The sequence below is a fragment of the Bufo bufo genome (assembly GCF_905171765.1).
Source record: "Bufo bufo chromosome 11 unlocalized genomic scaffold, aBufBuf1.1 SUPER_11_unloc_1, whole genome shotgun sequence".
In the NCBI taxonomy this organism is placed as follows: Eukaryota; Metazoa; Chordata; class Amphibia; order Anura; family Bufonidae; genus Bufo; species Bufo bufo.
Genome location: NW_024400016.1, coordinates 198,112 through 270,200, shown reverse-complemented (window position 1 = coordinate 270,200; position 72,089 = coordinate 198,112). Strand labels below are relative to the sequence as shown.

General features: G+C 42.8%; 1 long non-coding RNA gene across 1 annotated transcript; it reads left to right on the top strand.

Annotated features, from left to right (window-relative positions):
* Positions 1 to 24,970: 24,970 nt before the first annotated feature.
* On the top strand, positions 24,971 to 58,136 carry LOC120983003. Its single transcript, XR_005775044.1, has 3 exons — positions 24,971 to 25,077; positions 55,920 to 56,033; positions 58,072 to 58,136. It is a non-coding gene; the product is annotated as an uncharacterized LOC120983003 (long non-coding RNA).
* The last annotated feature ends 13,953 nt before the right edge of the window (positions 58,137 to 72,089 follow it).

Sequence of the window (72,089 nt, the reverse complement as noted above, 5' to 3'; positions counted from 1 at the left end):
TTTCTTTGACAGATTCTAGTATGGGTACATATATGTTTTCCCAACCCCAGCACATTAGTTTGCTAATTCCAGATGTATGAAACGCAGGCCTAACTGTATCTAGTATATTGAACGCCAGATAAACTAACTTGGCCTTTTTTAAATAAAAAAAATTCCCTCACTGGAATACTTTCAGTCTTTTGACTGTATGGATTACAGATGGAATGACTGTTATATGTGAGTACCGCTTTCTTTGACAGATTCTAGTATGGGTACATATATGTTTTCCCAACCCCAGCACATTAGTTTGCTAATTCCAGATGTATGAAACGCAGGCCTAACTGTATCTAGTATATTGAACGCCAGATAAACTAACTTGGCCTTTTTTAAATAAAAAAAATTCCCTCACTGGAATACTTTCAGTCTTTTGACTGTATGGATTACAGATGGAATGACTGTTATATGTGAGTACCGCTTTCTTTGACAGATTCTAGTATGGGTACATATATGTTTTCCCAACCCCAGCACATTAGTTTGCTAATTCCAGATGTATGAAACGCAGGCCTAACTGTATCTAGTATATTGAACGCCAGATAAACTAACTTGGCCTTTTTTAAATAAAAAAAATTCCCTCACTGGAATACTTTCAGTCTTTTGACTGTATGGATTACAGATGGAATGACTGTTATATGTGAGTACCGCTTTCTTTGACAGATTCTAGTATGGGTACATATATGTTTTCCCAACCCCAGCAAATTAGTTTGCTAATTCCAGATGTATGAAACGCAGGCCTAACTGTATCTAGTATATTGAACGCCAGAAAAACTAACTTGGCCTTTTTTAAATAAAAAAAATTCCCTCACTGGAATACTTTCAGTCTTTTGACTGTATGGATTACAGATGGAATGACTGTTATATGTGAGTACCGCTTTCTTTGACAGATTCTAGTATGGGTACATATATGTTTTCCCAACCCCAGCACATTAGTTTGCTAATTCCAGATGTATGAAACGCAGGCCTAACTGTATCTAGTATATTGAACGCCAGATAAACTAACTTGGCCTTTTTTAAATAAAAAAAATTCCCTCACTGGAATACTTTCAGTCTTTTGACTGTATGGATTACAGATGGAATGACTGTTATATGTGAGTACCGCTTTCTTTGACAGATTCTAGTATGGGTACATATGTTTTCCAAACCCCAGCACATTAGTTTGCTAATTCCAGATGTATGAAACGCAGGCCTAACTGTATCTAGTATATTGAACGCCAGATAAACTAACTTGGCCTTTTTTAAATAAAAAAAATTCCCTCACTGGAATACTTTCAGTCTTTTGACTGTATGGATTACAGATGGAATGACTGTTATATGTGAGTACCGCTTTCTTTGACAGATTCTAGTATGGGTACATATATGTTTTCCCAACCCCAGCACATTAGTTTGCTAATTCCAGATGTATGAAACGCAGGCCTAACTGTATCTAGTATATTGAACGCCAGATAAACTAACTTGGCCTTTTTTAAATAAAAAAAATTCCCTCACTGGAATACTTTCAGTCTTTTGACTGTATGGATTACAGATGGAATGACTGTTATATGTGAGTACCGCTTTCTTTGACAGATTCTAGTATGGGTACATATGTTTTCCCAACCCCAGCACATTAGTTTGCTAATTCCAGATGTATGAAACGCAGGCCTAACTGTATCTAGTATATTGAACGCCAGATAAACTAACTTGGCCTTTTTTAAATAAAAAAAAAATTCCCTCACTGGAATACTTTCAGTCTTTTGACTGTATGGATTACAGATGGAATGACTGTTATATGTGAGTACCGCTTTCTTTGACAGATTCTAGTATGGGTACATATATGTTTTCCCAACCCCAGCACATTAGTTTGCTAATTCCAGATGTATGAAACGCAGGCCTAACTGTATCTAGTATATTGAACGCCAGATAAACTAACTTGGCCTTTTTTAAATAAAAAAAATTCCCTCACTGGAATACTTTCAGTCTTTTGACTGTATGGATTACAGATGGAATGACTGTTATATGTGAGTACCGCTTTCTTTGACAGATTCTAGTATGGGTACATATATGTTTTCCCAACCCCAGCACATTAGTTTGCTAATTCCAGATGTATGAAACGCAGGCCTAACTGTATCTAGTATATTGAACGCCAGATAAACTAACTTGGCCTTTTTTAAATAAAAAAAAAATTCCCTCACTGGAATACTTTATGGCTTTTCACTGTATGGATTACAGGTGGACTGGTATTAGTAGGGGTGACACAAGCACACCCAAGTCCCTGATGTAGGATTTCTATGGCACAGACCACTATTACAAGTGATTAATGGACGTTGGGAGAGATTGTGCTGCAGCACTAGTCCCAAGATAGCCGCCGCCTATCAGCCCAGTAACATGTGCCACAAAATGGTCTGCACAACCTTTAAAAAAAATAGCCTTGGACTGTGCTGCTAAATCGCTATTGGTCTGAATCCCAGGTGTAGATGTCTGACTTGTTTGGAGCTTTGGAATGCACACTGTGGCAGCTTCTGCTGCAGCACTACAAGTCGCAAAATGGCGGCCGGCGGTCAGCCCAGGTACATGTGGATGGAAAAATCACTCTGGTCACTCTAAAAATAGCCAATCCCTATCAAAAAAGCAGCTCAGCTGCAGTTGTTCAGATGAATCACAGGTGGAGGAGAGAAATTTGCTTCCAGTTATTCAATTATCCCTGCCTATTCTCGCCCTAGCATCAGCTGCGTCTAACCCTGTTCTATTCACATCGGGAGTGAGCACGTCCCGACGTGCGCACAAGCTTATAAGAGGCTGAGTCACATGCTGCACTTGGCCAATCACAGCCTTGCCAATAGTAGGCATGGCTGCGATGGCATCTTAGGGCAAGTAGTATGATGCATGTTGATTGGCTGCTTTGCAGCCTTTCAAAATGCGCCAAAATACATGCCGAACGACGAACCCGAACCCGAACTTTTACGAAAAAGTTCGGGTTCGGGTCCGTGTCACGAACACCCCAAAATTCGGTACGGACCCGAACTATGCTCGAACTGTTCGCTCAACACTACTCCTAAACTGAAAAATTTAGGAGCCAAATAAAACTTTTAGTCGCCAAATTTAAATACATATATAATTAGGATATTTAAAATTGCCTCATTCACATGTCAGTGTTTTGGTCAGTGATTTCCATCAGTGATTGTGAGCCCAAACCAGGAGTGTAGGCTACACAAACATACGGTATAAGGGAAATATCTGCTCCTGTTCTGTGTTTAGAGCTGCACCTGGTTTTGGCTCAAAAATCACTGATGGAAATCACTGACCGAACACTGATGCCTTCATTCACACACGGGTTCACATTATGTTTCGGTTATACGTTTAACGTACATGAAAAAACTTATACTATAACGGATGCATCAGACAGATGCCATACTGTGGCATCCCTCACCATTGTACAAAAAAATTATATATTTTTTTCTGGACTGTGCAGGATGGAAAGAAGTGGTACACTACGATTTCCCATTCTGACAAAAAAAATTGTATACATTAACATATATGTTTTTTTTGTCAGAATGGGATATAGTACTGTACCACTTCTTTTCATCCTGCAAAGTCCAGAAAAAAATATATACTTTTTTTTGTACAATGGAACTCTATGGTGATGGATGCCACAGTATGGCATCTGTCTGAGGCGTCCGTTAACATACAGTTTTTTTTGGTATATGTTAAACGTATTACAAAAATACAACACTTCCATTATTTTTGTTGTCCTGCTCATCTAACGGATTAGAACAACATAAATAAATAGTGGTGGTGTGAACAGGGCCTAAAAGGTGGTTATGCATGGAACCATTACTGGTCTAAATAACATGAAGCAATTATGGCGGAGTGATAAAATCCAGTCTAATATGGCGGATATTCCCTGTACTTTATCACTTGGCTATAATAGCCTGCTGTGCATTTACTACACACTGCACCACATACATCACTGCACTACATACATCAGTGTGAGATGTATGTAGTGCAGTGCGTATTATGTATGTAGTGCAGAGTGAGTGATGTACTGTATGTGGTGCAGTGTATAGATCTGTAGATCACACACTGCAATACATACTCTACGCACATCGATACATTGCTGCACTGTCACCTTGTGGTCCAGGCCAGACTGGATGTCCGGGCTCCTCTGCAGTTGTCCAGCACTCCATTCCTCTTCATCTCCACGCCATAATTGCCTGTGCAGCGCTGCCCCTGCTCTCTTCATACATCGGGACTCGGGAGCCGGTCCCTCCTCCTTTCAGCTCCCGCCGGCTTCCCCTGCTGCTCAGCGCTGTATCGCTCCGGCGCAGGTCAAACTAACCATTAGCAAAGCTCCTTATTAGATGGAGCTTTGCTATTGATAATTTCAGGCAAAGGCAGCATCACTGCACTGCCTTTGCCGTACACTGCGCCTAGCGTGATGTGTCTGCTGAAAGTTTTTTTTTTTTCTTAAAGCGCGGCGGTGGGACAAGTCACAAATGGCGATAAGACTTAAATGTCTTATCGCCTATTGCAAATTACTGGTCGCATTTGCAACCATTTTGGTCACCATCTGGACCACTGATACATGTCCTTTATGGCCCACTGGGTGAACGTGGTTCCTACACAGCCACACCAGCAACTTGGCCAGGTGATGCCGCTTCTGCCTCCACGTTCTCACGCCGTTGGTCCTGCGACAATGTCTACCTCTGCCTTCTGATCCTCCACCGTGTCTTCGGCCTACACTGCAGGGAAAATTCACAGTGCCCCTCCAGCATACATGTGCAGTGCAAGGCGATGTCACGCTGTTCTGCACCTCTCTTGCCTGGGCGAACAGTCACACAGGGGAGGAACTGCTCCATGTCCTTCATCAAGAAATCGAATCCTGGCTTTCTCCACGACAACTCAAAATCGGAAACATGGTGACCGACAAAAGAAAGAACATGGTGTTGGCGCTGCGTCAGGGAGAGCTGAGCCATGCGCCCTGCATGGCACATGTGTTCAATCTGGTTTAAAGGGGTTCCTAAAGTCTTCCATCCATCTGCAAGACATCTTTTCATGCATGTCAACCACTCGTACACCCAAAGCACACCCTCCTTGAGCTGCAGATCGGCATCCCCCAACATAGGGTGATATGCGATGTTTCCACCCTCCATATGTTGGACCAACTACAGTATACGAACAGAGAAAGGCCATAAACAATTTATTGATGATCCAAGTGGACAGGAGTACTCCCCTGTGTAACTTCGATGTCAGCCAGTTGCAGCTCATGCGTGACATTTGCCGTTTGCTCAGGCCCTTTGAGGATGCCACGTTATTTGTCAGTCGCCAGGACAAAGGGATGAACAACATAATTCCACTGCTTCATATTCTGGAACAGATGCTGGTAAATCTGACTGGTCAGGGACTGGAGACGTGGCGCCTACATCTCATGGCCACATGAGCCCTGTGGGGGCTGAAATGGAGGAGGGGGACATTGGAGCACAAGCAATGTGTAGCGAAATGGGTAATTTTTCTACACAGAGGACAGGAGAGGAGGAGCAGAAACAGCCAGAGGAGCAAGAGGGAGATGAGGAAGATGAGGCAGATGACCCAGGCACACCGTGGCAGTATGCAGTGGAGATGGAGGCAGGGAGTCCCTCCGAGTCACTTGCGCAAATGGCCCTTTGCATGCTCACTTGCTTGGGTAGTGACAGCCGAATTGTCACCATTCAGCAGCAGGATGACTTCTGGCTCTCCACCTTGCTGGACCCTCGCTACTGGTCCAAAATGGGGGCCTTTTTTTTTTCACCCGCTGAGAGGAAGAACAAACTAAACTACTATAGAGACATCCTATGTAGTGAGTCGGCTGCTGTCTATCTGCGCCATCGTCCATCCTCCCGCAGGTCTGATCGGGAAGGGGGGGCACTCTGCGCTCTCGTTCCACTGCCATGGCTGCTGTGGCGGGGTGGGAGCAGTATCAGCTCCATCAGCAGCAGCTTAAGTCTAGAGTCGATGATGACCAGCTTTCTTAACCCGCCTAGTGAAGAAACTACTCAACAGCAGCAGTAGCTAGACCTGGACCAGAACCTAAATCGCCAGGTGGTGTCATACTTGGACAGAACCCTGCCACCCCACCTTGAAGATCCACTGGACTACTGGGCAGCCAAACTGGATTTGTGGCCGCAACTGGCCAAGTTTGCCCTGGAAAAGCTGTCCTGCCCAGCCAGTAGTGTGGCATCAGAGAGGGTGTTTAGTGCGGCAGGGGGCTATAGTTACCCCAAGAATAACTTGCCTGTCCCCCCAAAATGTGGAGAGACTGACCTTTGTCGAGATGAATCAAGTGTGGATCAGCCAGGATTTCCACCCAACAATGCCTGATGTATCAGACTACATCATCTATGGTGCCACACCAACACTTTGACAAAAGAGACCGGTTTCTTCTGGCTACCTGCCCCAGCTACTATTCTGATGCTTCTGGTGCTCCTTCTTTCACCCACCATCTTCAGCTGGTACTGGTATTGCCACCCACCTCCCCTCTCTTTCAACGGGTCACTCTGTGGTCTCCTTATGCTGCTGCCACCTCACTACTCAGGTCTCCTAATGCTGCTACCACCTCCACACTGTCATTGTGTCATGCTGTGGCCTCCTCCTGATGCTGCTGTTGCCGCCACCTCCACACTCTGTCATTGTGCTACTCTGTTGCCTCCGGATTCTGCTGCTGACACCTCCACACTGTCATTGTGCCACTCTGTGGCCTCCTGATGCTGCCAGCTCCACATTGTCATTGTGCCACCTGTGGCTTCCTCCTGATGCTGCTGCCGCCACCACCACGCTATGTCATTGTGCCACTCTGTGGTCTCCTCATGCTGCCTCCACCTCACCACTATGTCATAGGGCCATTCTGTGGACTTCTGATGCTGTTCCCACCCTCCCCACTTCATGACTGGGTCACTATTTTGCCTTTCGGCCTGGCTGACATCATCATTTATTTGACCCTTCTGATCTGTCAGCAGGAAGGAAAAATTAGTTGCACATTGGATCCTATCTATGCAAGAGCTGTAAGACCTGCATGACATGGTCCCTATTTTGCATCAGAATTGTCTTATGATTTGGTAGCCAAAAGCAGGAGTGGGTACAAAACACAGAAGACATGCAAATATTCCATTTACGTGTCATCTCTGTTTTGGATCCACTCCTGTTTTTTTGGGCTTTAGCAATTACTGACCAAATGCTGATCGAGTGAAGGCGGATGCTCCACAGACAGGATCCGTTTTTTGGGGGTTATTGTTCTGACGGATCAGAGGAAGGGCAAAATCATCAGTGACGTCAATACAAACTTACTGCTGACACCCACTCCACTTTGTCGGGGGGGAGAGCTCTACTTGTATAAGCGTTTAATAAAACAGGTTCTGTAGTAATCTCGTTGAATCAGTGAATTGGTGTAAAAGGAGTTCTCTCTTTCACGCTTTAGTAGGATCTTGGGCCCCTGAATGGTGGTTTATACCTGGCGCTAACATTGACCTGTAAGGCTGAGTTTGCACTTGAATTATTTGGTCAGTTTTGGCCCCGTGACTGCCCAAATAAGTGAAGTGTGCAGTGATTCTAAGAGTGACGCCTGTCATCTGCATGTCATACTGACTCACAGTATTATTTCACTACCACAGCAGACTCCCTATGTGTGTTACTGCAAGAAACAGTGTTCTACACCACTATAAAGGCTCTCTGCAGCCAGGAAATAGCTGTTTTTTAACACGATTTGCCATGAATAAATTCGGATCGAAACAATTTTTTGGGGAAAATTCGGCGAACCGGCTGAATCAAATTTTTGAGAAATTCGCTCATCTCTAATATATATATGTATATATACACACATATATACACTACTCATAAAAGTTAAGGGTATTTGGCTTTTGGGTGAATTTTATGGAACTCAGCTAATCCCATAGGTCCATACTGTAGGTTTTAAATGGGATTCAGTTCTGGAGAAAGTGCAGGCCACCCCATTTGAGGTACCCCAGTTTTCAGCACCTCGATAAGCTGGCGCATTGTCGTCCATGAAGATTAAATTTGTCCTGTGTTGTTCATGCAAAGGCACAATGGCTGGATTAATGATGTTATTCAAGTAGTATGGGCTTGTCACTGTACCATTCACAGAGCGTAGGGCAGTTCTCTATTGACTAAACACACCTCCCCACACTGTACACCAAAGGCTTGTCTGCTAACAACAGTGGCTGATGCATAACGCTCTCCTTGACATCTCCAACATCGTTGGCAGCCATCATTTCTGCTCAGTATGAATCAACTTTCATCAGTGAACTGCACTGAGGCCCACTGGTCCCTTGTCCAGTGTAGATGCTCCCTGGCCCATGCAAGACGATGATGCCTGTGGTCAGGTACCCTTGAAAGTCATCTAGAATGCAGACCACACTGATGTAAATAGTTTTGAATGGTCTGACATGAAACTTGGGTGCCTCTCACCTCCCTTAAATGTGCCTGGAGTTGTTTGGCATACATCATCCAGTTCCACAGGGAATTGTTCACAATGAAGCGGTCATCAGTGTGGGATGTGGCCAACGGATGTCCATTTGCATGCCTTTCTGTGACTCTTCCAGTCTCTCTGATACAACCTGCTGATGACACTCTAAGCTCAGTGGCCACTTCCGTCTGAGAACATCCTGCTTGAAGCCTCGAGGCAAGGTACTTTTGATCAATTATTAGGTGTCATCTTGGTCTCATGATGTGAAAATGTGAACAGCATGATGAGGAGGACTGTTTAAAACACCAATTCTAATTGAACCAGGAAATTTATTGGGCAATTCATGGATCAAACACTTGTTATGAATTTTGCCCTTAAGCTCCATGTTAGAGAACAATAAGTTGTGCAAAAAGTAGTGAAACATTGAACAGTTGTACATGTGCACCCAAAAGTTTAGAGAAGGTCACATTAAGTTAATCTGTAAAGGTTAGAGTGCATTTAGGTTCATCCTGAAATTTCACCCACAAGCCAAATATCCCTGACTTTTGTCAGTAGTGTGTATATGTATATTTGTGGTCAAGGCTCCGGGGGGAGTGTTGAAAAGAGGGTGTGGAACTGGACACGGTAGGACCTAACTTGGCTAGTGGTGTGCCTTTAGCCACGTGACGCGGGTAGCCAAAAAAGGGGGCTAACCCAGGGAGTCTGAGCTGAAGTGAGGCTGGAAAAGAGGGAGGGTCGGGTGGGGCACTGCGCGATGCCGACACCAGAGGGAGGGCGTGCACCGGCTAAATACCCTATGCCCCTCCCACAAATGCAGGCTGGAAATCCAGCCTGCTATATTTGTGGTCAAGGCTCCGGGGGGAGTGTTGAAAAGAGGGTGTGGAACTGGACACGGTAGGACCTAACTTGGCTAGTGGTGTGCCTTTAGCCACGTGACGCGGGTAGCCAAAAAAGGGGGCAAAACATGAATTTTAGGCAGTTTATTATTTGGAGATTACAAAACCAAACTGGAAAAAGCTTTGGCAATCTCGACCCGTGGATGAGGGATGTAACGGGAAAAACAGGAAGATTGCCATCGTCCCATCTTCCGTATGACGTGAGCGGGGACGCCATGTTTGGAGGCCCCGATTCGGAAGGAGTGTCCGGAAATGGAAGCAGCGTGGAACCCCACCCAAAGCTATGGAACGAATGTGCCTGATGAACTGCGCGGATGTCAGTGACAGCACGGGAAATGGCAGTAGGGGGCTATCGGGAGTTCTGTCATGGAGAGTGGAGAACAGCTGATTGAACACGGACACTGGGCACCAAGGATTGAACGAATTAAAGTATTCGATCTGTACCGGTGGACCGACTTGGGAGGTTTTGGAGGAAGGTAGAGAGAAGGTGAAGTGGTCTAAACTACGGTGGAGCTGACTGATAGCTGGCCCTGGATTCCGGGCTGAGGTGCAGCAGAATTCCCCCGGCCTGAGAAACCCATAGAAGCTGAGGTAGAGAGCGGCTTTGAGGATCAAACTTCTGAAAGGGCCAAAGGGATTACCATCTAGGGCGGCAGAAATTTTTTGGAATAATTCCCCTGTGACTGGTTGTCTGGTGGGAATGGAAGGAGAAGAGAGCTTCTGAATGCCTCTCAAAACCGCCTTGACCGCCTGGGAGGAAAAGAAAGAGGTATGACTGGGATGACTGATCATGTGGTGGTGCTGGATGCCCGCTAAATAAAGTCTGATGGTGTTGTGGGACAACCGGAGCTCCTTGTGGCAGTACGCCAGGAAGGCCAGGACGAAGGAGACTCTGTCCCTGTCCCCCCTGGGGTGCAGGTGGGCAAACCGCCTGAAGGTGTTCCACCCCGTTAAATAGTTCCGGGCAGAATTAGCCGAGAGAGACTTGCGGATGAGACCGTGGGCTGCGGAAATGTACTCCTCTAGTCCATGATCAGGGCTTCGAACCCCGGAGGGTTGATCCCGACTCTCCGTGCTCCCGGCATGACCTGAAAAAACAAATTAAAGTTTAAACGGGACAGAGCATCGGCTGCAGTATTTTTCTTGCCCTCTATGTGCCTGCAGATGACACGGAAGTTGTTTTGAAGAGACAGCCAGGTGAGCCTGCGAACCAGACGCATGACCTTGGGGGAGCTGGACCTACCCCTAGCGAGGATATCAACAACAGCCTGGTTGTCAGCCATGAAGCACACTGGCCTGTTACTCCACGACTGCCCCCAGACAAGAGCGGCTGCGACGATGGGGTAAACCTCGAGCAGGGGGGAAGACCTGGCAGCCTCCTGGTCTGAGGAGACCTGCGCGGGCCAAGGACCCGCAAACCATTGGTCCCCGCAGATGGCCCCGAAACCGAGGGAAGCAGCAGCATCGGAGAACACCAAGGGAGAGGCCTCGTTCCACTGAGGAACGAAGAGGGAGATGCCATTCCAGCTGGACAAAAACAGTGACCACATGGCCAGATCCGCCAGCGCATCGCGTCCGAGGTGGATGAAAGCATGCTGATCTGAGGCTGCTGGGAGGAGTCTGAGCAGGCCGGCGGTGAAAGACCTGCCTTGGGGCATGATCCTGGCGGCAAAGTTGAAGGACCCCAATAAAGACTGGAGTTCCAACTTTGACACCGTGCGAGTGCCCACGAGCCTGGCCACAGAGTCCTTTAACCTGTTTAATTTGTCCAGGGGGAGGCTGGCCTCCATTCTGATTGTGTCCAGGGTGATGCCCAGAAAGGTGATTACCCTGGAGGGGCCCTCGACCTTAGCTGAAGCCACTGGAACGTTCAGGCGGCTGAACAGGCTGAGGAGGCTGTCCAACCTGTCCGGGGCGTGTTCGGCCTGCTCGATGAGCAGGAAGTCGTCCAGATAATGGATGACCCTCGGACAGTAGGCATGGTTGACCAAGAGCCAATGAAGCGCTTGGGCGAACTGGTCAAAGAGCCAGGGACTGCTCTTCGACCCGAACGTCAAGCGGGTGGCAAAGTAATATTTTGCCCTCCATTTGATGCCGTAGAACTTCCACAGGTGAGGCAGGATAGGCAGCAACTTGAAGGCATCAGCAATGTCCGCTTTTGACAACCAAGCTCTTGCCCCGACCTGTAAAATGAGCTCCACGGCCTCGTCCAGGGACGAGTACTGCATGGAGAACTCGTCCGACGGGACCAGGGAATTTAGGCTGGGGGTGCTGGATGCATGAGGAGCAGACAGGTCATAGATCAATCTTTTTTTATTAGAGGATTTTTTGGACACCAGACCTATGGGGCTGACCCGGTACAGAGGGAAAGGGGATTCCGCAAAAGGACCGATCATGAAGCCCTTCTGCAACTCCGCCTCCAACAGAGCGTCCACCGCCCCGGGATCCGCCAGAGAAGAGAGGAGGTTGGGGCACTCATGAGTGACCTGCGGAAGGGTGACTAGCCCGGTATGGAAACCCTCCGAGAAACCCTGTGTGAGAAACAGGACAAAACTGGGGTCATGATGTTGTTGGAGGAGGGAGAGTAACAGGTCAACGTTGACCCCGCCTAGTCAGGAGCGTTTTGCCATGCGTTGAGAACAGGAGGACTGAGGATGGGCCCTGAAACAGATGGCGCAGATGTGCAAAGCCTTGCATTTATCATAACTGCAGAAACCCAGGTTGAAGTTGTTACAGATCTGATTCTTTCCTAAGAAAGTGATAGGACGACCGAGTTTGTCTGTGGCGAGGTTGGGTTTCTGCGCCCCGGAGCTGAACGTTGGCCTGGCAGGGGATGGGTTGGTGAAATGGGGGCACCAATCAGATGAATGGAGGACTGATTGGCAACCGGCACAGGCTGGGGATTTTTGCCCGGCGAAGTGCCTGCAAAAAATCTCCATGTCCAACACTGCCCAGTTGGTAACATGCTGGTGCTGGAGGAAAGCCGCTGCAGCTTTGGCAGAGAAGGACCGGTGGTACTCATAAAAGGCGGTACCGCCATATTTGTAACCCAGCTCGGTGACCTTGTACATGTATGTGTCCAATTCTACCCTGCGGTGGGGATGAATGGAGCACACTATGTCCCGGTACAGGCTGAAGGTCAGCATAAATTCGGGGATGGACAGCTTCTTGTTGAGGCGGACGTCTTTAGACCTCAGCACCACCGACACATCACCGCAGGCGATTGTCCGGTTTTCGACCGTATCATGGGTAGAGATTAGGATGGCGGCCAAATTGATGTCCTTTCCCGCCAGGATATCCCGCCTGATGTTCTCTGATACGAAGAACGCTCGGGCGATGTCAGGAGAGGCCAGACTTGTACCTGGGACGTTGGCATGGGAAGTAGAAGGAACAGCTTCGGGCTCTGCCGGAGGAGGAGGCGTAGCAATCTTGCTCTCGATGGCCTGGAGCCTGGAGTCGATGTGTGACATCGAAGACGCTAGGTTGTTGATGGTCGCATGGAGTTGAGTCAGGGAGAGCTGAATGGTCGACATGGAGACCAGGTCTTTGGAGGCTCCGGGTGGTTCGGGAGTCCTGGGAGATTCAGGGAAGAGCAGATGATATAGTTCTGCCTTTCGTGCAGATGCCGAGTGGCGGATCCCTTTCTTCTTAAGTTCGGCGATCATCCTGGAGATGGTCCAATGCCTGTAAGACGCGCGGCTGGCTGCCTCGGAGACCGCTGACTCAGGGATGGACATTGAGTCCTCAATGTCCGAGACGTGAGACATGTTGCACGAAGAAGACCGGACCCTGTGGGAGGATCTGACGTGAATTGACAACCCCTCATGCAACCCCAAAAAATTATTATTATTATTATTTTATTTTTTTTCAACTTACCTGGAGCCTCAGAAAGTTTAGGATGGAAAATTGTTTGGAAAACCTGGGAGCAATCGAACAAATACCCGGGAATGTCCGCGAAGAGGGTGAACTTCACACCCTGCGAATCTGGGATTGGTAAGTGAGAAAGAAATTTTATCTGGTACCTGCGGGGAGAGGTACCCCAACATATGCTGACAAGACGAAACTTACGTGATGATGATGAACAGGAAGAAAACGAACCCTGAAGGTGCCAGGCCGAAAAACGTGAGAAATCCTGAACGATATCAGGCGATGGAAAGACAACCTGAAAGAAAACACGAAAACCGAGCGGCCTGAGAGTATCAGGTAGTGATGAAACATGACCTGGCGTGAACAAGTGAACAAAACGCCGGGCCCTGAACAAGACCGAGAGCCGAGACGCGTCTGGAAACAAGGCCCCAACTGGCTGCCAGCATGGAATTTACCAGTGTGGCAGGCAGTGAGGAGACATGACCCGTGCGTGATGGCAATGGCGAGCAACAGGCCCCAAGCGTGACAGATAAAGAAGCCTGAACTGACCGTGATAGGTACACCTATGAGGTAGGAGAAAGATGCAACAGGACAGTAGGAGAGGAAAGCGACAAGAAGTGAGATGCCGACCCCAAGAAAGATTCTGAAAAAGATGAACGAGCCACAAACAGGACTGACAAGACGGGACACGAACCAAACGTAACAGGAGGGAGGACATGATGAAGACTTGACCAGCAAGAGGAGATGACGAGGACCTGAACGTATCAGGCAGAAAAACCAGAAGAAGAAAACCCGAACGTATCAGGCAGACAGACACGAAGACGGAAACCTGAACGTATCAGGCAAACAGACACGAAGATGGAAACCTGAACGTATCAGGCCGAAGGCACAAAGAACATCCTGAACGTATCAGGCAGGAGGATGTGGAGCCAATCCTGAACATATCGGAAAGAACTTGAACGGATCAGGTGGGAGGACATAATGAAAACAAACCCCGGACGTATCAGGCAACCGGACCTGAAAAGGAACCTGAACGTATCAGGTGATCGGACAGGCAGCGAGCCTGGACGTATCAGGCGACAGAACCCGAAAGGGAACCTGAACGTATCAGGCGACAAGACACGGAGAGAACCATATTAATGCAAAACAGGAAAAGAAGACCACCTGGACGTCCCTGGAAGGAGAAAACATGATGGGCCAGGTAAATAGAAAACAGGTAAATGAAAACAGAACATATCTGAGCGGACAGAATTTTTTATTTATTTATTTATTTATTTTTTTATTTACTTTCCTGGGGACACTACAAACACAGGGGGGGGCTGTGAGTTGCTTAAAATGAACATGCTGCAGACAAACGGCTGTCATTCCTGGACCAGCGATGGGGCCCGCTCCGCAGACTGTGTGGGATGAGACATCAACCACCTTACTGTGCGTGAGAGGGACCCCTGACAGCATGCTGAGGTTTTGTCCAGCATGCACGCTTCAAAACAAGGCAGGCCAAAGTTTTTGGCGGAAAGAGCCGGGGAATTGCCAGCAAGGTGAACGGGCGTCTCAGGGTTAAGCAAGGGCCAAAAAGGGGCCCGACTATGGCGATATGCCCACCCAGGGGGTAGGAAACCAACCACAGGGGACACGCCGCCTCCCCGCGTCCCCGTCTGCCGCTCCCCTAAGCACTGACAATGGAGAAGCAGTCAGCCAGGGGGGGGGAGGGGGAGACGTGCGGCGCCCCCCACGATGCGACGGCTGGGAGAAGTGGCGTGCTGCGGAGGAGACTACACGTAGGGAACGTAATAAGAGCCATGTTTCGGGGCGCACATGCGAAAGTCTTGCCCCAGAGCTGCCTGAAAAACCGCACAAAGCGTCACATCTCCTGCTGCACCGCTCCCCCCGCTGGCCACGCCAGGAATCCGTGCTCCCACAGACCGGGCGCTACGGCCGCGGCCGAACGGGAGTCAGGTGGCGCGGCCCAGAGCGCGCGGACAAGCGCAGCAGAGGAGACGCGTTGGTGGGGGAAGCGGCGGTGGGCGCCCGGAGATGTAGTGCGGCGACTAAGCAGCACAGGGTAACTTACCACGAAGGACCACCGCACAGGAGAAGCGTACCGCCGCGGCCTCTGCTTCGTCGATCTCGCCGGAACCGGAAGTCGCACTCGGATGACGTCGCCGTAATACGAGATGCACTGCACGATGCCGACACCAGAGGGAGGGCGTGCGCCGGCTAAATGCCCTATGCCCCTCCCACAAATGCAGGCTGGAAATCCAGCCTGCTATACATATCACTGCTTGAGAAAAAATCCCATTGAGAGGATTGAAACGTCGCATGCTTGGTGATTAAAGCTTTTTTTACTTCTTAACTACTTGGATGTGCTGCGGATTTCATTTATTCTATATTGTTTGGAGGTGGATCGCCGACTCAGCCGCTGGCACTCCGTCTGTACTATATAGACAGTGGTGCTGCCCACATTCCTTGGTTTATATATATATATATATATATATATATATATATAGCTTGAAAAAGATAGGACTGCACTCCAGATAAAGTGAAAAATCAGTGGAGTTTTATTCACCCATAACTTTGGCAACTTAGCGACGTTTCGGCTCACAAGAGCCTTCTTCCAGCATAGAAACAGTGAAAATAACAATCATATAAAGGCAAGTCACAAGTGACTGGCCAATCATACTGTGATTACAATCATGATTAAATTGGATACATATGATACATATAAACAAAAGTGCATGTGCGTAAAGTGACAAGTGCTTAAGAGATCCGCATCACAAGAACATAGTCCCTGGTCATCGATCATATAGACATATAATATATAAATAATATAAGTGTATATTAAAGTGCATACATATATTGGATGAAGATCAACGAAGTGACACCTCTCGATGTAATGGCGCCAGCATACAGCATCGTATTCCGTTGAGCGTCTCCATTCTCTCACTGCGCATGACCAGATCCGCGTCATCATCCGTCATAGCGCTTGCATGTGACGCATGCGCTCCATCAAAATTACATTAAAGGCACCATCTTGATAGAGGGCAACATTGCCCAACGGTTACATAAGTGCCAATCGTGCATACATTCAATAGGCTAAACACTTTCCTATGTAGTATATTAAGCCGCAGTAGGTAAATCCTACAGAAATCAGCATGTGGAGGAGGTACCAACTCTGCGGAGATGGATCCTGTCCACTAGATGGCATATGTCAGAGGGGGACACGTCAGTATACCCTGCCGGCATCGCCAAACTAATTGCCGAAAGTAACGCAGCCATAAGAGAAATTCTTTAAGGAAAGAGTAGCCGAATAAAGAAAAATTCATATCTGGAAATACGCAGCGAGAAGACTGTTGATGTTGCAGCTCGGTATCATCATCATCAAAGAGGGCCAGTTCAAAGATCTCCATCCAAAAGAATAATTTTTAAAAGAATGTTGTTCTAAAAGGCAAAGATAAATATAACAAATTAATTACAGATTAATTAATCTGTGTCACAATGATTATCAATGTATGTTATCACCGTTTCAGGGCACTTTTATACAACCAAAGAGAAAGATCAAAAGACGCAAGGGAGATCAAGCTAAACCTCAAAGCCAGACATCTCATCTAAAATCTACATTAAGCCCATTAGGATGTAAACTGTCCAAAGTATATATCCATCTTAATTCTCGCTGTTTCAAGATTGCCAAGCGGTCACCACCTCTCCTGGGCATTGCCACATGGTCGATTATCCAGCATCTTAGATCCCGTTCACCGTGGTGAAGGGATCCAAAATGTCTGGAAACCGGCAGATCGGTGCGACTTTTTCTAATTGAATTTCTATGGTTGTTTAACCTAACCTTCAATTCCGTGGAGGTTTCTCCTACATATATTAGATTGCAGGGACATGATAAAACATAAATGACATATGATGAGGAACATGTCAAATGATATCTAATAGGGTATTCTCTTCCTGTAGATGGATGTACAAAAGATTTTGATTTATTTATATAGCGACAGTTGACGCAATTAAGACACGGGAAACATCCCAGTCCCGCCTGCGTCAACGGTCGCTGAACAACATTTCTTTTTGGACCAACATCTGCCTTCACCAGATAATCTCTTATATTTTTATTTTTTCGATACGATAACAATGGAGGATTCTCAAATTCAGCGACATTTTTTATTCCTCTACTCAGAATATTCCAATTCTTTTTAAGGATCTGTCCTATTTCTACACTGTAATTAGAATATGTGGACATAAAAGGTATTCTCTGAATTTTTGAGAGACTAGGTTGTACACGTTCTGGACACATATCAAGAATTTTGCTTTTTTGTTCATTCAGCAATTTGCGAGGATAGCCACGTTCTCTGAATTTGTCAGCCATCATATCCAATGTGGCTGGCAATTCAGTGTGGTCCGACACAATTCGTTTTGCCCTCAAAAATTGAGATTGAGGAAGATGTTTGATCAGGCTACGTGGGTGATTGCTTTCAAATCGAAGAATTGTGTTTCTATCTGTCGATTTGACAAACAAACCCGTACTAATATGATCTTCATTCAATTTCACATTAGTGTCTAAAAATGATAAATTGGTTTTAGAATAAGATATAGTATACTGAAGATCAATATCTATACTATTAAGATAATCATGAAATTCAACCAACTGTGTTTCGGTGCCAGTCCATAGGAGGAAGACATCATCTATGTATCTCCACCACCTCAAAACATGTTGAAAGTGGTGGGATACATAGATAAGGTCCTCCTCCACATGGCGCATATAGATATTTGCGTACGTTGGGGCCACATTTGACCCCATCGCAACGCCACGTTTTTGATTAAAAAAGGTATCTTGGAACAAAAAATAATTATTTTCAAGTATCAATTTTAGAAGGGAATTAATTAAACATTTTGTCTCAGTAGAGATATCTGTACCATCAAGGTATTTATTGACCGCTGTAATACCTTTCTTGTGTCCTATTGATGTGTACAACGATACTACATCAAAGGACACAAGAAGTAGAGAATTAACATTACTGCAATCCACTGATCTCAACTGTTCTAGGAAATCACCTGTATCTTTAATGTAAGATTTACCAGCCGTTGAAAAATCCCTGAGCATTTTGTCCAAAAAGATAGCTATTCTACTGAATACAGAGTCTGAGCCTGATACGATGGGGCGGCCAGGAGGATCCACAAGGCTTTTGTGCACTTTGGGTAATATATATATTACAGGGGTAACAGGAAAGGGTACCTCCAAATATTCCCTGAGGTCTTCATCTATAGTGCCCGCCACCACCGCATCAGACAGAATCTTCTTAATAGTATTCATAATGCTGAATTTAGGATCGCCCTGTAAGATACCATATACATTAGTGTCTGCCAATTGACGCTGAATTTCTTTAATGTATTTAGATCTATCAAGTACAACTACCCCCCCGCCCTTATCGGCGGGTTTAATTATTATATGGGCGTTGTCTTTGAGTTGCGACAGAGCCTCAATTTCAGCTGTGGTCAAATTAGGTTTATTCAATTTGTTAGATTCTCCCAATGAGGCTTTTAAATTCCTGACATCCCTTTTGACCGCAGCAATATAAGCCTCTATAGCTGGCTCATTAACAATCGGACAAAAAGAACTCTTATTTGTCAAGCCTAATTTTTTAAGTGTTAATTCACTAGAGCATATTTGTAAACTTGGAGTAGTACCCCTAAAAAAACTTTTTAGCTTCACAGAACGAAAAAAACAATTCAAATCAATTTCCAAGTCAAACCAGTTTACCTTGGAACTGGGGCAAAATGTGAGTCCTTTGGACAAAACGCTATGTTGAGCATCGGTCAGTTCCACAGAGGATAAGTTGAAAACTATGGCCTCTTTCTGTATGTGGATGCCTTCGTCGACTGCAGCCTGGTCCTGTTGTAACGTTGTTTTGTTCCCCCTTCTATATCTGTAGCCACCTCTTCTGGTTCTTTTTCTTTTCTTTTTTTGATATCCAAGACGTTCCCTAAAAAAACAGCATTATCTTCATCTGCAGACGGTTGAGTGTTCTTTCTCTTTTTCTTATTATCACGATTAAAGCCATTAGTAGAGGAATCTGAGTGCCACGTATAAATATCTCCTTTTCTATAATCTTCGGCATCACGTACCCATTTGTTCCTTTTACCTTCTTCTAATTCAGCTTGCAATTTTACTAATTGACTTTTCATTTCATCTTTATATTGTAAAAATTCATCGTCCGACAAAAATGTTTGTAATAAACGTTCCACCTCAAGCAAATCCTCAGAAAGTGTTACTACCTCTACTTGTAAAAATTCTATATTTAGCAGGATATAGTCCAATGAATATCGGTTAGACAATATTTCAAATCTTTTGCAAAATAAATCATTTGTTGGAAAAAGATTAGGACGTAGATTGGAGCGCATGCCCCTAGGTATCTTTTCATCTTTATAATATTGTCCCAATGTAGCCATATGCAGTTTCATGGCAATAAGACGTCTGGACAGAGTAATATACTTGCGTTTGAGTTCTTTTAAATTAGGAGCCTGTAGAAAAGAAGCGTCGCTTTCAATCCCCCGCATGATATGATCCACCTCCTCAGCAGTATATATGCCGCCATAGGGTGTGTCATTACAAGACATGTTTCAAAGAATTTTCAGGTGTGCTCACCCACGGTGCCGATATAAATAGAAGAAAAGTCCAGCGGGAGCACCACCAGGAGTCGGGTGCAAAATCCACAGAGGCAGCGGCAATACCCCAACAATATGGCTTGAAAAAGATAGGACTGCACTCCAGATAAAGTGAAAAATCAGTGGAGTTTTATTCACCCATAACTTTGGCAACTGGCAGATTCCTCTACTAATGGCTTTAATCGTGATAATAAGAAAAAGAGAAAGAACACTCAACCGTCTGCAGATGAAGATAATGCTGTTTTTTTAGGGAACGTCTTGGATATCAAAAAAAGAAAAGAAAAAGAACCAGAAGAGGTGGCTACAGATATAGAAGGGGGAACAAAACAACGTTACAACAGGACCAGGCTGCAGTCGACGAAGGCATCCACATACAGAAAGAGGCCATAGTTTTCAACTTATCCTCTGTGGAACTGACCGATGCTCAACATAGCGTTTTGTCCAAAGGACTCACATTTTGCCCCAGTTCCAAGGTAAACTGGTTTGACTTGGAAATTGATTTGAATTGTTTTTTTCGTTCTGTGAAGCTAAAAAGTTTTTTTAGGGGTACTACTCCAAGTTTACAAATATGCTCTAGTGAATTAACACTTAAAAAATTAGGCTTGACAAATAAGAGTTCTTTTTGTCCGATTGTTAATGAGCCAGCTATAGAGGCTTATATTGCTGCGGTCAAAAGGGATGTCAGGAATTTAAAAGCCTCATTGGGAGAATCTAACAAATTGAATAAACCTAATTTGACCACAGCTGAAATTGAGGCTCTGTCGCAACTCAAAGACAACGCCCATATAATAATTAAACCCGCCGATAAGGGCGGGGGGGTAGTTGTACTTGATAGATCTAAATACATTAAAGAAATTCAGCGTCAATTGGCAGACACTAATGTATATGGTATCTTACAGGGCGATCCTAAATTCAGCATTATGAATACTATTAAGAAGATTCTGTCTGATGCGGTGGTGGCGGGCACTATAGATGAAGACCTCAGGGAATATTTGGAGGTACCCTTTCCTGTTACCCCTGTAATATATATATTACCCAAAGTGCACAAAAGCCTTGTGGATCCTCCTGGCCGCCCCATCGTATCAGGCTCAGACTCTGTATTCAGTAGAATAGCTATCTTTTTGGACAAAATGCTCAGGGATTTTTCAACGGCTGGTAAATCTTACATTAAAGATACAGGTGATTTCCTAGAACAGTTGAGATCAGTGGATTGCAGTAATGTTAATTCTCTACTTCTTGTGTCCTTTGATGTAGTATCGTTGTACACATCAATAGGACACAAGAAAGGTATTACAGCGGTCAATAAATACCTTGATGGTACAGATATCTCTACTGAGACAAAATGTTTAATTAATTCCCTTCTAAAATTGATACTTGAAAATAATTATTTTTTGTTCCAAGATACCTTTTTTAATCAAAAACGTGGCGTTGCGATGGGGTCAAATGTGGCCCCAACGTACGCAAATATCTATATGCGCCATGTGGAGGAGGACCTTATCTATGTATCCCACCACTTTCAACATGTTTTGAGGTGGTGGAGATACATAGATGATGTCTTCCTCCTATGGACTGGCACCGAAACACAGTTGGTTGAATTTCATGATTATCTTAATAGTATAGATATTGATCTTCAGTATACTATATCTTATTCTAAAACCAATTTATCATTTTTAGACACTAATGTGAAATTGAATGAAGATCATATTAGTACGGGTTTGTTTGTCAAATCGACAGATAGAAACACAATTCTTCGATTTGAAAGCAATCACCCACGTAGCCTGATCAAACATCTTCCTCAATCTCAATTTTTGAGGGCAAAACGAATTGTGTCGGACCACACTGAATTGCCAGCCACATTGGATATGATGGCTGACAAATTCAGAGAACGTGGCTATCCTCGCAAATTGCTGAATGAACAAAAAAGCAAAATTCTTGATATGTGTCCAGAACGTGTACAACCTAGTCTCTCAAAAATTCAGAGAATACCTTTTATGTCCACATATTCTAATTACAGTGTAGAAATAGGACAGATCCTTAAAAAGAATTGGAATATTCTGAGTAGAGGAATAAAAAATGTCGCTGAATTTGAGAATCCTCCATTGTTATCGTATCGAAAAAATAAAAATATAAGAGATTATCTGGTGAAGGCAGATGTTGGTCCAAAAAGAAATGTTGTTCAGCGACCGTTGACGCAGGCGGGACTGGGATGTTTCCCGTGTCTTAATTGCGTCAACTGTCGCTATATAAATAAATCAAAATCTTTTGTACATCCATCTACAGGAAGAGAATACCCTATTAGATATCATTTGACATGTTCCTCATCATATGTCATTTATGTTTTATCATGTCCCTGCAATCTAATATATGTAGGAGAAACCTCCACGGAATTGAAGGTTAGGTTAAACAACCATAGAAATTCAATTAGAAAAAGTCGCACCGATCTGCCGGTTTCCAGACATTTTGGATCCCTTCACCACGGTGAACGGGATCTAAGATGCTGGATAATCGACCATGTGGCAATGCCCAGGAGAGGTGGTGACCGCTTGGCAATCTTGAAACAGCGAGAATTAAGATGGATATATACTTTGGACAGTTTACATCCTAATGGGCTTAATGTAGATTTTAGATGAGATGTCTGGCTTTGAGGTTTAGCTTGATCTCCCTTGCGTCTTTTGATCTTTCTCTTTGGTTGTATAAAAGTGCCCTGAAACGGTGATAACATACATTGATAATCATTGTGACACAGATTAATTAATCTGTAATTAATTTGTTATATTTATCTTTGCCTTTTAGAACAACATTCTTTTAAAAATTATTCTTTTGGATGGAGATCTTTGAACTGGCCCTCTTTGATGATGATGATACCGAGCTGCAACATCAACAGTCTTCTCGCTGCGTATTTCCAGATATGAATTTTTCTTTATTCGGCTACTCTTTCCTTAAAGAATTTCTCTTATGGCTGCGTTACTTTCGGCAATTAGTTTGGCGATGCCGGCAGGGTATACTGACGTGTCCCCCTCTGACATATGCCATCTAGTGGACAGGATCCATCTCCGCAGAGTTGGTACCTCCTCCACATGCTGATTTCTGTAGGATTTACCTACTGCGGCTTAATATACTACATAGGAAAGTGTTTAGCCTATTGAATGTATGCACGATTGGCACTTATGTAACCGTTGGGCAATGTTGCCCTCTATCAAGATGGTGCCTTTAATGTAATTTTGATGGAGCGCATGCGTCACATGTAAGCGCTATGACGGATGATGACGCGGATCTGGTCATGCGCAGTGAGAGAATGGAGACGCTCAACGGAATACGATGCTGTATGCTGGCGCCATTACATCGAGAGGTGTCACTTCGTTGATCTTCATCCAATATATGTATGCACTTTAATATACACTTATATTATTTATATATTATATGTCTATATGATCGATGACCAGGGACTATGTTCTTGTGATGCGGATCTCTTAAGCACTTGTCACTTTACGCACATGCACTTTTGTTTATATGTATCATATGTATCCAATTTAATCATGATTGTAATCACAGTATGATTGGCCAGTCACTTGTGACTTGCCTTTATATGATTGTTATTTTCACTGTTTCTATGCTGGAAGAAGGCTCTTGTGAGCCGAAACGTCGCTAAGTTGCCAAAGTTATGGGTGAATAAAACTCCACTGATTTTTCACTTTATCTGGAGTGCAGTCCTATCTTTTTCAAGCCATATTGTTGGGGTATTGCCGCTGCCTCTGTGGATTTTGCACCCGACTCCTGGTGGTGCTCCCGCTGGACTTTTCTTCTATATATATATATATATATATATATTATTAGTAGCTTTATACTAGTTTTGGTAATGCTGATGTAACATACAGTACAGACCAAAAGTTTGGACACACCTTCTCATTCAAAGAGTTTTCTTTATTTTCATGACTATGAAAATTGTAGATTCACACTGAAGGCATCAAAACTATGAATTAACACATGTAGAATTATATACATAACAAACAAGTGTGAAACAACTGAAAATATGTCATATTCTAGGTTCTTCAAAGTAGCTACCTTTTGCTTTGATTACTGCTTTGCACACTCTTGGCATTCTCTTGATGAGCTTCAAGAGGTAGTCCCCTGAAATGGTTTTCACTTCACAGGTGTGCCCTGTCAGGTTTAATAAGTGGGATTTCTTGCCTTATAAATGGGGTTGGGACCATCAGTGGCATTGAGGAGAAGTCAGGGGGATACACAGCTGATAGTCCTACTAAATAGACTGTTAGAATTTGTATTATGGCAAGAAAAAAGCAGCTAAGTAAAGAAAAACGAGTGGCCATCATTACTTTAAGAATGAAGGTCAGTCAGTCAGACGAAAAATTGGGAAAACTTTGAAAGTAAGGGCTATTTGACCATGAAGGGGAGTGATGGGGTGCTGCGCCAGATGACCTGGCCTCCACAGTCACCGGACCTGAATCCAATCGATCATGGTTTGGGGTGAGCTGGACCGCAGAGTGAAGGCAAAAGGGCCAACAAGTGCGAAGCATCTCTGGGAACTCCTTCAAGACTGTTGGAAGACCATTTCAGGGGACTACCTCTTGAAGCTCATCAAGAGAATGCGAAGAGTTTGCAAAGCAGTAATCAAAGCAAAAGGTGGCCACTTTGAAGAACCTAGAATATGACATATTTTCTGTTGTTTCACACTTTTTTGTTATGTATATAATTCCACATGTGTTAATTCATAGTTTTGATGCCTTCATAGTCATGAAAATAAAGAAAACTCTTTGAATGAGAAGGCGTGTCCAAACTTTTGGTCTGTACTGTATACCAATGGAACATCACAGCATATGCTCAACCTACTATTCCATCAGATTGGGAGAATAAGATCCCCATTATCAGGATCTGTGGGGGCCCAGCAGTAAAAATCCCAGCGATCAGTTAGGTTATATTTAAATATGTTTTCAGTTTGTCCAGGATTTTTAGATTGATGGCCTACTGTATCTCTATGATAATCCAATAATATCACATTGGCTTATACCAATAGAGTAATATTCATAAAAAAAAGTGAGTACTATCACTGGTGTATTATTTTAGGTTTCCCTCTGGAGAAAAATACTTCAGAATATGGTTATGATGACACTGGATTATCCTATGAGAACCTCAACAAGGACAACCCAACAACTGTATCTGAGAGACATGGTAAAGAGTTACTAAACTAATTCAGTATCATTGTATTTCATTCACTTTAACCTACTTCTCTTTTTCTTTTCCCTTTGAATGGATTTAAACGTATATTGGCACAATTTGTATAAGAAGCAGAAAAGTTAAATTCTGGATATAATAAGATAGCCAGACATGTTCATTTCTTAAAGACTACTTAGTGTAAGTTCAACTTGGAACCAATTTTCTTTTAATTGTGTAAGTGCATTTAAATAAAAACTGAAGCTACTTTACAGGTCTTGCTAAAAATTGCCCTTTTAGTTAGTTTCAACGGCTCTTATGTAGAAATACAGTCAGGTCCATAAATATTGGGACATCGACACAATTCTAACATTTTTGGCAATGGATTTGAAATGAAACAAACAAAATGTGCTTTAACTGCAGACTGTCAGCTTTAATTTGAGGGTATTTACATCCAAATCAGGTGAACGGTGTAGGAATTACAACAGTTTGCATATGTGCCTCCCACTTGTTAAGGAACCAAAAGTAATGGGACAGAATAATAATCATAAATCAAACTTTCACTTTTTAATACTTGGTTGCAAATCCTTTGCAGTCAATTACAGCCTGAAATCTGGAACACATAGACATCACCAGACGCTGGGTTTCATCCCTGATGATGCTCTGCCAGGCCTCTACTGCAACTGTCTTCAGTTCCTGCTTGTTCTTGGGGCATTTTCCCTTCAGTTTTGTCTTCAGCAAGTGAAATGCATGCTCAATCGGAGTCAGGTCAGGTCATTGACTTGGTCATTGCATAACATTCCACTTCTTTCCCTTAAAAAACTCTTTGGTTGCTTTTGCAGTATGCTTTGGGTCATTGTCCATCTGTACTGTGAAGTGCCGTACAATGAGTTCTGAAGCATTTGGCTGAATATGAGCAGATAATATTGCCTGAAACACTTCAGAATTCATCCTGCTGCTTTTGTCAGCAGTCACATCATCAATAAATACAAGAGAACCAGTTCCATTGGCAGCCATACATGCCCACGCCATGACACTACCACCACCATGCTTCACTGATGAGGTGGTATGCTTAGGATCATGAGCAGTTCCTTTCCTTCTCCATACTCTTCTCTTCCCATCACTCTGGTGCAAGTTGATCTTGGTCTCATCTGTCCATAGGATGTTGTTCCAGAACTGTGAAGGCTTTTTTAGATGTTGTTTGGCAAACTCTAATCTGGCCTTCCTGTTTTTTTTTTGTAAATTCTTTATTTTTCAAAAGTTTTCATATAAAGGTAACAATGCTACATGACATATCATGACACACATACCTCCAGTCATTTTTATACATTGCAATCCACAAATAGCAAAATCGGCATCACATATTAAGGCACAAGTGTTGGCTTATAGTCTATACCTGAGGATATGAAACAGAATCGGTATAATACATTTAAGCCGGAACAGGTATGATGTTGACGCATAAAAATTGAGGTAGAACGAGAAACAGAATCTCATTTTACTGTGGATGTCTCTTAGAGGAATACCAAAGGGTACATGTATCACGAAGCAAGCATGAAAGAAGTCTTTGAATAAAGAATAGTAAAGAAGAACTTTAACAAGAACATGGGTCGGAATATAACTACTGAGACCTTCCTAATTATAAATTATTAATACTTCTGTATTCTTCTGAAAGGATATGTTAGAGGAAAAGTTACGGGTAAATATTATTTTACTAGTATGCGTCAACTTATAGTGAGTCTACAAACAAACAGACGCAACATGATATATCTTGGGCCTTGTATAGGTGCCTTAGTAGAGTTAAGGAGGTAAGTAAGGGTGAGAGAGCAAGCTACAGGTATAGGTATGTGGAGCAAAATCACACCTGTGAGTCATAATAATTTAATACACTTTAGGTATTTGCTTCTTCTTTATAAAAATCTAGCCATGGCCGCCATGTTGATAGAAAGGATTTCCTGCATCCTCTGTCCCAACCTACCAGTTCTTCCATTAAACAGATTTGGTGGACCCTGTCTATCCATTCCCTCCAGGTGGGGGGTTCCGTATCCCTCCATCTGGTAGGTATAACATATTTTGCAGCTGCAATTAGGTGTGTTATTAAGCAATTAGTTTTGGGCCTAAAATCTTTCTGCGGTTTCCAGAGCAAAACTAACTCTGGTGTAAGAGAGAAGGATTTTTTACAAATTTTCTTGATCGTGTCTTCAACGCTTTTCCAAAACCCTTTAATTTTATCACAAAGCCACCAAATGTGGGACATAGTTCCTGATTTCGCCATACACCTCCAGCATTCATCCGTGGGTATAAGTCTTATGCAATGAAGAAAGCTAGGGGTTCTATACCACCTTGAAATAATCTTGTATGTATTTTCTTGTAAACGGACACATTTGGAAAACCCGTGTGAATGTCTAAGAATAAAATTAACATCCTCATCAGTCAGGGATATTTCAAGCTCTTTTTCCCACAAACGGAGAAAGTAAGGTCGAGTATGAGAGATATCTAAAGTTAATTTAGAGTATAGTTTAGACAATATCTTGGTCTGGGGGGAGGATATCAAAGTGTAGTTTTCTACCCAGGTTGGGTCAGGAGGAGTTGCATGGAGTTTCTTAAATTTCCTACATGTGAGAGAGATGTCCATGTCAACAAGGTCTGACCTAATGTGCGTAGGGATGTGCTCTAAAGTATTCTGAAGGAATTCAGATATGTCTGTGGCTTTACTTAGTTCAGAAATTTTAATATTAGAAAGGCTATTCCAAGCTTTGTGATTTCCACCCATTTTAGGATTAAGAAAAGTCGGCAGAGCCGATAAAGGGGCTAATGGGGATAGTAAGTAAGCCGAGAGATTTAAGTCAACCGACCTTGCACAGTATTGTAACATACAACGAGTGATATCACTAAGTATCTTACTTTTGCTAAGTGTACGGGCTTTAACCCATAGAAGATGTATATTTTCTTCTCCCAATAAAGCCTTTTCTAGGTCTGCATATAAAGCAATGTTATTAAATCTATTTAGGTCCATCCACCTTTCCAGCTGGATGGCATGTAGATAGGTTTTAACATCAGGCAGTGATAAACCTCCATTTGTTCTTTTCCTTATGATAAGGGAATAAGCCAACCGTGATTTTTTGTTTTGCCAAAGGTATGTGGTGAATAGGCTACGAAGGTCTGAGAGAAACTTGTTTGAAAGCGGGATAGGGAGACATCTTAAAGTGTACAATATTTAAGGTAGTACATAAGTGGCTAATAAATTTTTCCTGCCAATCCAGGACAGGTAAGGGAGTTTGATTGAATTTAGGAAAGTTTTAACTTTAGAGAAAAGTGGAACATAATTAAGCCTAAAGAGGTTTTTGGGATTTGCTGGTAACATGATACCTAGGTGTTTGATAGCTTCCCCTGGCCACCGAAAGGAAGTATGAGATTTAATTTCTTCCATATGTTGAGTGTTGCCAGAAATGTTTAGTATCTCTGATTTATCATAGTTGACCTTAAAGTTCGAAATATCCCCATATTCCGTTAAAATCTTCAGGATTTCGGGAACAGCTTCTTTGGGATTGGTTATAAATAATAACAGATCATCAGCAAAAGCTGCCAAAGAGTGGGTTTTCCCCTTGACATGTAAACCTCTGATAACCTCAGATGACCTGATTTTATGCAAGAGCAATTCTAGGGTTAATATAAATAAAGTCGGGGACAAGGGGCAGCCCTGTCTCGTCCTATTCAAAATATTAAATGGGGGAGACAGTACACCATTAACTAAAACTCTAGCTGATGGGCCACGATATAATGAGAAAATTGCGTCTATGAATTCAGGTGGGAAGCCAAAGTGTCGCAGAGCTCCCCCCATGAAAGCCCAGTTGACTCTGTCAAAGGCTTTTTCTGCGTCCGTTCCTAGAAGCACCAAAGGGATATTATGTTTTTTTGCATAATAAATAGCATGTAGAGCTCTGCTAACATTATGCTTACCCTCTCTGCCCTTGACAAAGCCAACCTGTTCCTCATTTATTAATTTTGGGAGAAGCCCCGCGACAAGACGGCTCAGTAGCTTAGCCCAAAGCTTAACATCCACATTAAGAAGGGAAATTGGCCTATAGCTACTGCATTTGGTGGGGTCTTTCCCTTCTTTGGGGATTATTGAAATATGGGCCATAAGCGTTTGTGGGGGGAGTGAACCTCCTTTTAATAAAAAAATTGCACATATTTGTAAAATGCGGGGCAAGAGATGTTTGAAATTTCCTATAATATATAGCAGGGAGTCCATCTGGGCCTGGGCATTTCCCGGGGCGTACACTTACCAATGTTTCAATAACTTCTTTTACTGTGATTGGCGCCAATAAAACATTTCTGTCGTTTTCGGTTAATTTCGTAACCTGAACTGATTTAAGGAATGAATCAATTTTTCCGGCTGTTTGGGTAGAGTCATCTTGTTTTAAATTATAAAGTTGTGAGTAGAAATTGGCAAATTCTTTGGCTATGGAAGGCGTATTGGAGACAATAAGCCCTTTATCAGTTTTTATGTTAGGTATGAATGCTTTTTCTCTCTGTCCCTTTATCATTTGTGTGAGGAGTTTAGAGCCTCTGTTGCCATGAAGATATTGTTTGAACTTGGCTACTCTAAGGGCTTTGGCGGATTTTATAGTTAGAAGATCCCTTAGTTGGCTTCTAAGTTTGGTGATATCTACATAGTTAGCATCCGAGGGGGAAAGCTTGTTAATACTTTCAATAGCTGAGATTTGGGCAATTATAGAGTCTATTTTTGCAGTTCTTTGTTTGCGTACCCAAGCTCCTAAAGCTATAAGTTCGCCTCTGATGTAGGCTTTGTGTGATTCCCAAACTATAGCGTCACTCATAGATGGGGAGGTGTTAATCTAAAAGAAAGCATTTAGTTTATTCTCTAGTTTAAGCCTATCTTGTTCATTTTCTAAAAGAGTTTCGTTTAGTCTCCATGACCACTCCCTGGGTGGAATACCTTTCAACTGCACCAACAAAGAGACTGGGGCATGGTCTGAGACCAATATATCACCAATCGTTGCTTGCTTAATTCTCTCCAAAATATGATTGGATACAAATAAATAGTCTAAGCGATGATAGGTTCTGTGCACCGCAGAATGAAAGGTATAGTCTTTCCTGTCTGGGTGGACTATTCTCCAGGCATCTGAAATTTGGTGGGAAGCTAAGATTTCCTTCAGCTTGCCAATTTGTTTAGTCGTGAATTTAGGAACAGCTGAGGTAGAGTCCAGGGAGTGGTCTAGAGCTATGTTTAAATCTCCTCCAAGTATTAACAAACCTTCCCTGAAATCCTGTAGGGATTGTAATAATTTGGTGAGCCACGAGATCTGTTTAGTATTAGGGGCGTAGATATTAACTAGTGTGACTTTATTTTCATGCAGCATTCCCTTAAGAAATACATAGCGTCCACTAGGATCTATGTAGTGTGCTTGTTCCTTAAATGGAACATTAGTTCCGATTCCTATTGAGGCCCCTCTGGAAGCAGAGGAGTGTGTACTGTGATACCATTTTGTATATCTTTTAGTAAACAGACTAGGGACTCGGTTGTGTCTGAAGTGGCTTTCCTGCAGGAATAGGATATCTGCATTTTCTTTTTTGAGTACCTGGAAGATTTGACTCCTCTTTTGAGGTATATTCAGTCCCTTAACATTAAAAGAGACTACCTTTATAGAGCCCATAATGTTGAATGTAAAGTTAAATCTGAGTAGTTATTACCCAACTGATCCAAAGGAGAGGTATATTTGACCCAAAAAAAGAACTTAAATACAAAGTAACTAATCAAAAAAGTTAACTGACGGTCCATCAGACCAACAATACTGTATAGTAGGGTGTTTCACTAGGAGTGAAGAACCCAACCACCCCTTATCTAGGGACGTGGTTTAGGTAAGAGAAATGGAAGGATGGAGAGGAAAGAGACGGGGTGAGGAAGAGGGAAAGGGTTAAAAGACAGGTGAGGGAAAGACTGTGTTTCACACAAAGCCTGTGTGTGGTCACACAGCGCAGTCAAAATGTAGACGTGCTGGCTGAGGACGACTCCAACTTTAGCTTCACCACGCAAATCAAGTATATCGTCCCCCCCAGCCAACACGTCTTCAGATATTCCCAACACAATATGTTCCAGATTATCTCACTTCTTCTATGGGATGAGCTACAGAAAATGGCTACAGGGTAGGAATTTTACTGAGGTTAATGCGATATAAAGATTAAGTGTTAAACACATTAATTACACTAAGACATCCAGATTAAGGGGAGATAGCATCCTTCAGCTCTGTATGTGTAAGTTCGCAATATGTCTATCACTTAAATTACCCAGACAGAATCTGCACAATAGTTGGAGCTCATTCAAGGTCCATTACAGGGGCTGCCCGGGGAATTGTGGACACATATACCGCCACAACATTGAAGAAACAGTATGCGTGATTCCAACAATGCATAAAAACAACATTAATGCAAAAACGCATACCAATAAGCAGCCATCCGAAAAACGCATGTCAAAGGATTCGGAACGTGTCTCCTCATAACTGCTCATATTTCAGACTAAGCTAAGAAAGGATGATCAAACTAAACATATATGCACGTTTAGAAATAAAATGAAATGAAATGTCCCCAACAAAAAAAAAAATTCGGGTGTAAGTAGAAGCTCATATCAATCTCCTCTACAAAAGGTAAGACAACTTTAGAGCTGGACTTCTTCTTTAAGTGTCTTTTAATTCGGTTTGGCGCTTCTTGGCGGCAGGTGATTTGAATTTTCTGACTATCTGCCAGTCTGCCTCTGATGGTAATGGTGGGATCTTTGTTCCTCCAGCGAGCGGCAACCAAGAAGGAATATCTAGGGGTTCTATCTTCAGAATGTTCCATACCTTATTAAGGTCAGACGGATGATGACTTGCTTGCCATTGATAGAAGTGTATAACCCGAAAGGAAAGAGCCATCTTAGCGGGTATTTCTTAGCTCTCAATAGGTCAGTCAATGGCTTTAGAGCTCGCCGTTTAGCTAATGTGCTGGCAGCTAGATCTTGGAAGATCTGTATCTTGGAGTTATCCAGGAGTATGTCGCCTTTCTCCCTGGCTGCGCTTAAAATGGCGGCGGTATCTAGATAGTTAAGCAGACCGCATATAATGTCCCGTGGTGGGGCTTCTGCTAGGGGCTTAGGCCTGAGGGCTCTGTGAGCTCTCTCTATTATCACCGCGGCATCTCTGTCTGGGCCCAGGATAGAGGAAAAGATGTTACTGACCGTGGTAAGTATAGCCTCTGTTGAAACTTCTTCTGGGACACCTCGTATACGGATATTCTTCCTCCGACTTCTGTTCTCTTGATCCTCGAGGTGTAGGAAGGCAGAATTCAGTTGGTCTTGCATTTCTTCTATGTTAGACTGCATGGCACCACTGTGTTTAGCGATCGCTATCTGTGTTTCTTCTAAGACTGCAACCCGCTGGCCAGTTTGTTTGATGTCGGCTTTAATAGCGGATAGTTCTTTCATAACTGGTTCAAAAGCTGAAGTCAGGGATTCTTTGAGGAAGGTCCTAGTAATTGGCATTAAGTCGCTTCCACAATGGGCTTCCGACATAGCGCAGGAGCCTTCATCATCCGAGTCTTCTGTATAGCTTTGTGCCGCAGCGGCATCCGGCGCCATCTTAGGTCTGCATGCCGGCGATGACAATTTATTTTTCAGATATTTGTCCATATCTGACTGTCCCCTACTGTGCTTAGGGGTTCCCTGTGACTCTCTGGTTTTGTCTTTCGACGGTTTCCCCATAGTTTAGGGTGAAGGGAATGCTGTATAAGGCTGTTAAGAGCGCTGTGGACCGGAGCACACGAATCAAGCGGCCATTCCCTGACGCGGCTAGCTCCTCCCCCCTGCCTTCCTGTTTTTGAGGCTCACCAATGGTTTACATCTTGTGGTGAACCATCTGTATTCCCTCTGGTGAAGTCTTCTCTTGATTGTTGACTTTGACACACGTACATCTACCTCCTGGAGAGTGTTCTTGATCTGGCCAACTGTTGTGAAGGGTGTTTTCTTCACCAGGGAAAGAATTCCTCGGTCATCCACCACAGTTGTTTTCCATGGTCTTCCGGGTCTTTTGGTGTTGCTGAGCTCACCGGTGCGTTCCTTCTTTTTAAGAATGTTCCAAACAGTTGTTTTGGCCACACCTAATGTTTTTGCTATCTCTCTGATCGGTTTGTTTTGTTTTTTCAGCCAAATGATGGCTTGCTTCAATTATAGTGACAGCTCTTTGGATCTCATCTTGAGAGTTGACAGCAACAGATTCAAAATGCAAATAGCACACTTGAAATGAACTCTGGACCTTTTATCTGCTCATTGTAATTCGGATAATGAGGGAATAACACACCTGGCCATGGAACAGCTGAGAAGCCAATTGTCCCATTACTTTTGGTTCCTTAACAAGTGGGAGGCACATATGCAAACTGTTGTAATTCCTACACCGTTTACCTGTTTTGGATGTAAATACCCACAAATTAAAGCTGACAGTCTGCAGTTAAAGCACATCTTGTTCATTTCATTTCAAATCCATTGTGGTGGTGTGTAGAGCCACAAATGTTAGAATTGTGTCGATGTTCCAATATTTATGGACCTGGCTGTATGTTTCCATGGTAACAGACCACAATCAAACCCTGTGTAGTCGGATCCTGCCATCATATTACCTATCCGTATTTTACTTCAGGAACAGACTATACTGGATTAGTTTGTAGTCTGTTACTATAGATAGACATAGACCTGCATGGGTGCTGTTGAAAGAAAGAAAAAAGTCAATTTTAATTATAAGATGTAAAATTGCTTAATTTTCTTTATTTTCAATGAATCATCACAATAAAATAGATTAAAATGTTAAAGGAGCTATAGTAGTCTACACTTACAAGGAAGAACTTAGAATACTGGAAACTTATTGTAATACTACAAGCAAGATATGAACGGATCATTTAAAGTACACATTTCATTACAGCATCTACAAGAAGTTCTAAAAATGTTAGTTGGCATCCAGAGCACCAAATAGACATATCCCACCTAAAACGGCCAGTTAGACAAGAGAGACCTGGCACATTCCATAGGCATATACAATGGTATCAAGTGGAAAAATGAGTAGGGTATAAACTGTTATCTTGTACAAAGCCTGTGCAATTTACTATATACTGTATTACAAAAATATGCATCATGTAGTCCCCTCCCCAAACCCCATAAAGGTTAACCTGGCCTTTTAATAACATTGAAATGTCTAAAAATTTTCCCACAGAAACAGCTTCACATCACTTCATGGGCTGTGTCTGGTATCGGGCTCATTCTCATTCAAATGAATAAGACCAAACAGAGATATCAAACACCATTCATGGACAGATGCTACACTGTTTTTAGGGAAGCACAAGAAAACCTTTTTTTTTATACTTTAAAAAAACTTTAATAACATTTACTGTGGTTTTGTAAGCAGGAGAAGAACATGGATATGATGATGTGGATAGTGGTTGACTTGTCTCTGTCTTTGAAACCGGATAGAGAATTCAGTGCACTTGAAAAAGAGCAGACATTTTTGAGAGGCTTTTACTAGAGATGAGCAAATTGATTCTAAATGATATAGATTCATTATGAATTTCCCAAAAAATTCTACTTGCATACAAATTTGCAGTTTTGGAGGAATCGCACAAAATGGCAGCCGGCATTTTACATTTCAAATTCAGTACAGTAGCGAGGGAAATAGGGCAGGGAAGGGAAGTGTTAAGTAAAGTAAAGGTTTTTTCAAAGGTTTTTTTAAAGTAGTAAAAACATAGAAACTACACAAGTTTGCTATCGCCATAATCAAACTGACCCATAGAGCAAGGTTGTTGTGTAACTTTTAGTTCATATTGAATATGATAATTAGCGTTCAGTGAATCAAAGTTGATGAGGTGGAATCCCGCACAGTCTCTTGCCCGGTGCTAGGAAAAGTGATTAGGACTTTATTAGAAAAATACGAGTTTTCAGCAGTTCAGGGACAGCACTGAGATAGTGTAGGGAGACTTTGTCCACACAATAGGGAGAGTGCAGGGGCCAATAGAAGAGTGTAAAATAATAGAGGAGCTATTCTATTACACCTTGCTGCGCGAATTGGGATTACAAAGTGCTCTAATACTACTGATTTTAGGTTGTTTGCATTCTTTTATACATAATTTCAGTAATCCATGATTCCTTAATTAGGGTAAAATTGCGTTCTAATACTACTAATTTTAGGGTGTTCACGTTATTTTATACATAAATAAATGTTAATCCTTGATTCTGTAATTGGGGTAAAATTGCGGCCTGATGCTACTGATTTTGGGGTGAACAGTTTCTATAGTAGGATCTTGGGCCTCTGCGCGGTTCTTTATACCTGGCGCTAACATCGACCTGTAAGGCTGAGTTCACACTTGAGTTATTTGGTCAGTTTCGGCCCCGTTAATGCCCAAATAAGTAAAGTGTGCAGTGATTCTAAGTCATCTGCATGTCATACTGACTCACAGTATAATTTCACTGCCACAGCAGACTCCGTATGCATGTTACTGTAAGGCACAGTGTTCTACACCACTATAAAGGCTCTCTGCAGCCAGGAAATAGCTGATTTATAACAATCTCCATCACTAGAGTTGAGCGAACACCTGGATGTTCGGGTTCGAGAAGTTCGGCCGAACTTCCCGGAAATGTTCGGGTTCGGGATCCGAACCCGATCCGAACTTCGTCCCGAACCCGAACCCCATCGAAGTCAATGGGGACCTGAACTTTTGGGCACTAAAAAGGCTGTAAAACAGCCCAGGAAAGAGCTAGAGGGCTGCAAAAGGCAGCAACATGTAGGTAAATCCCCTGCAAACAAATGTGGATAGGGAAATGAATTAAAATAAAAATTAAAAAAATAAAAATGAACCAATATCAATTGGACAGAGGTCCCATAGCAGAGAATCTGGCTTGACGTCAGCAGAGAATCAGTCTCTTCATGCCATAGCAAAGAATCTGGCTTCATGTCAGCAGAGAATCAGTCTCTTCATGCCATAGCAGAGAATCTGGCTTCATGTCATAGCAGAGAATCAGGCTTCACGTCACCCACCACTGGAACAGGCCACTGTCACACATTTAGGCCCAGGCACCCAGGCAGAGGAGAGAGGTCCCGTAACAGAGAATCTGGCCTTATGTCAGCGCAGAATCTGTCTTCATGTCATAGCAGAGAATCAGGCTTCACGTCACCCACCACTGAAACAGGCCACTGTCACACATTTAGGCCCCGGCACCCAGACAGAGGAGAGCGGTCCCGTAACAGAGAATCTGGCCTTATGTCAGCACAGAATCTGTCTTCATGTCAAAGCAGAGAATCAGGCTTCACGTCACCCACCACTGGAACAGGCCACTGTCACACATTTAGGCCCCGGCACCCAGGCAGAGGAGAGAGGTCCCGTAACAGAGAATCTGGCCTGATGTCAGCACAGAATCTGTCTTCATGTCATAGCAGAGAATCAGGCTTCACGTCACCCACCACTGAAACAGGCCACTGTCACACATTTAGGCCCCGGCACCCAGACAGAGGAGAGCGGTCCCGTAACAGAGAATCTGGCCTTATGTCAGCGCAGAATCTGTCTTCATGTCATAGCAGAGAATCAGGCTTCACGTCACCCACCACTGGAACAGGCCACTGTCACACATTTAGGCCCAGGCACCCAGGCAGAGGAGAGAGGTCCCGTAACAGAGAATCTGGCCTTATGTCAGCGCAGAATCTGTATTCATGTCATAGCAGAGAATCAGGCTTCACGTCACCCACCACTGGAACAGGCCACTGTCACACATTTAGGCCCCGGCACCCAGACAGAGGAGAGCGGTCCCGTAACAGAGAATCTGGCCTTATGCCAGCGCAGAATCTGTCTTCATGTCATAGCAGAGAATCAGGCTTCACGTCACCCACCACTGGAACAGGCCACTGTCACACATTTAGGCCCCGGCACCCAGACAGAGGAGAGAGGTCCCGTAACAGAGAATCTGGCCTTATGTCAGCGCAGAATCTGTCTTCATGTCATAGCAGAAAATCAGGCTTCACGTCACCCACCACTGGAACAGGCCACTGTCACACATTTAGGCCCAGGCACCCAGGCAGAGGAGAGAGGTCCCGTAACAGAGAATCTGGCCTTATGTCAGCGCAGAATCTGTATTCATGTCATAGCAGAGAATCAGGCTTCACGTCACCCACCACTGGAACAGGCCACTGTCACACATTTAGGCCCCGGCACCCAGACAGAGGAGAGGTTTATTCAACTTTGGGTTGCCCCGCAATATAATGGTAAAATGAAATTAAAAATAGTATTGAATGAGGAAGTGCCCTGGAGTAGAATAATATATTGTTAAGGGGAGGTAGTTAATATCTAATCTGCACAAGGGATGGACAGGTCCTGTGGGATCCATGCCTGGTTCATTTTTATGAACGTCAGCTTGTCCACATTGGCTGTAGACAGGCGGCTGCGTTTGTCTGTAATGACGCCCCCTGCCGTGCTGAATACACATTCAGACAAAACGCTGGCCGCCGGGCAGGCCAGCACCTCCAAGGCATAAAAGGCTAGCTCTGGCCACGTGGACAATTTGGAGACCCAGAAGTTGAATGGGGCCGAACCATCAGTCAGTACGTGGAGGGGTGTGCACAGGTACTGGTCCACCATGTTAGTGAAATGTTGCCTCCTGCTAACACGTTCCGTATCAGGTGGTGGTGCAGTTAGCTGTGGCGTGGTGACAAAACTTTTCCACATCTCTGCCATGCTAACCCTGCCCTCAGAGGAGCTGGCCGTGACACAGCTGCGTTGGCGACCTCTTGCTCCTCCTCTGCCTTCGCCTTGGGCTTCCACTGGTTCCCCTGTGACATTTGGGAATGCTCTCAGTAGCGCGTCTACCAACGTGCGCTTGTACTCGCACATCTTCCTATCACGCTCCAGTGTAGAAAGTAAGGTGGGCACATTGTCTTTGTACCGGGGATCCAGCAGGGTGGCAACCCAGTATTCCGCACACGTTAAAATGTGGGCAACTCTGCTGTCGTTGCGCAGGCACTGCAGCATGTAGTCGCTCATGTGTGCCAGGCTGCCCAGAGGTAAGGACAAGCTGTCCTCTGTGGGAGGCGTATCGTCATCGTTCTGTGTTTCCCCCCAGCCACACACCAGTGATGGGCCCGAGCTGCTTTGGGTGCCACCCCGCTGTGAACATGCTTCATCCTTATCCTCCTCCACCTCCTCCTCATCCTCGTCCTCCTCGTCCTCCAGTAGTGGGCCCTGTCTGGCCACATTTGTACCTGGCCTCTGGTGTTGCAAAAAACCTCCCTCTGAGTCACTTTGAAGAGACTGGCCTGAAAGTGCTAAAAGTGACCCCTCTTCCTCCTCTTCCTCCTGGGCCACCTCCTTTTCCATCATCGCCCTAAGTGTTTTCTCAAGGAGACATAGAAGTGGTATTGTAACGCTGATAACGGCGTCATCGCCACTGGCCATGTTGGTGGAGTACTCGAAACAGTGCAACAGGGCACACAGGTCTCGCATGGAGGTCCAGTCATTGGTGGTGAAGTGGGTCTGATCCGCAGTGCGACTGACCCGTGCGTGCTGCAGCTGAAACTCCACTATGGCCTGCTGCTGCTCGCACAGTCTGTCCAGCATATGCAAGGTGGAGTTCCACCTGGTGGGCACGTCGCATATGAGGCGGTGAGCGGGAAGGCCGAAGTTACGCTGTAGCGCAGACAGGCGAGCAGCGGCAGGGTGTGAACGCCGGAAGCGCGAACAGACGGCCCGCACTTTATGCAGCAGCTCTGACATGTCGGGGTAGTTGCGAATGAACTTCTGCACCACCAAATTCAGCACATGCGCCAGGCAAGGGATGTGCGTAAAACCGGCTAGTCCCAGAGCTGCAACGAGATTTCGCCCATTATCGCACACCACCAGGCCGGGCTTGAGGCTCACCGGCAGCAACCACTCGTCGGTCTGTTGTTCTATACCCCGCCACAACTCCTGTGCGGTGTGGGGCCTGTCCCCCAAACATATGAGTTTCAGAATGGCCTGCTGACGTTTACCCCGTGCTGTGCTGAAGTTGGTGGTGAAGGTGTGTGGCTGACTGGATGAGCAGGTGGAAGAAGAGGAGGAGGAAGCTGAGTAGGAGGAGGAGGAGACAGGAGGCAAAGAATGTTGCCCTGCGATCCTTGGCGGCGGAAGGACGTGCGCCAAACAGCTCTCCGCCTGGGGCCCAGCCGCCACTACATTTACCCAGTGTGCAGTTAGGGAGATATAGCGTCCCTGGCCGTGCTTACTGGTCCACGTATCTGTGGTTAGGTGGACCTTGCCACAGATTGCGTTGCGCAGTGCACACTTGATTTTATCGGACACTTGGTTGTGCAGGGAAGGCACGGCTCTCTTGGAGAAGTAGTGGCGGCTGGGAACAACATACTGTGCGACAGCAAGTGACATGAGCTGTTTGAAGCTGTGTGTGTCCACCAGCCTAAATGACAGCATTTCATAGGCCAGTAGTTTAGAAATGCTGGCATTCAGGGCCAGGGATCGAGGGTGGCTAGGTGGGAATTTACGCTTTCTCTCAAATGTTTGTGAGATGGAGAGCTGAACGCTGCCGTGTGACATGGTTGAGATGCTTGGTGACGCAGGTGGTGGTGTTGGTGGTACATCCCATGTTTGCTGGGCGGCAGGTGCCAACGTTCCTCCAGAGGCAGAGGAAGAGGCCGAGGCGGCGGCAGCAGCAGCAGAAGAGGCCGAGGCGGCAGCAGCAGAAGAGGTAGCAGGGGGAGCCTGAGTGACTTCCTTGTTTTTAAGGTGTTTACTCCACTGCAGTTCATGCTTTGCATGCAGGTGCCTGGTCATGCAGGTTGTGCTAAGGTTCAGAACGTTAATGCCTCGCTTCAGGCTCTGATGGCACAGCGTGCAAACCACTCGGGTCTTGTCGTCAGCACATTGTTTGAAGAAGTGCCATGCCTTGGCGGCGGGTGTTCTGATTTTGCCCACTGCTCCCTCTTTTGCTACGCTGTTGGCTCGGTCTCACCACTGCCTCTTAATCCGAACTGTGAAAGTCAGTGGCACGACCTTCATTCCATGTAGGGTCTAGGACCTCATCGTCCCCTACATCGTCTTCCACCCAGTCTTGATCCCTGACCTCCTGTTCAGTCTGCACACTGCAGAAAGACGCAGCAATTGGCACCTGTGTTTCGTCATCATCAGAGACGTGCTGAGGTGGTATTCCCATGTCCTCATCATCAGGAAAAATAAGTGTTTGTGCGTTAGTGCATTCTATCTCTTCCACCCCTGGGGAAGGGCTAGGTGGATGCCCTTGGGAAACCCTGGCAGCAGAGTCTTCAAACAGCATAAGAGACTGCTGCATAACTTGAGGCTCAGACAGTTTCCCTGATATGCATGGGGGTGATGTGACAGACCGATGGGCTTGGTTTGCATGCGCCATCTGTGCGCTTTCTGCAGAAGACTGGGTGGGAGATAATGTGAACGTGCTGGATCTACTGTCGGCCACCCAATTGACTAATGCCTGTACCTGCTCAGGCCTTACCATCCTTAGAACGGCATTGGGCCCCACCAAATATCGCAGTAAATTCTGCTGGCTACTGGGACCTGAGGTAGTTGGTTCACTAGGACGTGTGGCTGTGGCAGAACGGCCACGTCCTCTCCCAGCACCAGAGGGTCCACTAACACCACCACGACCATGTCCACGTCCGTGTCCGCGTCCCTTATTAGATGTTTTCCTCATTGTTCCCGTTCACCACAATTTTGAGAATGGCAAATTTGGGAATGCTTTTTCAACCCAGTACAAAAAGTCTGCTTTGACGGTCACTACAAATAACTTGACCAGCGAAAACTGTGCAGATTTGGTTGAATAGAGATGTGAGACCTGTTTTTTTTTTGCGCTGTGTGACAGTTATAGGTTTAATCACAGAATGACACTTCTATCAGCACGCTAGCGTGTGTCTTAGGTTTTTCTGAATGACACTATCAATAACTTCAATGTAAGATTTTCTTTTTGGGATAGATTTCAAGTAGGCCTGAAATACCACAAACTAGTTATTTTCAGAATGGCAAATTTGGGAATGCTTTTTCAACCCAGAACAAAAAGTCTGCTTTGACGGTCACTACAAATAACTTGACCAGCTAAAACTGTGCAGATTTGGTTGAATAGAGATGTGAGACCTGTTTTTTTTTGCGCTGTGTGACAGTTATAGGTTTAATCACAGAATGACACTTCTATCAGCACGCTAGCGTGTGTCTTAGGTTTTTCTGATTGACACTATCAATAACTTCAATGTAAGATTTTCTTTTTGGGATAGATTTCAAGTAGGCCTAAAATACCACAAACTAGTTATTTTCAGAATGGCAAATTTGGGAATGCTTTTTCAACCCAGAACAAAAAGTCTGCTTTGACGGTCACTACAAATAACTTGACCAGCTAAAACTGTGCAGATTTGGTTGAATAGAGATGTGAGACCTGTTTTTTTTTGCGCTGTGTGACAGTTATAGGTTTAATCACAGAATGACACTTCTATCAGCACGCTAGCGTGTGTCTTAGGTTTTTCTGAATGACACTATCAATAACTTCAATGTAAGATTTTCTTTTTGGGATAGATTTCAAGTAGGCCTGAAATACCACAAACTAGTTATTTTCAGAATGGCAAATTTGGGAATGCTTTTTCAACCCAGAACAAAAAGTCTGCTTTGACGGTCACTACAAATAACTTGACCAGCTAAAACTGTGCAGATTTGGTTGAATAGAGATGTGAGACCTGTTTTTTTTTGCGCTGTGTGACAGTTATAGGTTTAATCACAGAATGACACTACTATCAGCACGCTAGCGTGTGTCTTAGGTTTTTCTGAATGACACTATCAATAACTTCAATGTAAGATTTTCTTTTTGGGATAGATTTCAAGTAGTAGTTTTCAAAGACCCTTTAGACCCGGAATAAACAACTTATAATTTATTTCAAATAGCCTAGTTGCCTAGACTAGTAGACTTCCGTTTCTGGTCAATTTAAAACGTAACATTTATTTCATTTTATTTATAAGAAAGTAACATAACGGAAGAACAAAGACTAGTTTAAAATTCTAGGTGTGGTAGGGCGCTAGTGGCTGAGATAAGGGTTACTTCACCCATATAGTCAACCTCATGGCATCGATTTGTCCCACTTTTCCCTTTTTCCCCAGCAGTAGTTTTACTTTATTTGCCTAGGTGGGCATAATGCCAAGAGTATACTTGTTCATTCACCCTAAGTCTCTAGGTTCTCATGTTTCTCTTTGGTGCAATTCACAGCCACTGGTGTTCAAACACGATCGAGTCTGCAGTTACTCCATGCTGCAACACTTGGTCCTACCTACTCCTAATCTAAAAACTAACACAAGAGCTCCCCCAACATGTTTCACCACCGGATGTGGCTTCTTCAGGGGATGGAGCTACTGTCAACAAGAATGCTTTCCCACTACACCCTTTTAAACATTAGGGGAGGGTCATTCCATATTCCATGGCCAAGCATTGCCTTGCATTCCTGTCTGACAGTCCGGTAACCCAATCCAGTACCTTCATGATGTTTTGCAGTCGTTCCGTCACTTCCTTTGTTCATATAGTGGCCCTGCGCTTGCGTGAGAACTTTAAACCCCGATCCGAGAGGCCGTTAAAGTATGCGCATGCGCAAGGTCTTTAACTTTCCAGCTCAAAGAGTTGTATCAAAGCGCATGCGTTAAGACTTAGATTTTATTCTGCTCGTAGTATGTTATATTACGCATGCGCCTGTTCTTTAACATTCCGATCCGAGCTCACAGGAATATGTGCTTGCGCAGGATCTTTAACTTTTTCCGATATATCATCCCTGCGCATGCGTGAAGAATCTAACTTCAACTTTTTAGCTCGAGGAGTTATGTCAAAGTGCATGCGTTAAGACTTAGATTTTATTATACTCGCAGTATGTTATATTGCGCATGCGTCTGATCTTTAATTTTTTTTAGGTCAAGGAGTTGTATCGAAGCGCATGCGTTAAGACTTAGATTTTGTTCTACTCGCAGTATGTTATCTTGCGCATGCGTTATATTGCGCATGCGCCTGATATTTAATTTTCTTTAGCTCAAGGAGTTGTGTGATCTTTAACGTTCCGATCTGAGCCCGCAGAAAAATGCGCTTGCGCAAAATCTTTAACTTTTTCCAGTGTATCGTCCCCACGCGTGCGTGAAGGTCCAACCTTAAATTAGAAGTTGGATTACAACGCATGCGTTGGGGCTTAGATTTCATTCTGCTCACAGTATATAGTATTGCGCATGCGTAGAGTCTTTAGCATTCCGGTCTGGAATATCACATAAAGATGCTTATATCTACACCTGTCTTCTGAGAGGTATAGTGGTTTAGAACTTCGTGTGGGATTTGGCTTTTAGACTGAAAATGTAGGGATACAGCTCATATATTGGGGTTCAAAGTTCATTTGACAACATTTCTATATTAACATTATATATGCACATACCTGTTACCCTCAATTATGAGGATAGCATCATTGCTCTATACATGAGTTAAATATTCCTATCATTTTATTACTTCCTTCATGATATATATGTATTTTTCATTGAATGACTACACTTACGTCGACACCTAGGGTGATATTATTTTCTCAACTCTTCAACCTTTTATGCCATTCATTTTACATTATCAGTTCTTCTGTACATATATAACTCCCATGAGCTCTATCACCATACATTTGCCTTTTATAATTATTATTTTTTGTTTTTATTTGTTTTTAATTATTATTTTAGTTATTGTTTTTTATTTTTATTTTAGAAGTTCACTGATATTTTCATCTTTTATCCCTGTTTTGATTGTGAGGATTACGACTTGATCTAATTCAATGGACTGAGGGTTACTATCTTTCTTCTACCAGATATATATTTGATTCCTTCTTTTTTTCTTTTTCCTTTTTTTTTTTCCCCTCGTAATATTATTTACTTTTTTAAGGTGTACCTCCTAATATCTAGATAAAGGCTGTGAAGGAAAATCCTTCATTAAGGCCCTGTGGGCTCATTGTCCCCAGCCTATGTATCCACCGGGCCTCACTTTGTAATAATTTTTTGTCAAGGATGCCACCCCTTGGTCCCAGGACTATTTTCTCTATGCCCCAGAATCTTAAAGCTGTGCTTTTGTTATTATGGAAATATTTAATATGTCTGGCAATTGATGTATCTTTCCCAGTTTCAATAGTACTTATATGTCCTGAAATACGACGTCTCAACTCCTGTACAGTTTTTCCCACGTATAATTTTGGGCATGGACAGGATGCCAAGTATACTACCCCCTGTGTTTTACACGTGATAAGTTGTTTGATCTCATATTCTTTCTTATCCGTAGGGTTTATATACTTTTTTATGCGCGGGACATATCTGCAAAAGGAGCAGTCTCCACATGGTGAGGAGCCTCGGTATCTTTCAACCAATTTACCTGGATTTTCTCCTTTTCCCTCAAATGGCTATGAACCAGCTGATCTTTAAGGTTCCTGCCCCGTCTGTACGTTACTGATGGGTTAGAGGTGAGTATCGTATTTAGGTCTCTGTCAGATTTTATTATGTGCCAGTATTTCTTCAATATTCCATATATTTCTTTATTATATCCGTCGTAGGTCCCTATACACCTAATGATGTCATTTTTCTTCGGGGGAGTTCCTTTGAGAAGATCTTCTCTCTTCGTTCTATTAGCCCTATTATAGGCCTTCCTCAAGGGATTTTTAGGATAACCTCTTTTCCTAAATCTCTGAAGAAGTTGTTCACTTTCTTTAGAGAAAGAGGCCTCGTCTGAACAGTTCCGGCGTGCCCTCAGATACTGGCCTACAGGAATTCCCTTCTTCAAAGATGTAGGATGCCAGCTATTCCAGTGTAGGTAACTGTTTGTTGATGTTGGTTTTCTAAAAACCTCTGTTACCAACTGACCATTTTCAGTCTTCTTAATTTTCAGGTCAAGAAACACAATCTCCTTTTCCTGGATCTCATAGGTATATTTCATCCCTATACTGTTGCGATTTAGTTTCTGAGTGAATTCACAAAACAAAGAGTGACCACCATCCCATAGGATGAGAATGTCGTCTATATATCTGCCCCAAAAAATGATGTGGCAGATATATGACGACATTCCCTCCGTAAAAACGTGATTATTTTCCCACCACCCTAAAAATAAATTGGCATACGTGGGGGCACATGACGTCCCCATCGCAGTACCATTAATTTGCATATAAAATTGTCCCTGAAAAACAAAATAATTGTGCTCCAAAACAAACCTTAGTGAGGACAACACAAATTGATTGTGCCTATTGAAGTTCTGACTTCTCGTGTTTAGGTAGGATTCTGCTGCGTGCATTCCTAATGGGTGTTGGATGTTACTGTAGAGTGACTCTACATCCAAGCTAGCTAAAATTGTGTCTGGTGTAACCGTGATGTCATTGATCTTCAAAAGAAGATCTTTTGTATCTCTAATATACGAGGGTAAGGTGGTCACAAAGGGTCTCAGTACCTGATCGATATATTCGCTAACAGATTGTGTGAGATTGTCGTTCCCCGACACAATTGGTCTTCCTGGAATTGGTTGTTTATCTTTATGCACTTTAGGGAGGGCATAGAAGGTGGAAATCGTTGGATTTTTATTATACAGATATTTAAATTCGTCTTTTGTTATTAGATTTTCCTGAAGTGCTCCATCTAGTAGTTTTTTAAGATCAACAAGAAATTCTTTTGTGGGGTCATTCTTCAGGGGTTGATATGTTAATTTATCTTTCAAGAGTCTCAGCACCATATCAACATAGTCACTTCTATCTTGAATGACTATGTTGCCCCCCTTGTCACTCGGCTTTATTATGATATCCTCATTTTTCCTGAGGATATCCAGGGCTTCTTGTTCCTCATCATTGAGATTCTGCACTAGGTGGTCTTTCCTCATGTGTAAGGATTTAATATCCTGAGTGACCAACTGTACAAAAGTCTCAATTTCTTGAAACTGTGTGAACTGTGGAGTCATTTTTGATTTTGGTCTTAGATTTGAGAAGGGAGGTTCTAGATTAATTTGGTAGCCCTCACTTTCTTTCTGTAGTGACTCCAAAATCTCCACACATCTCCTCTCTTTGTCATATAGTCTCCGTGAATCACTTTCTTCTTGTTTATGTACCTTATGCAAGGCTAGCTTTCGCGCGAAAAGGTTCACATCCTTGATCCATAGGAACTTGTCACATTGTGGGACCGGAGTAAAGGTAAGGCCTTTACTTAGAAGCATTTTTTCTGATGGTTTTAAGACATATTTTGACAAATTTATAACTTGTTTATCATCTGGATCTATTTGATCCTCAAAACATGTCCCAGCAGTTATTTGCTGTAGCCCCACCTCTCTCGGTCCCTCAACTGGACCCCTGTTTGGCCTAAAAAAAGGGGGGCAATAGTTGTTGTTTTTTCTCCCAACCCTATATTCATTTGTGATGGATATGCCTGCATTAAAGGTTGTGATGTTTGAGGTTGGAACACTGCTTGCGCCTGACTCATATTCACTCCCTGAGATGTGCCAAAGGAGAAGGATTGTGTAGATTGTGAGGATTGCACATTTGGAGGGAGAGTTGATGGTACAGATATCCCACTTGCACTTGATGTGCCTTGTTTTCCTATTGGGTCTCTTATACATGGTTGAAGAGACTCCCGTCTTTGTAGGGATGATTTCCTTGGGGGGTATTGTCTTTTCTTGATTTTACGTTTGGTTCCCTTGGAACGATTCCCTTGTCCTGTGGAACTATATCCTGACCCCTCTGTTCCTGAAGTTTCGGTTTCCGAATTATCCCTATATATTCTTTGTGGGTTTCTGTTATTGCCTCTATTCCTCCAAATGTACACACGATTACTCTCAAAATCTGACCGATCTCTAAGATATTTGGCGTGTTTCCTTTCTTTAATTTCGTTTTGCAACGTATCTATATTTTTCTTTATTTTTTGTTCCAATTCAGGAAACTCCGGATGTTGGCCAAATTCCTGTATTTCTTTAATTTCTCTCTCCAGTTGTTGATCTACCTTCTTAAAGACTTCCTTTTCGTATTCTGCTAGATATTTTAATAATCTCAGGGAGCACTCTGTTAAGAGATCTTCCCAACCTTTAATAAACTGGGTATCTTCCAGATGTACGTTTGGTCTCAGAGGAATACGTAATCCTCTGTATACCATGCCCTGTTGTATATAAGTTTCCAAACTTGCTACCTCCCACCAAGATCGTATGTGTTGGCTATAGGTCTTATTAAGGTTCCTGAAGGCTATATTAATATCTGTCTGGCCCAGCGGGATATGTATATTTGAAAACACCTGACTTGCCTCTATGGTAAGATTCTCCAAGCTCAATTTTTGCTTGAGAAAACCTGCCATATTAATCCCTCATAGATCTTTATTTTTATTCTTTTCTCCTCTTTTAGGGAGAGATTTTAAGTGAGGTAGTGAATACCCTATTGAACTATATTAGTACATTGTATACATATTTATATATATATTTATTTTTATATAGTCAATAGGAATTGCAGTTGGGGGTACACCCCTGCAGCGACTCAGGAACTCATTCCCTTACTGCTTTTGAAAGGTCAAATTATAGGAGATTTCCCTCCATTTATGACATAGTTTTCAAAGACCCTTTAGACCCGGAATAAACCACTTATAATTTATTTCAAATAGCCTAGTTGCCTAGACTAGTAGACTTCCGTTTCTGGTCAATTTAAAACGTAACATTTATTTCATTTTATTTATAAGAAAGTAACATAACGGAAGAACAAAGACTAGTTTAAAATTCTAGGTGTGGTAGGGCGCTAGTGGCTGAGATAAGGGTTACTTCACCCATATAGTCAACCTCATGGCATCGATTTGTCCCACTTTTCCCTTTTTCCCCAGCAGTAGTTTTACTTTATTTGCCTAGGTGGGCATAATGCCAAGAGTATACTTGTTCATTCACCCTAAGTCTCTAGGTTCTCATGTTTCTCTTTGGTGCAATTCACAGCCACTGGTGTTCAAACACGATCGAGTCTGCAGTTACTCCGTGCTGCAACACTTGGTCCTACCTACTCCTAATCTAAAAACTAACACAAGAGCTCCCCCAACATGTTTCACCACCGGATGTGGCTTCTTCAGGGGATGGAGCTACTGTCAACAAGAATGCTTTCCCACTACACCCTTTTAAACATTAGGGGAGGGTCATTCCATATTCCATGGCCAAGCATTGCCTTGCATTCCTGTCTGACAGTCCGGTAACCCAATCCAGTACCTTCATGATGTTTTGCAGTCGTTCCGTCACTTCCTTTGTTCATATAGTGGCCCTGCGCTTGCGTGAGAACTTTAAACCCCGATCCGAGAGGCCGTTAAAGTATGCGCATGCGCAAGGTCTTTAACTTTCCAGCTCAAAGAGTTGTATCAAAGCGCATGCGTTAAGACTTAGATTTTATTGACATCACGGTTACACCAGACACAATTTTAGCTAGCTTGGATGTAGAGTCACTCTACAGTAACATCCAACACCCATTAGGAATGCACGCAGCAGAATCCTACCTAAACACGAGAAGTCAGAACTTCAATAGGCACAATCAATTTGTGTTGTCCTCACTAAGGTTTGTTTTGGAGCACAATTATTTTGTTTTTCAGGGACAATTTTATATGCAAATTAATGGTACTGCGATGGGGACGTCATGTGCCCCCACGTATGCCAATTTATTTTTAGGGTGGTGGGAAAATAATCACGTTTTTACGGAGGGAATGTCGTCATATATCTGCCACATCATTTTTTGGGGCAGATATATACACTGCGTGCAGAATTATTAGGCAAATGAGTATTTTGACCACATCATCCTCTTTATGCATGTTGTCTTACTCCAAGCTGTATAGGCTCGAAAGCCTACTACCAATTAAGCATATTAGGTGATGTGCATCTCTGTAATGAGAAGGGGTGTGGTCTAATGACATCAACACCCTATATTAGGTGTGCATAATTATTAGGCAACTTCCTTTCCTTTGGCAAAATGGGTCAAAAGAAGGACTTGACAGGCTCAGAAAAGTCAAAAATAGTGAGATATCTTGCAGAGGGATGCAGCACTCTTAAAATTGCAAAGCTTCTGAAGCGTGATCATCGAACAATTAAGCGTTTCATTCAAAATAGTCAACAGGGTCGCAAGAAGCGTGTGGAAAACCAAGGCGCAAAATAACTGCCCATGAACTGAGAAAAGTCAAGCGTGCAGCTGCCAAGATGCCACTTGCCACCAGTTTGGCCATATTTCAGAGCTGCAACATCACTGGAGTGCCCAAAAGCACAAGGTGTGCAATACTCAGAGACATGGCCAAGGTAAGAAAAGCTGAAAGACGACCACCACTGAACAAGACACACAAGCTGAAACGTCAAGATTGGGCCAAGAAATATCTCAAGACTGACTTTTCTAAGGTTTTATGGACTGATGAAATGAGAGTGAGTCTTGATGGGCCAGATGGATGGGCCCGTGGCTGGATTGGTAAAGGGCAGAGAGCTCCAGTCCGACTCAGACGCCAGCAAGGTGGAGGTGGAGTACTGGTTTGGGCTGGTATCATCAAAGATGAGCTTGTGGGGCCTTTTCGGGTTGAGGATGGAGTCAAGCTCAACTCCCAGTCCTACTGCCAGTTTCTGGAAGACACCTTCTTCAAGCAGTGGTACAGGAAGAAGTCTGCATCCTTCAAGAAAAACATGATTTTCATGCAGGACAATGCTCCATCACACGTGTCCAAGTACTCCACAGCGTGGCTGGCAAGAAAGGGTATAAAAGAAGAAAATCTAATGACATGGCCTCCTTGTTCACCTGATCTGAACCCCATTGAGAACCTGTGGTCCATCATCAAATGTGAGATTTACAAGGAGGGAAAACAGTACACCTCTCTGAACAGTGTCTGGGAGGCTGTGGTTGCTGCTGCACGCAATGTTGATGGTGAACAGATCAAAACACTGACAGAATCCATGGATGGCAGGCTTTTGAGTGTCCTTGCAAAGAAAGGTGGCTATATTGGTCACTGATTTGTTTTTGTTTTGTTTTTGAATGTCAGAAATGTATATTTGTGAATGTTGAGATGTTATATTGGTTTCACTGGTAAAAATAAATAATTGAAATGGGTATATATTTGTTTTTTGTTAATTTGCCTAATAATTATGCACAGTAATAGTCACCTGCACACACAGATATCCCCCTAAAATAGCTAAAACTAAAAACAAACTAAAAACTACTTCCAAAAATATTCAGCTTTGATATTAATGAGTTTTTTGGGTTCATTGAGAACATGGTTGTTGTTCAATAATAAAATTAATCCTCAAAAATACAACTTGCCTAATAATTCTGCACTCCCTGTAGACGACATTCTCATCCTATGGGATGGTGGTCACTCTTTGTTTTGTGAATTCACTCAGAAACTAAATCGCAACAGTATAGGGATGAAATATACCTATGAGATCCAGGAAAAGGAGATTGTGTTTCTTGACCTGAAAATTAAGAAGACTGAAAATGGTCAGTTGGTAACAGAGGTTTTTAGAAAACCAACATCAACAAACAGTTACCTACACTGGAATAGCTGGCATCCTACATCTTTGAAGAAGGGAATTCCTGTAGGCCAGTATCTGAGGGCACGCCGGAACTGTTTAGACGAGGCCTCTTTCTCTAAAGAAAGTGAACAACTTCTTCAGAGATTTAGGAAAAGAGGTTATCCCAAAAATCCCTTGAGGAAGGCCTATAATAGGGCTAATAGAACGAAGAGAGAAGATCTTCTCAAAGAAACTCCCCCGAAGAAAAATGACATCATTAGGTGTATAGGGACCTACGACAGATATAATAAAGAAATATATGGAATATTGAAGAAATACTGGCACATAATAAAATCTGACAGAGACCTAAATACGATACTCACCTCTAACCCATCAGTAACGTACAGACGGGGCAGGAACCTTAAAGATCAGCTGGTTCATAGCCATTTGAGGGAAAAAGGAGAAAATCCAGGTAAATTGGTTGAAAGATACCGAGGCTCCTCACCATGTGGAGACTGCTCCTTTTGCAGATATGTCCCGCGCATAAAAAAGTATATAAACCCTACGGATAAGAAAGAATATGAGATCAAACAACTTATCACGTGTAAAACACAGGGGGTAGTATACTTGGCATCCTGTCCATGCCCAAAATTATACGTGGGAAAAACTGTACAGGAGTTGAGACGTCGTATTTCAGGACATATAAGTACTATTGAAACTGGGAAAGATACATCAATTGCCAGACATATTAAATATTTCCATAATAACAAAAGCACAGCTTTAAGATTCTGGGGCATAGAGAAAATAGTCCTGGGACCAAGGGGTGGCAACCTTGACAAAAAATTATTACAAAGTGAGGCCCGGTGGATACATAGGCTGGGGACAATGAGCCCACAGGGCCTTAATGAAGGATTTTCCTTCACAGCCTTTATCTAGATATTAGGAGGTACACCTTAAAAAAGTAAATAATATTACGAGGGGAAAAAAAAAAGGAAAAAGAAAAAAAGAAGGAATCAAATATATATCTGGTAGAAGAAAGATAGTAACCCTCAGTCCATTGAATTAGATCAAGTCGTAATCCTCACAATCAAAACAGGGATAAAAGATGAAAATATCAGTGAACTTCTAAAATAAAAATAAAAAACAATAACTAAAATAATAATTAAAAACAAATAAAAACAAAAAATAATAATTATAAAAGGCAAATGTATGGTGATAGAGCTCATGGGAGTTATATATGTACAGAAGAACTGATAATGTAAAATGAATGGCATAAAAGGTTGAAGAGTTGAGAAAATAATATCACCCTAGGTGTCGACGTAAGTGTAGTCATTCAATGAAAAATACATATATATCATGAAGGAAGTAATAAAATGATAGGAATATTTAACTCATGTATAGAGCAATGATGCTATCCTCATAATTGAGGGTAACAGGTATGTGCATATATAATGTTAATATAGAAATGTTGTCAAATGAACTTTGAACCCCAATATATGAGCTGTATCCCTACATTTTCAGTCTAAAAGCCAAATCCCACACGAAGTTCTAAACCACTATACCTCTCAGAAGACAGGTGTAGATATAAGCATCTTTATGTGATATTCCAGACCGGAATGCTAAAGACTCTACGCATGCGCAATACTATATACTGTGAGCAGAATGAAATCTAAGCCCCAACGCATGCGTTGTAATCCAACTTCTAATTTAAGGTTGGACCTTCACGCACGCGTGGGGACGATACACTGGAAAAAGTTAAAGATTTTGCGCAAGCGCATTTTTCTGCGGGCTCAGATCGGAACGTTAAAGATCAGGCGCATGCGCAATATAACATACAGCGAGGAGAATAAAATCTAAGTCCTAACGCATGCGCTTTGACACAACTCCTTGAGCTAAAGAAAATTAAATATCAGGCGCATGCGCAATATAACGCATGCGCAAGATAACATACTGCGAGTAGAACAAAATCTAAGTCTTAACGCATGCGCTTCGATACAACTCCTTGACCTAAAAAAAATTAAAGATCAGACGCATGCGCAATATAACATACTGCGAGTATAATAAAATCTAAGTCTTAACGCATGCACTTTGACATAACTCCTCGAGCTAAAAAGTTGAAGTTAGATTCTTCACGCATGCGCAGGGATGATATATCGGAAAAAGTTAAAGATCCTGCGCAAGCACATATTCCTGTGAGCTCGGATCGGAATGTTAAAGAACAGGCGCATGCGTAATATAACATACTACGAGCAGAATAAAATCTAAGTCTTAACGCATGCGCTTTGATACAACTCTTTGAGCTGGAAAGTTAAAGACCTTGCGCATGCGCATACTTTAACGGCCTCTCGGATCGGGGTTTAAAGTTCTCACGCAAGCGCAGGGCCACTATATGAACAAAGGAAGTGACGGAACGACTGCAAAACATCATGAAGGTACTGGATTGGGTTACCGGACTGTCAGACAGGAATGCAAGGCAATGCTTGGCCATGGAATATGGAATGACCCTCCCCTAATGTTTAAAAGGGTGTAGTGGGAAAGCATTCTTGTTGACAGTAGCTCCTCCCCCTGAAGAAGCCACATCCGGTGGTGAAACATGTTGGGGGAGCTCTTGTGTTAGTTTTTAGATTAGGAGTAGGTAGGACCAAGTGTTGCAGCACGGAGTAACTGCAGACTCGATCGTGTTTGAACACCAGTGGCTGTGAATTGCACTAAAGAGAAACATGAGAACCTAGAGACTTAGGGTGAATGAACAAGTATACTCTTGGCATTATGCCCACCTAGGCAAATAAAGTAAAACTACTGCTGGGGAAAAAGGGAAAAGTGGGACAAATCGATGCCATAAGGTTGACTATATGGGTGAAGTAACCCTTATCTCAGCCACTAGCGCCCTACCACACCTAGAATTTTAAACTAGTCTTTGTTCTTCCGTTATGTTACTTTCTTATAAATAAAATGAAATAAATGTTACGTTTTAAATTGACCAGAAACGGAAGTCTACTAGTCTAGGCAACTAGGCTATTTGAAATAGATTTCAAGTAGCCTCAAATACCACAAACTAGTTATTTTCAGAATGGCAAATTTGGGAATGCTTTTTCAACCCAGAACAAAAAGTCTGCTTTGACGGTCACTACAAATAACTTGACCAGCTAAAACTGTGCAGATTTGGTTGAATAGAGATGTGAGACCTGTTTTTTTTTGCGCTGTGTGACAGTTATAGGTTTAATCACAGAATGACACTTCTACCAGCACGCTAGCGTGTGTCTTAGGTTTTTCTGAATGACACTATCAATAACTTCAATGTAAGATTTTCTTTTTGGGATAGATTTCAAGTAGGCCTGAAATACCACAAACTAGTTGTTTTCAGAATGGCAAATTTGGGAATGCTTTTTCAACCCAGAACAAAAAGTCTGCTTTGACGGTCACTACAAATAACTTGACCAGCTAAAACTGTGCAGATTTGGTTGAATAGAGATGTAAGACCTGTTTTTTTTTGCGCTGTGTGACAGTTATAGGTTTAATCACAGAATGACACTTCTATCAGCACGCTAGCGTGTGTCTTAGGTTTTTCTGAATGACACTATCAATAACTTCAATGTAAGATTTTCTTTTTGGGATAGATTTCAAGTAGGCCTGAAATACCACAAACTAGTTATTTTCAGAATGGCAAATTTGGGAATGCTTTTTCAACCCAGAACAAAAAGTCTGCTTTGACGGTCACTACAAATAACTTGACCAGCTAAAACTGTGCAGATTTGGTTGAATAGAGATGTGAGACCTGTTTTTTTTTGCGCTGTGTGACAGTTATAGGTTTAATCACAGAATGACACTTCTATCAGCACGCTAGCGTGTGTCTTAGGTTTTTCTGAATGACACTATCAATAACTTCAATGTAATATTTTCTTTTTGGGATAGATTTCAAGTAGGCCTCAAATATCACAAACTAGTTATTTTCAGAATGTCAAATTTGGGAATGCTTTTTCAACCCAGAACAAAAAGTCTGCTTTGACGGTCACTACAAATAACTTGACCAGCTAAAACTGTGCAGATTTGGTTGAATAGAAATGTCAGGTCTATTTTTTAGGCGCTGGGTGACAGACTCAACTTGCCCCTGATGTAATATATGGCCAAAAAATAACCACACTGTTGATGGTTAAATGCACTTGGGTGACACAGGCTCAGCCTGCAGCTGATGTAGTATATGGCCAAAAAATAATCAGACTGTTGATGGTTAAATGCACTTGGGTGAAACAGGCTCAGCCTGCAGCTGATGTAGTATATGGCCAAAAAATAACCAGACTGTTGATGGTTAAATGCACTTCGGTGACACAGGCTCAGCCTGCAGCTGATGTAGGATATAGCACAAAATAACCACACTATCGATGGTTAAATACACTTGGTGATAGCTCGTGCTGGCGCACCACAAATCACAAAATGGCCGCCGATCACCCCAGAAAAAAAGTGATCTAAAAACGCTCTGGGCAGCCTCAAAAAAGTGAGCAAGTCAATAATAGCACTTCAATGATCCACAGCTGCAGATCGATCACTGAGTGAAGTCTTTTGGAGGAGTTAATCTGCCTAATCTCGCCCTAACGTCGCAGCGGCAACCTCTCCCTATGCTTGAATCAGCAGAGTGACGTGCAGCGCTACGTGACCAAAGCTTATATAGAGGCTGGGTCACATGCTGCACTGGCCAATCACAGCCATGCCAATAGTAGGCAAGGCTGTGATGGCCTCTTGGGGCAAGTAGTATGACGCTTGTTGATTGGCTGCTTTGCAGCCTTTCAAAAAGCGCCAAGAAAGCGCCGAACACCGAACCCGAACCCGGACTTTCGCTCATCCCTATCCATCACCAATTAATTCGGATTGAATTAAAAAAAATTGGGAAAATTTGGCAAAGCGTCCAAATCAAATTTTTGAAAATTTCGCTCATCTCTAGTGATAATAACAAAATCTAAAATGTCTTGGTGGAATAGTGTTGTTTTATTTTATTTTTTACCAATTTCACCTGACAAAGAAACCTTTTCCGGTTTCCAATGCAAGATATGGTAAATTAAATGGTACCACAAAATATACAACTTGTCCTGTAAAAATATTTGAACTTAAAATTTAAAATGTTGTGTATCTTAGAAGGCGGGGAGGAAGAAACGAAAAATACCTGGGGTTAATAGGTTAAAAAGCTTTGATTTCCCACCAGAATCAATGTCACTTCCCTCCATGGGCTGTGTCTGGTATCGCAACTTTTTCCATGCATGTGAACTTATGGACAGAGGCTAGACTATTTTTGGGGAACACAAACACTTTGAATAATAGCATCTTCCTGTGACTTTGTAACCAGGAGAAGAACATGGATATGACGATGTGGATCTTAATGATTTGACTCATCCTTTGAACCCTGAAGAAACACTCGGAGCACATGACAGTAAAGACGAGTTGGGACCATCTTGGGAAGGTTTGTACTTGTACACTTATGGTGAAAATGTTCTATTAGTGAAATAGTCACAGTAGGATATTTAACACACAAACACTGGTGTGCACTCGACATATAATACTGGTAAGCACTTGTTCACATCTGTGTTGGAAGGTCCATTCGGGGCCTCCATCATAAGGATAGTACCTATTACCAAGAAGACTGGCCTCACTGTATACAGAGGGTGGACAGAACAGGAAGTCTAGGAGTTGCAGCTTCAGCCAATGACCACAGAGCAGGAAGTGATGTCAGCGGATGTTATTTTGTTACATTTACTGTACAAGTTCAGTAATATGCAGCATGTTTTATTACCTGTGATGTTAGGAACCTACTGTATAGTGTTTTTAAACTTACATTTTGGTGAGCAGAGCTATAGAATGAATGGCCCTGCTATGTTAAATGCCTTCTGATAAATACAGTACAGAAATCAAAAATTATGATGGATGCTCAATAATTAGAGAGAACATATCCATGCCAGCTGTGAGAATAAACAGAATTCTGCAGTATTATTTTGATGGTGTATATGATATATCTGCTGAAGTGTTTTGCTACATCGTCATGCTATTGTATTGAGCTTGATTTATGGTAAAATGTCCTTAAAGGGGTTGACCCACAAAAAAATAAAAATTCAAACTAGCACCAGGGCCTGAATTGTTTTAGTAATTGGTTGTAATTAAAAATTTGCGTAGCTACTAAGTTATTCAATAAAATATGTCTGTATAGCGCCACCTGCTGTTTGTCCTGCTCACAGAGAAGGCCGCACATGCCTCCTGAGCTGTAATTGGGATAGAGCAATGAATGGTGAGATCTCTGGATCCATGTGAGGTACAGGGCCGGTTCTAGCTTAGAAAGAGATTGTCATGGACTATATGATGTCTGATTTTCATTTTTTACATTAGTCATGGGATAACCCCTTTAACAAAATATGATAAAAGGTTAAAGGGGTTGTGTCACTTGAGTAAGTGGCATTTATCATGTAGAGGAAGTTAATACAAGGCACTTACTAATGTATTGTGATTGTCCATATTGCCTCCATTGCTGTCTGGATTCATTCCTCCATCACATTATACGTGGCGCGTTCCCATGATTACGACCACCTTGCAATCCATTAGCGATGTCCGTGCTTGTACAGTATAGAAAAACACCAGTCTATGTGAGCTCCCATGGTCCTGGCCACCAGAGAGGCCAGTGATTATTCTTATGGTGGCAAGCATGGCCACCGCTGATGGATTGCAGGTGTCACCGCCACTTCTGTGAGAAGGTCTGAGAGACGTCCTTTTCTACCTCTTGCATGATGTTCTTTGTTTTGGTTTCACTTTGTCATCTCATTTCCTTCTCCCAGGTGTCACCTATTTAGACTAATCCTCTTTCCTTTATATTCTCTCCCATACTGCCTCACTTTGCGGTTTATACTACTTCCTGGATTGAAGTGTTCACTGCTGGAGACTTCTGTACCTGCTTGTTCAGATAAGTCCTTTCATGTATTGTGTTTCCTTGCTGGCTTGATTCTAGGTGACCCTGACTCCCTCTGTATTAAGTGCAGGGAGCCGGTGGTCATGTCCCCTCACTATTATAGGGTTTTCAGGTGTCACACAGTCTAGGTACGAGGGCATGCAATCGTCTACCTCTGAGACCCTTGTATGTGCTTAGCAGTCAGGGTGAGCTCTTAGGGTTTTATAGGGGTCACCTTTATGCTCCTTAGTTTGGGATCAAGCCAGTCGGATGTTTATCCATAACTTCCAGCTATCAGCAACATCATCCGTGGCAGCAGGGTGGTCGTAACCATGGAAACAAGCAGTGTAAAATGTGATGGAAAAATGAATCCAGCCAGCAAAGGAGGCAATATGGACAATTACCATACATTAGTAAGTGCCTGGTATTAACTTTCTCTACATGATACATGCCACTTGCTGAAGTGAGACAACCCTTTTAAGGGTGGACGTACTGCATAAAGTGAGAAAACATGTAAATTATTTTGTCATGCGTATAATGGAAGTTATTAATTTATTTTTTGCACTAGACTTTACTGACAAACATGATGATCAAAAGGCTTCCATATCCGACAATCAAGACAAAGTTCCTCTCCCTGTTGACTAAGAATATGATTAATCTACGTCTACATGGTAAAGATGTATCACTGAAATAATATTAGACGTATAGTAGACAACAGAGCACATCTTATACTTGTTATTTGTTAATAGAGCATGACGCTCTTAAGACTCCTTCTAAACACAGGGAGGAGACCATGCTCGTAGCTTTACTTTGTGGAACTGATAACAGCGCGGTCATATTCTATGCAGAAAGGATTTATTGTGTCCGGTATATGATGGTGTTTGTGTTTGCAGCATATGGTGGCATTTATATGTACACTATATAGAGGGACTGACTTTATGTACAGTGTATGGCGACATTATTAATGTGTACAATAAATCTTATATTTACATTATATGTAGAACTTGCTTTTATACTATATGGAGCAAAGTGTATGGTAGCAGTATTTCTGTGTACATTATATGGCGGGATTTTAACCTTTGCTGTGTCCGTATTTGCAGTGCAGACACTAAGAAAGAATAGTCCCAGAAACTATCCCTAACTGACCCTAACTTTCAAGCGGGTGCGCAGCCCCCTTATCCCAGTGGTCCAGGTGGACCGCTTACAGTTTGTGGAAGTGCACGGTGGGGCCCGATGTCGTCCTTTTCTTTAATCAGCGCAGGATCCGCAACAAAGAAGTCCTCCTCAGCAGGCCGGAAAACCAGTTGAATATAATCCAGGATTATTACAGTTACTGTCCGGTACCTCGACAGCACTGTGAGTCTCTTTACTGTTTGGGGCAATCCACACAGCCCAATGTCAGCTCCACAGGTTAGTTGCTGCACACAGTCCTTTTAACTTGGCTTCACTAAATGCACGGTCTCTTTGTACTCCATCCGTCACTAGACCGAAGTTCACACAGCTTGGCTGTACAGGAATGTCCTTTAGTATCTCCACACAAGTCTTACACAACACAGAATTTGTTTTCTATCTTGCCAATATGGCGGCAGCTGCAGTTCAGTCCCTCTTCCTCCTTCTTCCTGCTCACACTGAGGCAGGGTGACATCACAAGGGGCATGTCACTTCAACACTTAGCTGCTGCCTTAAAGGACCAGTATCACATTAATACACTTTCTCTATGGTAACCTCCAATGCAAATTGGTCCTATGCAGTCATCTACTGACCAAACAAATACTGCAGGCATTTTACATTAAATTTTAACACAGTTTACCAGGATAATGAAACATAGAGACATTACATGACTGTTTCTTACAACAGTATGGCCATAAACTCCAAGAGTACCCCTCTTTACCCTCTGTCGCAACTTGAGGGAAAGAAGCGGCCACCGACGGAGCTATGCCTTTTCTGGTTTTTGCTTTTTGGCCACTGCAATGCAGGTGTAGATCAGATTATTGTCTGCAACTCAACACCTATCATGAGATACCATAACTTTTATGATTTATTGTAGCTGGCAGAATGAGAATGCACCTGTTGTCCAATCAGAGTTCTGTGCTATTATTGAATGTACTTAGCACCTCTGCAATTGTTCTACCTGCTTCAGGAATCCAAAAGCAGGTTCTAATGCAGAATTTCATTGTAGCTACAGGGAGTGCAGAATTATTAGGCAAGTTGTATTTTTGAGGATTAATTTTATTATTGAACAACAACCATGTTCTCAATGAACCCAAAAAACTCATTAATATCAAAGCTGAATATTTTTGGAAGTAGTTTTTAGTTTGTTTTTAGTTTTAGCTATTTTAGGGGGATATCTGTGTGTGCAGGTGACTATTACTGTGCATAATTATTAGGCAACTTAACAAAAAACAAATATATACCCATTTCAATTATTTATTTTTACCAGTGAAACCAATATAACATCTCAACATTCACAAATATACATTTCTGACATTCAAAAACAAAACAAAAACAAATCAGTGACCAATATAGCCACCTTTCTTTGCAAGGACACTCAAAAGCCTGCCATCCATGGATTCTGTCAGTGTTTTGATCTGTTCACCATCAACATTGCGTGCAGCAGCAACCACAGCCTCCCAGACACTGTTCAGAGAGGTGTACTGTTTTTCCTCCTTGTAAATCTCACATTTGATGATGGACCACAGGTTCTCAATGGGGTTCAGATCAGGTGAACAAGGAGGCCATGTCATTAGATTTTCTTCTTTTATACCCTTTCTTGCCAGCCACGCTGTGGAGTACTTGGACGCGTGTGATGGAGCATTGTCCTGCATGAAAATCATGTTTTTCTTGAAGGATGCAGACTTCTTCCTGTACCACTGCTTGAAGAAGGTGTCTTCCAGAAACTGGCAGTAGGACTGGGAGTTGAGCTTGACTCCATCCTCAACCCGAAAAGGCCCCACAAGCTCATCTTTGATGATACCAGCCCAAACCAGTACTCCACCTCCACCTTGCTGGCGTCTGAGTCGGACTGGAGCTCTCTGCCCTTTACCAATCCAGCCACGGGCACATCCATCTGGCCCATCAAGACTCACTCTCATTTCATCAGTCCATAAAACCTTAGAAAAATCAGTCTTGAGATATTTCTTGGCCCAGTCTTGACGTTTCAGCTTGTCTGTCTTGTTCAGTGGTGGTCGTCTTTCAGCCTTTCTTACCTTGGCCATGTCTCTGAGTATTGCACACCTTGTGCTTTTGGGCACTCCAGTGATGTTGCAGCTCTGAAATATGGCCAAACTGGTGGCAAGTGGCATCTTGGCAGCTGCATGCTTGACTTTTCTCAGTTAATGGGCAGTTATTTTGCGCCTTGGTTTTTCCACACGCTTCTTGCGACCCTGTTGACTATTTTGAATGAAACGCTTGATTGTTCGATGATCACGCTTCAGAAGCTTTGCAATTTTAAGAGTGCTGCATCCCTCTGCAAAATATCTCACTATTTTTGACTTTTCTGAGCCTGTCAAGTCCTTCTTTTGACCCATTTTGCCAAAGGAAAGGAAGTTGCCTAATAATTATGCACACCTAATATAGGGTGTTGATGTCATTAGACCACACCCCTTCTCATTACAGAGATGCACATCACCTAATATGCTTAATTGGTAGTAGGCTTTCGAGCCTATACAGCTTGGAGTAAGACAACATGCATAAAGAGGATGATGTGGTCAAAATACTCATTTGCCTAATAATTCTGCACGCAGTGTATAAACAATAGTGCTCAGTGACTACAATATGCCCATGCTGACTTCTGTGGCTGCAATCCTAACCCTTCCCAGCATTTCTTATCCATTGAAATGACAGCTCTGTTTAGGTGCAAAACAAAATGTCTGCCTCTAGAAAATCAATATGGCAGCCTCCATGAAAATTTCAATAGATGGAACACTGAGCGTGTCACAATGGAACCCTTCAGAATCCATGGATGATGACATCACAATGGACCCTTGCTGTTTTCCTTTCTGGTAGCAGCCATGATCCTTCATTCTTCAGTCAGGTTTGGATCCATGCACATCAACAGGTATGGGTGGCAATCAACAGATAAGGATGCGTTTTTGTGTGTGTCAAACAAAGGTGTCAGTTTATAGAAAGATTTGTTTGAGGAAAAAATGGCTCTTCTGTGCAAAATGGAATACTGTCCAGCGTCTATTAGTAGGCCCAGAACACAAAAGCCTTCTTATCTGTTTCTGACGGTATGGCCATATAAACTCCAAGAGTACCGATCTTTACCCTCTCACGCAACTTTGGGGTAAGAAGCGGCCACCGACAGAGCTATGCCTTTTCTGTTTTTTGCTTTTTGGCCACTGTAATGTAGGTGCAGATCACTTTATCGTCTGCAACTCACCACCTATCATGAGATACCATACCTTTTATGGATTTTTGTAGCTGACAGAATGAGAATGTGCCTGTTGTCCAATCAAAGTTCTGTGCTATTATGGAATGTTGGATGGAAGGTTGGACCTTCACGCACGCGTGGGGACGATACACTGGAAAAAGTTAAAGATTTTGCGCAAGCGCATTTTTCTGCGGGCTCAGATCGGAACGTTAAAGATCAGGCGCATGCGCAATATAACATACAGCGAGGAGAATAAAATCTAAGTCCTAACGCATGCGCTTTGACACAACTCCTTGAGCTAAAGAAAATTAAATATCAGGCGCATGCGCAATATAACGCATGCGCAAGATAACATACTGCGAGTAGAACAAAATCTAAGTCTTAACGCATGCGCTTCGATACAACTCCTTGACCTAAAAAAAATTAAAGATCAGACGCATGCGCAATATAACATACTGCGAGTATAATAAAATCTAAGTCTTAACGCATGCACTTTGACATAACTCCTCGAGCTAAAAAGTTGAAGTTAGATTCTTCACGCATGCGCAGGGATGATATATCGGAAAAAGTTAAAGATCCTGCGCAAGCACATATTCCTGTGAGCTCGGATCGGAATGTTAAAGAACAGGCGCATGCGTAATATAACATACTACGAGCAGAATAAAATCTAAGTCTTAACGCATGCGCTTTGATACAACTCTTTGAGCTGGAAAGTTAAAGACCTTGCGCATGCGCATACTTTAACGGCCTCTCGGATCGGGGTTTAAAGTTCTCACGCAAGCGCAGGGCCACTATATGAACAAAGGAAGTGACGGAACGACTGCAAAACATCATGAAGGTACTGGATTGGGTTACCGGACTGTCAGACAGGAATGCAAGGCAATGCTTGGCCATGGAATATGGAATGACCCTCCCCTAATGTTTAAAAGGGTGTAGTGGGAAAGCATTCTTGTTGACAGTAGCTCCTCCCCCTGAAGAAGCCACATCCGGTGGTGAAACATGTTGGGGGAGCTCTTGTGTTAGTTTTTAGATTAGGAGTAGGTAGGACCAAGTGTTGCAGCACGGAGTAACTGCAGACTCGATCGTGTTTGAACACCAGTGGCTGTGAATTGCACTAAAGAGAAACATGAGAACCTAGAGACTTAGGGTGAATGAACAAGTATACTCTTGGCATTATGCCCACCTAGGCAAATAAAGTAAAACTACTGCTGGGGAAAAAGGGAAAAGTGGGACAAATCGATGCCATAAGGTTGACTATATGGGTGAAGTAACCCTTATCTCAGCCACTAGCGCCCTACCACACCTAGAATTTTAAACTAGTCTTTGTTCTTCCGTTATGTTACTTTCTTATAAATAAAATGAAATAAATGTTACGTTTTAAATTGACCAGAAACGGAAGTCTACTAGTCTAGGCAACTAGGCTATTTGAAATAGATTTCAAGTAGCCTCAAATACCACAAACTAGTTATTTTCAGAATGGCAAATTTGGGAATGCTTTTTCAACCCAGAACAAAAAGTCTGCTTTGACGGTCACTACAAATAACTTGACCAGCTAAAACTGTGCAGATTTGGTTGAATAGAGATGTGAGACCTGTTTTTTTTTTGCGCTGTGTGACAGTTATAGGTTTAATCACAGAATGACACTTCTACCAGCACGCTAGCGTGTGTCTTAGGTTTTTCTGAATGACACTATCAATAACTTCAATGTAAGATTTTCTTTTTGGGATAGATTTCAAGTAGGCCTGAAATACCACAAACTAGTTATTTTCAGAATGGCAAATTTGGGAATGCTTTTTCAACCCAGAACAAAAAGTCTGCTTTGACGGTCACTACAAATAACTTGACCAGCTAAAACTGTGCAGATTTGGTTGAATAGAGATGTAAGACCTGTTTTTTTTTGCGCTGTGTGACAGTTATAGGTTTAATCACAGAATGACACTTCTATCAGCACGCTAGCGTGTGTCTTAGGTTTTTCTGAATGACACTATCAATAACTTCAATGTAAGATTTTCTTTTTGGGATAGATTTCAAGTAGGCCTCAAATATTACAAACTAGTTATTTTCAGAATGGCAAATTTGGGAATGCTTTTTCAACCCAGAACAAAAAGTCTGCTTTGACGGTCACTACAAATAACTTGACCAGCTAAAACTGTGCAGATTTGGTTGAATAGAAATGTCAGGTCTATTTTTTAGGCGCTGGGTGACAGACTCAACTTGCCCCTGATGTAATATATGGCCAAAAAATAACCACACTGTTGATGGTTAAATGCACTTGGGTGACACAGGCTCAGCCTGCAGCTGATGTAGTATATGGCCAAAAAATAATCAGACTGTTGATGGTTAAATGCACTTGGGTGAAACAGGCTCAGCCTGCAGCTGATGTAGTATATGGCCAAAAAATAACCAGACTGTTGATGGTTAAATGCACTTCGGTGACACAGGCTCAGCCTGCAGCTGATGTAGGATATAGCACAAAATAACCACACTATCGATGGTTAAATACACTTGGTGATAGCTCGTGCTGGCGCACCACAAATCACAAAATGGCCGCCGATCACCCCAGAAAAAAAGTGATCTAAAAACGCTCTGGGCAGCCTCAAAAAAGTGAGCAAGTCAATAATAGCACTTCAATGATCCACAGCTGCAGATCGATCACTGAGTGAAGTCTTTTGGAGGAGTTAATCTGCCTAATCTCGCCCTAACGTCGCAGCGGCAACCTCTCCCTATGCTTGAATCAGCAGAGTGACGTGCAGCGCTACGTGACCAAAGCTTATATAGAGGCTGGGTCACATGCTGCACTGGCCAATCACAGCCATGCCAATAGTAGGCAAGGCTGTGATGGCCTCTTGGGGCAAGTAGTATGACGCTTGTTGATTGGCTGCTTTGCAGCCTTTCAAAAAGCGCCAAGAAAGCGCCGAACACCGAACCCGAACCCGGACTTTCGCTCATCCCTATCCATCACCAATTAATTCGGATTGAATTAAAAAAAATTGGGAAAATTTGGCAAAGCGTCCAAATCAAATTTTTGAAAATTTCGCTCATCTCTAGTGATAATAACAAAATCTAAAATGTCTTGGTGGAATAGTGTTGTTTTATTTTATTTTTTACCAATTTCACCTGACAAAGAAACCTTTTCCGGTTTCCAATGCAAGATATGGTAAATTAAATGGTACCACAAAATATACAACTTGTCCTGTAAAAATATTTGAACTTAAAATTTAAAATGTTGTGTATCTTAGAAGGCGGGGAGGAAGAAACGAAAAATACCTGGGGTTAATAGGTTAAAAAGCTTTGATTTCCCACCAGAATCAATGTCACTTCCCTCCATGGGCTGTGTCTGGTATCGCAACTTTTTCCATGCATGTGAACTTATGGACAGAGGCTAGACTATTTTTGGGGAACACAAACACTTTGAATAATAGCATCTTCCTGTGACTTTGTAACCAGGAGAAGAACATGGATATGACGATGTGGATCTTAATGATTTGACTCATCCTTTGAACCCTGAAGAAACACTCGGAGCACATGACAGTAAAGACGAGTTGGGACCATCTTGGGAAGGTTTGTACTTGTACACTTATGGTGAAAATGTTCTATTAGTGAAATAGTCACAGTAGGATATTTAACACACAAACACTGGTGTGCACTCGACATATAATACTGGTAAGCACTTGTTCACATCTGTGTTGGAAGGTCCATTCGGGGCCTCCATCATAAGGATAGTACCTATTACCAAGAAGACTGGCCTCACTGTATACAGAGGGTGGACAGAACAGGAAGTCTAGGAGTTGCAGCTTCAGCCAATGACCACAGAGCAGGAAGTGATGTCAGCGGATGTTATTTTGTTACATTTACTGTACAAGTTCAGTAATATGCAGCATGTTTTATTACCTGTGATGTTAGGAACCTACTGTATAGTGTTTTTAAACTTACATTTTGGTGAGCAGAGCTATAGAATGAATGGCCCTGCTATGTTAAATGCCTTCTGATAAATACAGTACAGAAATCAAAAATTATGATGGATGCTCAATAATTAGAGAGAACATATCCATGCCAGCTGTGAGAATAAACAGAATTCTGCAGTATTATTTTGATGGTGTATATGATATATCTGCTGAAGTGTTTTGCTACATCGTCATGCTATTGTATTGAGCTTGATTTATGGTAAAATGTCCTTAAAGGGGTTGACCCACAAAAAAATAAAAATTCAAACTAGCACCAGGGCCTGAATTGTTTTAGTAATTGGTTGTAATTAAAAATTTGCGTAGCTACTAAGTTATTCAATAAAATATGTCTGTATAGCGCCACCTGCTGTTTGTCCTGCTCACAGAGAAGGCCGCACATGCCTCCTGAGCTGTAATTGGGATAGAGCAATGAATGGTGAGATCTCTGGATCCATGTGAGGTACAGGGCCGGTTCTAGCTTAGAAAGAGATTGTCATGGACTATATGATGTCTGATTTTCATTTTTTACATTAGTCATGGGATAACCCCTTTAACAAAATATGATAAAAGGTTAAAGGGGTTGTGTCACTTGAGTAAGTGGCATTTATCATGTAGAGGAAGTTAATACAAGGCACTTACTAATGTATTGTGATTGTCCATATTGCCTCCATTGCTGTCTGGATTCATTCCTCCATCACATTATACGTGGCGCGTTCCCATGATTACGACCACCTTGCAATCCATTAGCGATGTCCGTGCTTGTACAGTATAGAAAAACACCAGTCTATGTGAGCTCCCATGGTCCTGGCCACCAGAGAGGCCAGTGATTATTCTTATGGTGGCAAGCATGGCCACCGCTGATGGATTGCAGGTGTCACCGCCACTTCTGTGAGAAGGTCTGAGAGACGTCCTTTTCTACCTCTTGCATGATGTTCTTTGTTTTGGTTTCACTTTGTCATCTCATTTCCTTCTCCCAGGTGTCACCTATTTAGACTAATCCTCTTTCCTTTATATTCTCTCCCATACTGCCTCACTTTGCGGTTTATACTACTTCCTGGATTGAAGTGTTCACTGCTGGAGACTTCTGTACCTGCTTGTTCAGATAAGTCCTTTCATGTATTGTGTTTCCTTGCTGGCTTGATTCTAGGTGACCCTGACTCCCTCTGTATTAAGTGCAGGGAGCCGGTGGTCATGTCCCCTCACTATTATAGGGTTTTCAGGTGTCACACAGTCTAGGTACGAGGGCATGCAATCGTCTACCTCTGAGACCCTTGTATGTGCTTAGCAGTCAGGGTGAGCTCTTAGGGTTTTATAGGGGTCACCTTTATGCTCCTTAGTTTGGGATCAAGCCAGTCGGATGTTTATCCATAACTTCCAGCTATCAGCAACATCATCCGTGGCAGCAGGGTGGTCGTAACCATGGAAACAAGCAGTGTAAAATGTGATGGAAAAATGAATCCAGCCAGCAAAGGAGGCAATATGGACAATTACCATACATTAGTAAGTGCCTGGTATTAACTTTCTCTACATGATACATGCCACTTGCTGAAGTGAGACAACCCTTTTAAGGGTGGACGTACTGCATAAAGTGAGAAAACATGTAAATTATTTTGTCATGCGTATAATGGAAGTTATTAATTTATTTTTTGCACTAGACTTTACTGACAAACATGATGATCAAAAGGCTTCCATATCCGACAATCAAGACAAAGTTCCTCTCCCTGTTGACTAAGAATATGATTAATCTACGTCTACATGGTAAAGATGTATCACTGAAATAATATTAGACGTATAGTAGACAACAGAGCACATCTTATACTTGTTATTTGTTAATAGAGCATGACGCTCTTAAGACTCCTTCTAAACACAGGGAGGAGACCATGCTCGTAGCTTTACTTTGTGGAACTGATAACAGCGCGGTCATATTCTATGCAGAAAGGATTTATTGTGTCCGGTATATGATGGTGTTTGTGTTTGCAGCATATGGTGGCATTTATATGTACACTATATAGAGGGACTGACTTTATGTACAGTGTATGGCGACATTATTAATGTGTACAATAAATCTTATATTTACATTATATGTAGAACTTGCTTTTATACTATATGGAGCAAAGTGTATGGTAGCAGTATTTCTGTGTACATTATATGGCGGGATTTTAACCTTTGCTGTGTCCGTATTTGCAGTGCAGACACTAAGAAAGAATAGTCCCAGAAACTATCCCTAACTGACCCTAACTTTCAAGCGGGTGCGCAGCCCCCTTATCCCAGTGGTCCAGGTGGACCGCTTACAGTTTGTGGAAGTGCACGGTGGGGCCCGATGTCGTCCTTTTCTTTAATCAGCGCAGGATCCGCAACAAAGAAGTCCTCCTCAGCAGGCCGGAAAACCAGTTGAATATAATCCAGGATTATTACAGTTACTGTCCGGTACCTCGACAGCACTGTGAGTCTCTTTACTGTTTGGGGCAATCCACACAGCCCAATGTCAGCTCCACAGGTTAGTTGCTGCACACAGTCCTTTTAACTTGGCTTCACTAAATGCACGGTCTCTTTGTACTCCATCCGTCACTAGACCGAAGTTCACACAGCTTGGCTGTACAGGAATGTCCTTTAGTATCTCCACACAAGTCTTACACAACACAGAATTTGTTTTCTATCTTGCCAATATGGCGGCAGCTGCAGTTCAGTCCCTCTTCCTCCTTCTTCCTGCTCACACTGAGGCAGGGTGACATCACAAGGGGCATGTCACTTCAACACTTAGCTGCTGCCTTAAAGGACCAGTATCACATTAATACACTTTCTCTATGGTAACCTCCAATGCAAATTGGTCCTATGCAGTCATCTACTGACCAAACAAATACTGCAGGCATTTTACATTAAATTTTAACACAGTTTACCAGGATAATGAAACATAGAGACATTACATGACTGTTTCTTACAACAGTATGGCCATAAACTCCAAGAGTACCCCTCTTTACCCTCTGTCGCAACTTGAGGGAAAGAAGCGGCCACCGACGGAGCTATGCCTTTTCTGGTTTTTGCTTTTTGGCCACTGCAATGCAGGTGTAGATCAGATTATTGTCTGCAACTCAACACCTATCATGAGATACCATAACTTTTATGATTTATTGTAGCTGGCAGAATGAGAATGCACCTGTTGTCCAATCAGAGTTCTGTGCTATTATTGAATGTACTTAGCACCTCTGCAATTGTTCTACCTGCTTCAGGAATCCAAAAGCAGGTTCTAATGCAGAATTTCATTGTAGCTACAGGGAGTGCAGAATTATTAGGCAAGTTGTATTTTTGAGGATTAATTTTATTATTGAACAACAACCATGTTCTCAATGAACCCAAAAAACTCATTAATATCAAAGCTGAATATTTTTGGAAGTAGTTTTTAGTTTGTTTTTAGTTTTAGCTATTTTAGGGGGATATCTGTGTGTGCAGGTGACTATTACTGTGCATAATTATTAGGCAACTTAACAAAAAACAAATATATACCCATTTCAATTATTTATTTTTACCAGTGAAACCAATATAACATCTCAACATTCACAAATATACATTTCTGACATTCAAAAACAAAACAAAAACAAATCAGTGACCAATATAGCCACCTTTCTTTGCAAGGACACTCAAAAGCCTGCCATCCATGGATTCTGTCAGTGTTTTGATCTGTTCACCATCAACATTGCGTGCAGCAGCAACCACAGCCTCCCAGACACTGTTCAGAGAGGTGTACTGTTTTTCCTCCTTGTAAATCTCACATTTGATGATGGACCACAGGTTCTCAATGGGGTTCAGATCAGGTGAACAAGGAGGCCATGTCATTAGATTTTCTTCTTTTATACCCTTTCTTGCCAGCCACGCTGTGGAGTACTTGGACGCGTGTGATGGAGCATTGTCCTGCATGAAAATCATGTTTTTCTTGAAGGATGCAGACTTCTTCCTGTACCACTGCTTGAAGAAGGTGTCTTCCAGAAACTGGCAGTAGGACTGGGAGTTGAGCTTGACTCCATCCTCAACCCGAAAAGGCCCCACAAGCTCATCTTTGATGATACCAGCCCAAACCAGTACTCCACCTCCACCTTGCTGGCGTCTGAGTCGGACTGGAGCTCTCTGCCCTTTACCAATCCAGCCACGGGCACATCCATCTGGCCCATCAAGACTCACTCTCATTTCATCAGTCCATAAAACCTTAGAAAAATCAGTCTTGAGATATTTCTTGGCCCAGTCTTGACGTTTCAGCTTGTCTGTCTTGTTCAGTGGTGGTCGTCTTTCAGCCTTTCTTACCTTGGCCATGTCTCTGAGTATTGCACACCTTGTGCTTTTGGGCACTCCAGTGATGTTGCAGCTCTGAAATATGGCCAAACTGGTGGCAAGTGGCATCTTGGCAGCTGCATGCTTGACTTTTCTCAGTTAATGGGCAGTTATTTTGCGCCTTGGTTTTTCCACACGCTTCTTGCGACCCTGTTGACTATTTTGAATGAAACGCTTGATTGTTCGATGATCACGCTTCAGAAGCTTTGCAATTTTAAGAGTGCTGCATCCCTCTGCAAAATATCTCACTATTTTTGACTTTTCTGAGCCTGTCAAGTCCTTCTTTTGACCCATTTTGCCAAAGGAAAGGAAGTTGCCTAATAATTATGCACACCTAATATAGGGTGTTGATGTCATTAGACCACACCCCTTCTCATTACAGAGATGCACATCACCTAATATGCTTAATTGGTAGTAGGCTTTCGAGCCTATACAGCTTGGAGTAAGACAACATGCATAAAGAGGATGATGTGGTCAAAATACTCATTTGCCTAATAATTCTGCACGCAGTGTATAAACAATAGTGCTCAGTGACTACAATATGCCCATGCTGACTTCTGTGGCTGCAATCCTAACCCTTCCCAGCATTTCTTATCCATTGAAATGACAGCTCTGTTTAGGTGCAAAACAAAATGTCTGCCTCTAGAAAATCAATATGGCAGCCTCCATGAAAATTTCAATAGATGGAACACTGAGCGTGTCACAATGGAACCCTTCAGAATCCATGGATGATGACATCACAATGGACCCTTGCTGTTTTCCTTTCTGGTAGCAGCCATGATCCTTCATTCTTCAGTCAGGTTTGGATCCATGCACATCAACAGGTATGGGTGGCAATCAACAGATAAGGATGCGTTTTTGTGTGTGTCAAACAAAGGTGTCAGTTTATAGAAAGATTTGTTTGAGGAAAAAATGGCTCTTCTGTGCAAAATGGAATACTGTCCAGCGTCTATTAGTAGGCCCAGAACACAAAAGCCTTCTTATCTGTTTCTGACGGTATGGCCATATAAACTCCAAGAGTACCGATCTTTACCCTCTCACGCAACTTTGGGGTAAGAAGCGGCCACCGACAGAGCTATGCCTTTTCTGTTTTTTGCTTTTTGGCCACTGTAATGTAGGTGCAGATCACTTTATCGTCTGCAACTCACCACCTATCATGAGATACCATACCTTTTATGGATTTTTGTAGCTGACAGAATGAGAATGTGCCTGTTGTCCAATCAAAGTTCTGTGCTATTATGGAATGTTGGATGGAAGGTTGGACCTTCACGCACGCGTGGGGACGATACACTGGAAAAAGTTAAAGATTTTGCGCAAGCGCATTTTTCTGCGGGCTCAGATCGGAACGTTAAAGATCAGGCGCATGCGCAATATAACATACAGCGAGGAGAATAAAATCTAAGTCCTAACGCATGCGCTTTGACACAACTCCTTGAGCTAAAGAAAATTAAATATCAGGCGCATGCGCAATATAACGCATGCGCAAGATAACATACTGCGAGTAGAACAAAATCTAAGTCTTAACGCATGCGCTTCGATACAACTCCTTGACCTAAAAAAAATTAAAGATCAGACGCATGCGCAATATAACATACTGCGAGTATAATAAAATCTAAGTCTTAACGCATGCACTTTGACATAACTCCTCGAGCTAAAAAGTTGAAGTTAGATTCTTCACGCATGCGCAGGGATGATATATCGGAAAAAGTTAAAGATCCTGCGCAAGCACATATTCCTGTGAGCTCGGATCGGAATGTTAAAGAACAGGCGCATGCGTAATATAACATACTACGAGCAGAATAAAATCTAAGTCTTAACGCATGCGCTTTGATACAACTCTTTGAGCTGGAAAGTTAAAGACCTTGCGCATGCGCATACTTTAACGGCCTCTCGGATCGGGGTTTAAAGTTCTCACGCAAGCGCAGGGCCACTATATGAACAAAGGAAGTG